Raw genomic sequence first — 72,089 nt, 5'->3', positions numbered from 1 at the left:
TTATTTATTCAGTTATGTGATCAATGTTGAGAGTGTCCACTAGTGAAAGTATGATCCCTGGGCCTTGTTTCTAAGCATTGAAACACCGTTTCCAACAAGTTCTGCTACATGTTCGCTTGCTGCCATTTTTATTTCAGATTGCAATTACTACTTACAATCATCCATATTACTTGTATTTCACTAGCTCTTCGCCAAACTAGTGCACCTATACATCTGACAAGTGTATATCTTTGACCTCTACCTCCCTGAGTTCGATAAACCTTGGGTGATTCACTTAAGGGAAACGTGCTGCTGTTCTACAAACCTCTGCTCTTGGAGGCCCAACACTATCTACAGGAATAGAAGCGTGCGTAGACATCAAGCTATTTTCTGGCGCCGTTGCCAGAGAGGTATGGTAAAAGGTATTCACATCCTCCGACTACTAAGCTATTTCCTAGCACTGTTGCCGGTGTGTGAGTGCTCGAAGTTATTTCCTTTAGATCCTGCAATTATATCTTTTTGTTTCTTGTTTTTATTTTCACTAGTTAGGCTTAATGGAAAACAACAACAAAATTAGAGATCTTTATGAACTTTATATTGAATTAGGACATGATGTGTTTGAAGAGAGAATTAAAAAACCCATGGAACTTTGTTTGCAAAATAGTTGTAGCAATGTTATCAGCATGAACTCTTTGAATACTATTATTGCTAATGCTATGGAAGAATTTAAGCTTGGGGAAGCTGGTTGTGATATTTTTAGTCCCCCAAGTTTTGAGGAGAAAATTTACTTTGATGATACTTTGCCTCCTATTTATGATGATTACGATGATAGTGGTATTTTGGTGCCACCTACTATGGAGGATAAAGGTTATTATGATTATACCATGCCTGCAATTTATGATGATTACAATGATGAATATGATATTTTCAGTCCACCTACTATTGAGGAGAAAATTAATTATGATTACAATATGCCTCCTATATATGATGATTATGGTGATGAGAATAATAATGAAGGCTATCTTATTGAATTTGCTCTCACTACAATTAATAGTAATGATTATGCTTATGTGGAGAGTAATAATTTTATGCATGTAGCTCATGATAAGAATGTTTCATGTGATAGTTATATTGTTGAGTTTGTTCATGATGCTACTGAAAGTTATTATGAGAGAGGGAAACATGGTTATATGCATCTTAATAATATTAAGTTTCCCCTCTTTATGTTGAGAATTTTGAAGTTACTCGTGTTTTATCTTCCTATGCTTGTCACTTTGTTCTTTATGAATTTATTTGTGTACAAGATTCGTATGCATAGGAAGTGGGTTAGGCTTAAATGTGTTTTGAATTTGCTTCTTGATGCTCTCTTTTACTTCAACTCTCATCCTTATGTGAGCATCATTAAAATCACTGAGCCCATCTTAATGGCTATAAAGAAAGCACTTCTTGGGAGATAACCCATGTTTTATTTTCCTACTGTTTTGTTGTGACTTGGAAGTTGTTACTACTGTAGAAACCTCTCCTTATCTTTATTTTATTGCATTGTTGTGCCAAGTAAAGTCTCTAATAGAAAGTTGATACTAGATTTGGATTTCTGCGCAGAAACAGATTTTTAGCTGTCACGAATTTGAGTAGATCTCTCTGTAGGAGAACCTAAAAATTCTGCAAAAATTCATGCGTGTTCCTCAGATATGTACGCAACTTTCATTAGTTTTGAGTTTTCTAATCTGAGCAAGTTAAGTGCCTCGAAAAAATTCGTCTTTACGGACTATTCTGTTTTGACAGATTCTGCCTTTTACTTCGCATTGCCTCTTTTACTGTGTTGAGTGGATTTCTTTGCTCCATTAACTTTCAGTAGCCTTGGGTAATGTCCAGAAGTTTTGGGAATGATTGTGTCCTTGCTGAACATGAGAATTTTTTATTATGCACTAACCCTCTAATGAAGTTTATGAGAAGTTTGGTGTGGCGGAAGTTTTCAAGGGTCAAGAGAGGAGGATGATATACTATGATCAAGAAGAGTGAAAAGTCTAAGCTTGGGGATGCCCCCGTGGTTTATCCCTGCATATTTCAAGAAGACTCAAGCATCTAAGCTTGGGGATGCCCAAGGCATCCCCTTCTTCATCGACAACTTATCAGGTCACCTCTAGTGAAACTATATTTTTATTCTGTCACATCTTATGTACTTTACTTGGAGCGTCTGTTTGCTTTTATTTTTGTTTATGTTTGAATAAATTCGGATCCTATCATGCTTGTGTGGGAGAGAGACACGCTCCGCTTTTTCATTTGAACACTTGTGTTCTTCGCTTTTACTTTTAATGTTCAATGGCGAAAGTTGATCGCTTCACTTATTGTTATTTGGTTGGAAACAGAAAATGCTTCATGTGGTAGTTGGTATATTGTCTTGAATAATTTTATACTTGGCAATTGTCTTGAGTTCTCATAGATCATGTTTAAGCTCTTGCATCATGTAGTTTAAACCTATTAGTGGAGAACTACTGTAGAGCTTGTTGAAATTTGGTTTGCATGATTGGTCTCTCTAAGGTCTAGATATTTTTTTGGTAAAAGTGTTTGAGCAACAAGGAGACAGTGTAGAGTCTTATAATGCTTGCAATATGTTCCTATGTAAGTTTTGCTGTACCGGTTTATACTTGTGTTTGCTTCAAACAACCTTGCTAGCCAAAGCCTTGTGCTGAGAGGGAATGCTTCTCGTGCATCCAAAAACCTTGCGCCAAAACCCATGCCATTTGTGTCCACCATAACTACCTACTATGTGGTATTTCTCTGCCATTCCAAAGTAAATTGCTTGTGTGCTACCTTTAAAATTTCATTCCTTGTCTTTGCAATACATAGCTCATGGGAAAATAGCTTAAAAACTATTGTGGTATTGAATATGTTGCTTATGTATCTTATTTCTTATAAGTTGCTTGTTGAGCGGTAACCATGTTTCTGGGGACGCCATCAACTTTTCACCTTTGTTGAATATCATGTGAGTTGCTATGCATGTTCGTCTTGTCTGAAGTAAGGGTGATTTATCATGATTAAATGGTTTGAGTATGCATATTGTTAGAGAAGAACATTGGGCCGCCAACCAAAGCCATGTATCATGGTGGAAGTTTCAGCTTGGACATTAATCCTCAATCTCTTATGAGAATATTATCTGTTGTTGAATGCTTAAGCATTAAAAAGAGGAGTCCATTATCTGTTTTCTATGTTGTCCCGGTATGGATGTCCTTAAGTTGAGATCTATCAAAACTGAGAAATCAAATGCGATCTATCTCCTTGGACCTTTGTACAGGTGGCATAGAGGTACCCCTTTGTGACACTTGGTTGAAACATATGTAATGCAATGATAATCCATGGAAATCCAAGCTAATTAGGACAAGGTGCGGGCACTATTGGTATTCGATGCATGAGGCTTGCAACTTATAAGAGGTTTTATGCATAACACATATGAATTATTACTACCGTTGACAAAATTGTTTCCATGTTTTCAAAATAAAAAGCTCTAGCACATGAGTAATCCATGCTTCCCTCTGCGAAGGGCCTTTCTTTTACTTTATGTTGAGTCAGTTTACCTACTTCTTTCTATCTTAGAAGCAAACACTTGTGTCAACTGTGTGCATTGATTCTTACATGTTTACTTATTGCACATGTTATATTGCTTTATGTTGACAACTATCCATGAGATAAACATGTTACAAGTTGAAAGCAATTGCTGAAACTTAAATCTTCCTTTGTGTTGCTTCAAACCTCTTATTAAGAATTTATTGCTTGATGAGTTAACTCTTATGCAAGACTTTTTGATGCTTGTCTTGAAAGTACTATTCATGAAAAGTTTTTGCTATATGTTATCTATTTGTTAGCAAGCTATAGATCATTGCCTTGAATCACTTCATTCATCTCATATGCTTTACAATAGTATTGATCAAGATTATGATAGTAGCATGTCACTTCAGAAATTTTCCTTGTTATCGTTTACCTACTCGAGGGCGAGTAGGAACTAAGCTTGGGGATGCTTGATACGTCTCCAACGTATCTATAATTTCTGATATTCCATGCTAGTTTTATGACAATACCTACATGTTTTGCTCACACTTTATAATGATTTTATGCATTTTCCGGAACTAACCTATTAACAAGATGCCGAGGTGCCGGTTCCTGTTTTCTGCTGTTTTTGGTTCCAGAAAGGCTGTTCGGGCAATATTCTCGGAATTCGACGAAACAAAAGCCAAACATCTTATTTCACCGAGACAGACCAGAACACCGAAGGGGAGCCGGAGAGGAGGCCCAGGGAACCCACACCACACAGGGGCGCAGCCTAGGAGGGGGGCGAGCAGCCCTATGGGGTGGGCCCCCCAGGCACCCCCTTGCGCCGCATGTTCGCCTATATAATCTCTCGTGACGTGAAAACCCTACAACAATTGACGAAACTCCAGAAAGACTCCAGGGACGCCGCCGCCATCGCGAAACTCCGTTTCGGGGGACATAAGTCTCTGTTTCGGCACGCCGCCGGGACGGGGAATTGCCCCCGGAGTCATCTCCATCGACATCCCCGCCATCTTCATCGCCGTTGTTGTCTCCCATGATGAGGAGGGAGTAGTTCTCCCCCGAGGCTGAGGGCTCTACCGGTAGCTATGTGGTTCATCTCTCTCTCCCATGGTGTGATCTTTATGTGATCATGAGCTTTGTATCACTATTAATCTATGTGCTACTCTAGTGATTTTATTAAAGTAGTCTATTCCTCCTCCATGATGTAAAGTTGACAGTGTGTGCATCATGTAGTACTTGGCGTAGGTTATGATTGTAATCTCTTGTAGATTATGAAGTTAACTATTACTATGATAGTATTGATGCGATCTATTCCCCCTTTCATAGCTATTGTTGACAGTGTGTATGCTATGTTAGTACTCGGTCTAAATTGCAACGGTCTATTATGCACTCTAGAGGTTACTCTAATATGAACTCCAGATATTGTGGAGCTTGTTTACTCCGGCTTGAGGTGTGATTTTGTAGCCCTACACAATGAATGGTGTTTGTTATCCAACAAGAGAGTGTAGAAAGTAGCATTTATTTATTAAGTTATGTGATCAATGTTGAGAGTGTCCACTAGTGAAAGTATGATCCCTGGGCCTTGTTTCTAAGCATTGAAACACCATTTCCAACAAGTTCTGCTACATGTTCGCTTGCTGCCATTTTTATTTCAGATTGCAATTACTACTTACAATCATCCATATTACTTGTATTTCACTATCTCTTCGTCGAACTAGTGCACCTATACATCTGACAAGTGTATTAGGTGTGTTGGGGACACAAGAGACTTCTTGTATCTTAATTGCAGGGTTGCTTAAGAGGAATATCTTTGACCTCTACCTCCCTAAGTTCGATAAACCTTGGGTGATTCACTTAAGGGAAACTTTTTGCTGTTCTACAAACCTCTGCTCTTGGAGGCCCAACACTGTCCACAGGAATAGAAGCGTGCGTAGACATCAGTTTGCCACGGAGCTGGTTCGGTGTTGTTTCAAGAGGAGAAGCCCCACTCTGGTCCTTAAGTTGGATTTCTCTAAGGCTTTTGACTCCATCAACTGGGAGAGCTTGAGGCGGATCATGTTAGCCCGGGGTTTCCCCTCCCTCTGGTGCGATTGGATGGATATGATTCTATCCTCTCGCAAGTCTAAAATCCTGCTAAATGTCATCCCTGGAGCATGGATTGACTGCAAGCGTGGCCAGCGGCAAGGTGACCCGTTGTCTCTTATCTGTTCCTACTGGTTGCAGATGTGCTCCAGTGGCTGATTCGCCAAGACCCTCTTCTGTGCCACCCTATCATTGATAGTGACGCCTGCCAGGTTCTGCAGTACACCGACGACACTTTGATCCTCATGAGAGATGACCTTGTTGCCGCCATGCACCTGAAGTTGTTACTTGAGCAATTTACGTATGCGACTATACTTATGATTAACTTCCATAAGAGCACCCTTGTGCCGATGCATGTGCTGGATGGGGAGCTTGCTGTGATTCAGGCGGCGCTTGGGTGTCGTGTCGAGGGCTTCCCCAGACTTATCTCGGGCTACCGCTATAAAATGAGAAGGTAGCCCTGAAGCACTTTGCGCCTTTGATTGCCAAAGTGGCCAGGTACCTGTCGAGTTGGTGCGCCCTGCTCCTCTCCTCCGGGGGGGGGGGGGGGGATTGTGCTGCTCAACGCGGTGCTTGACACCCTTCCCACTTGCTCCATGGGTGCCCTCAAGCTCCCGCCGGCCCTCCTCCACGCCATCGACGCGTTGCGCCGAGCACCACTGACTGTGCCTCAGGTGCTTGGTGCTTGGTCGCGTGGGACATGGTCTGCCGCCCCAAGAGGGAGGGTGGCTTGGGCTTCAAATTCCGCGCGATCGACGAAGAACAAGTGCATGCAGCTCAAGTTGGTGCACCGCCTCCCACTCGGCTGTCGACGCACCTTGGCCTCGCTGGGCTTGGAACACCGCTGCCATCCATAACGCGCCTGGTCACCATTGGAGGCATGTCACAGCCCTCATGCCACTCTACAGAGGTGTCTTCGTGGCCAACATCAGTGATGGCCGCTGCACCCTGTTCTGGCTTGACACCTCGGTCAGCGGCGCGGCGCTTGGTAGCAGGTGGCCTATCCTCCTATCGCATGCTCTACGACGTGACACCACTGTCCACTCGGTGCTCGGCGCCGGCATGCGCTAGTCTCTTGTCCCGCACCTCACTGACGCGAACGCGCGACAACTGAGTTGCGCACTTGGGGTTTTGCTGACCAAGGCCCGGCTGCAATCCAGGGTGGCGCTACTGCGGAAAAACATCATGTCTACCGCAGAGTCGGTCTTCCCCATCTGCCGAAATCCCCTCGAGACGGCCAACCACGTCTTCTTTGGTTGTTCCTTTGTGTGTCGCTTTCGTAGTTCCGTGACACGGTCGGGTTCAGTTTCCCCACCGAAGCTGACGTGCGACTTCTGCATGAATACGGTGTGCCCGCTGGGGTCCCCACATGCTCTGTGGTTACCTTCACCCTTCTTTGCCTCTGGAACCAATGGAAGCATCGGAATGCGGTGGCGCTCCGAGAGCAGCAGACCTGCATGCCCCTCCTGCTGCGGGCATGTCGTGAGGAAGCTTGCCTTTGGCGTGTGAGGCTTCCTGAAGACCAAGACCTGGCCGACGCATCCTAGTTGCGCTGCCTCGCCAAGGGCATGTCCTGATGCCCTTGCCTGCCCCCACCTCCTCCCCTTTCTGCCTCTCTCCCTGTGTAAAAAAATGCTCATGTTTTGGCCTGTTTGGGGGTCAGCCAAAAATATATACAAACAAGATTCAGGTGGGGACCATAAAAAAAATCTCCATCGTCATCATTCTCTTTTAGAAACTACCACCTTTTGAATCTCTTTACCACCTAATTTTCTTTCTGATTCTGTTTGTATGTAATTTACCTGCAAACATTGTTCCGGCAATTTCACGTGCAATTGGTAACATTTAATCATCCATTTTTCTTATATTGATGAATTTATATTAACAAGTAAATAACTTTAAATGTGATTTATTTTAAAAATTAACAAGTCATAAATTAATCGCATATGAACATGTACTAGAGAATGAAAATAAAGTTATGAAAGACTTAGAATTCGTTATGTTGCAATACCGTCGAATAATATGGAAATTGGAGGCATTTCCGCAGGGGACTGATGTGTGCAGTTAACACACGTCTGTTGGGAACCCCAAGAGGAAGGTGTGATGCGTACAGTAGCAAGTTTTCCCTCAGTATGAAACTAAGATTATCGAACCAGTAGGAGTCAAGGAACACGTGAAGGTTGTTGGTGACGGAGTGTAGTGCGGCGCAACACCAGGGATTCCGGCGCCAACGTGGAACCTGCACAACACAATCAAAGTACTTTGCCCCAACGTAACAGTGAGGTTGTCAATCTCACCGGCTTGCTGAAAACAAAGGATTAACCGTATAGTGTGGACGATGATGTTTGTTTGCGAAGAACAGTAAAGAACAAGTATTGCAGTAGATTATATTTCAGATGTAAAGAATGGACCGGGGTCCACAGTTCACTAGTGGTGTCTCTCCCATAAGACAAATAGCATGTTGGGTGAACAAATTCCAGTTGGGCAATTGACAAATAGAGAGGGCATAACAATGCACATACATATCACGATGACTACTATGGGATTTAATCAGGGCATTACGACAAAGTACATAGACCGCTATCCCACATGCATCAATGCCTAAAAAGTCCACTTTCAGGTTATCATCCGAACCCCTTCCAGTATTAAGTTGCAAACAACAGACAATTGCATTAAGTATGGTGCGTAATGTAATCAACACAAATATCCTTAGACAAAGCATCGATGTTTTATCCCTAGTGGCAACAGCACATCCACAACCTTAGAACCTTACATCCTTGTCCCAGATTCAATGGAGGCATGAACCCACTATCGAGCATAAATACTCCCTCTTGGAGTTACAAGTATCAACTTGGCCAGAGCCTCTACTAGCAACGGAGAGCATGCAAGAACATAAACAACACATATGATAGATTGATAATCAACTTGACATAGTATTCCATATTCATCGGATCCCAACAAACACAACATGTAGTATTACAAATAGATGATCTTGATCATGATAGGCAGCTCACAAGATCTAACATGATAGCACAATGAGGAGAAGACAACCATCTAGCTACTGCTATGGACCCATAGTCCAGGGGTGAACTACTCACACATCAATCCGGAGGCGATCATGGTGACGAAGAGCCCTCCGGGAGATGATTCCCCTCTCCGGCAGGGTGCCGGAGGCGATCTCCTGAATCCCCCGAGATGGGATTGGCGGCGGCTGCGTCTCTGGAAGGTTTTCCGTATCGTGGCTCTCGGTACAGGGGGTTTCGCAACGAAGACTTTAAGTAGGCGAAAGGGTAGGGTTGGAGGCGGCGCGAGGGACCCACACCATAGGGCGGCGCGGGCCCCTCCCTGGCTGCGCCGGCCTATGGGTACGGGCCCTCGTGGCCCCACTTCGTATCCCCTTCGGTCTTCTGGAAGCTTCGTGGAAATATAAGACCCTGGGCGTTGATTTCGTCCAATTCCGAGAATATTTCCTTTGTAGGATTTCTGAAACCAAAAACAGCAGAAAACAGCAACTGGCTCTTCGGCATCTCGTCAATAGGTTAGTGCCGGAAAATGCATAATAATGACATAAAGTGTGTATAAAACATGTGAGTATCATCATAAAATTAGCATGGAACATAAGAAATTATAGATACGTTTGAGACGTATCAAGCATCCCCAAGCTTAGTTCCTACTCGCCCTCGAGTAGGTAAACGATAACAAGGATAATTTCTGAAGTGACATGCTATCATAATCTTGATCAATACTATTGTAAAGCATATGAGATGAATGCAGCGATTCGAAGCAATGGTAAAGACAATGGTTAAACGACTGAATCATATAGCAAAGACTTTTCATGAATAGTACTTTCAAGACAAGCATCAATAAGACTTGCATAAGAGTTAACTCATAAAGCAATAAATTCTTAGTAGAAAGCTTTGAAGCAACACAAAGGAAGATATAAGTTTCAGCGGTTGCTTTCAACTTCAACATGTATATCTCATGGATGATTGTCAACATAAAGCAATATAACAAGTGCAATAGGTAAACATGTAAGAATCAATGCACACAGTTGACACAAGTGTTTGCTTCTAAGATAGAAAGAAGTAGGTAAACTGACTCAACATAAAGTAAAAGAATGGCCCTTCGCAGAGGGAAGCATGGATTACTATTTTTGTGCTAGAGCTTTTATTTTGAAAACATAGAAACAATTTTGTCAACGGTAGTAATAAATCATATGTGTAATGTATAAGACATCCTATAAGTTGCAAGCCTCATGCATAGAATACTAATAGTGCTCGCACCATGTCCTAATTAGCTTCGATTAACTCGGATTATCATTGCATAACATATGTTTCAATCAAGTGTCACAAAGGGGTACCTCTATGCCGCCTGTACAGAGGTCTAAGGAGAAAGTTCGCATTGGATTTCTCGCTTTTGATTATTCTCAACTTAGACATCAATACCGGGACGACATAGACAACAGATAATGGACTCCTCTTTTAATGCTTAAGCATTCAACAACAGGTAATATTCTCATAAGAGATTGAGGATTTGTGTCCAAACTGAAACTTCCACCATGATTCATGGCTTTAGTTAGCGGCCCAATGTTCTTCTCTAACAATATGCATACTCAAACCATTTGATCATGAAAATCACCCTTACTTCAGACAAGACGAACATGCATAGCAACTCACATGATATTCAACAAAGGTGTAAAAGTTGATGGCATCCCCAGAAACATGGTTATCGCTCAACAAGCAACTTATAAGAAATAAGACACATAGCAACATATTCAATACCACAATAGTTTTTAAGGCTATTTTCCCATGAGCTATATATTGCGAAGGCAAAGAATAGAATTTTAAAGGTAGCACTCAAGTAATGTACTTTGGAATGGCAGAGAAATACCATGTGGTAGGTAGGTATGGTGGACACAAATGGCATAGTTTTTGGCTCAAGGATTTGGATGCACGAGAAGTAATCCCTCTCAATACAAGGCTTAGGCTAGCAAGGTTGTTTGAAGCAAACTCAAGTATAAACGGGTACAGCAAAACTTACATAAGAACATATTGCAAGCATTATAAGACTCTACATTGTCTTCCTTATTGTTCAAACACCTTAACCAGAAAATATCTAGACTTAGAGAGACCAATCATGCAAACCAAATTTTAACAAGCTCTATGTAGTTCTTCATTAATAGGTGCAAAGTACATGATGCAAGAGCTTAAACATGATCTATATGAGCACAACAATTGCCAAGTATCAAATTATTCAAGACATTATACCAATTACCACATGAAGCATTTTCCGTTTCCAACCATATAACAATGAACAAAGCAGTTTTCAACCTTCGCCATGAACATTAAAAGTAGCACTAAGAACACATGTGTTCATATGCAACAGCGGAGCGTGTCTCTCTCCCACACAAAGAATGCTAGGATCCGATTTTATTCAAACAAAAACAAAAACAAAAGCAAACAGACGCTCCAAGTAAAGCACATAAGATGTGACTGAATAAAAATATAGTTTCACTAGAGGTGACCTGATAAGTTGTCGATGAAGAAGGGGATGCCTTGGGCATCCCCGAGCTTAGATGCTTGAGTCTTCTTGAAATATGCAGGGATGAACCACGGGGGCATCCCCAAGCTTAGACTTTTCACTCTTCTTGATCATATTGTATCATCCTCCTCTCTTGACCCTTGAAAACTTCCTCCACACCAAACTCGAAACAAACTCATTAGAGGGTTAGTGCATAATTGAAAATTCATATATTCAGAGGTGACATAATCATTCTTAACACTTCTGGACATTGCACAAAGCTACTGAAAGTCAATGGAACAAAGAAATCCATCAAACATAGCAAAACAGGCAATGCGAAATAAAAGACAGAATCTGTCAAAACAGAACAGTTCTTAAAGACGAATTTTTCTGGGGCACTTAACTTGCTCAGATGAAAAATCTCAAATTGAATGAAAGTTGCGTACATATCTGAGGATCACGCACGTAAGTTGGCAGAATTTTATGAGTTATATACAGACGGGGCTAATCAATTTTGTGACAGCAAGAAATCTGTTTATGCGCAGTAATCCAAATCTAGTATCAACATTACTATCAAAGACTTTACTTGGCACAACAATGCAATAAAATAAAGATAAGGAGAGGTTGCTACAGTAGTAACAACTTCCAAGACTCAAATATAAAACAAAAGTGCTGTAGTAAAATAATGGGTTGTCTCCCATAAGCGCTTTTCTTTAACGCCCTTCAGCTAGGCGCAGAAAGTGTGAATCAACTATTATCGAGAGATGAAGTATTAACATTATTACCAGGGGCTTTGCGCCTATCCTTCTTACTCTTATTCTTACTCTTTGGTCTAGGAAATACTTGACCGCATCTAGGTGTAGCGGTAAAATTTAGAGTGCCTTTTCCCACATCTATGGTTGCTCCCAAGAGTTTCAGCAGGGATCTTCCAAGTGTAATTTGTCCTGTCCCTACACATTCAATAACGAGGTAATCAGTGGATACCGTTCTTCCAAGAAAGGTTGTGAACACACCTTCAGCTATCCCCTCAGGAATTATAACAGAATTATCAGTAAGAGTTATTCCTTCTCCACCTTCAGTAAGTTCCCAAAGTGTCAAAGATTCATAGATACTTTTAGGCATAAGGCAAAACTCAGATATAATATCACAACGGGCATAAAAAGTTTCACCACAAATAGCAACTTTAATAGTAGGGATCCACATTGAAGGTTTAAAATTTACTGGAACATAATCATAATATTCACGAATCTGGTTGTACCCTTCTTTTAAACAAGATATATTTGTTTCAAGAGTGTTTAATCTATCATAAATACTAACAAGAGATGAATTGAAATTACTAGCTGATCTAGATGATGTAACCAATTTCTTTATGGCATTAAAAGCTTGATCCTCATTGCAGTGAAGGAAATCTCCTCCCACTAAAGCATCCAAAGCATATCTATAGCGAACAATAAGCCCAAAATAAAAATTACTAAGAAGCAAACTTAAAGTCATTCTAGGTTTAGTTTTACCATAAAAATCCAAAATTCTAGACTAAACTTCTTCAAAACTCTCCTCACTCCCTTGTTTAAAAGTAAAGATCAATTCCTCGGGTGACGGAGTAACAAGTGCAGGACTAGACATGATAACAAAATAAAGTAAATGCAAGTAACTAATTTTTTTTGTGTTTTTAATATAGAGAACGCAAACAAGACAGTAAATAAAGTAAAACTAGCAACTAATTTTTTTTGTATTTTTGATATAGAGAACAAACAAAGCAGTAAATAAAATAAAGTAAACCAAGACAAAAATAAAGTAAAGAGATTGGATGTGGGAAACTCCCCTTGCAGTGTGTCTTGATCTCCCCGGCAACGGTGCCAGAAAAAGAGCTTGATGTGTGCAGTTAACACACGTCCGTTGGGAACCCCAAGAGGAAGGTGTGATGCGTACAGTAGCAAGTTTTCCCTCAGTATGAAACCAAGGTTATCGAACCAGTAGGAGTCAAGGAACACGTGAAGGTTGTTGGTGACGGAGTGTAGTGCGGCGCAACACCAGGGATTCCGGCGCCAACGTGGAACCTGCACAACACAATCAAAGTACTTTGCCCCAACGTAACAGTGAGGTTGTCAATCTCACCGGCTTGCTGAAAACAAAGGATTAACCATATAGTGTGGAAGAGGATGTTTGTTTGCGAAGAACAGTAAAGAACAAGTATTGCAGTAGATTGTATTTCAGATTTCACTAGTGGTGTCTCTCCCATAAGATAAATAGCATGTTGGGTGAACAAATTACAGTTGGGCAATTGACAAATAGAGAGGGCATAACAATGCACATACATATCACGATGACTACTATGAGATTTAATCAGGGCATTACGACAAAGTACATAGACCGATATCCAGCATGCATCTATGCCTAAAAAGTCCACTTTCGGGTTATCATACGAACCCCTTCCAGTATTAAGTTGCAAACAACAGACAATTGCATTAAGTATGGTGCGTAATGTAATCAACACAAATATCCTTAGACAAAGCATCGATGTTTTATCCCTAGTGGCAACAGCACATCCACAACCTTAGAACTTTACATCCTTGTCCCAGATTCAATGGAGGCATGAACCCACTATCGAGCATAAATACTCCCTCTTGGAGTTACAAGTATCAACTTGGCCAGAGCCTCTACTAGCAACGGAGAGCATGCAAGAACATAAACAACACATATGATAGATTGATAATCAACTTGACATAGTATTCCATATTCATTGAATCCCAACAAACACAACATGTAGTATTACAAATAGATGATCTTGATCATGATAGGCAGCTCACAAGATCTAACATGATAGCACAATGAGGAGAAGACAACCATCTAGCTACTGCTATGGACCCATAGTCCAGGGGTGAACTACTCACCCATCAATCCGGAGGCGATCATGGCGACGAAGAGCCCTCCGGGAGATGATTCCCCTCTCCAGCAGGGTGCCGGAGGCGATCTCCTGAATCCCCTGAGATGGGATTGGCGGCGGCTGCGTCTCTGGAAGGTTTTCCGTATCTTGGCTCTCGGTACAGGGGGTTTCGCGACGAAGATTTTAAGTAGGCGGAAGGGTAGGGTTGGAGGCGGCGCGAGGGACCCACACCATAGGGCGGCGCGGGCCCCTCCCTGGCCGCTCCGGCCTATGGGTACGGGCCCTCGTGGCCCACTTCGTATCCCCTTCGGTCTTCTGGAAGCTTCGTGAAAATATAAGACCCTGGGCGTTGATTTCGTCCAATTCCGAGAATATTTCCTTTGTAGGATTTCTGAAACCAAAAACAGCAGAAAACAGCAATTGGCTCTTCGGCATCTCGTCAATAGGTTAGTGCCGGAAAATGCATAATAATAACATAAAGTGTGTATAAAACATGTGAGTATCATCATAAAAGTAGCATGGAACATTAGAAATTATAGATACGTTTGAGACGTATCAGGGACTAATATGAAGATGGGTACAACAGAATACACTGTCATATCTTTAGATCCAATACCGAGAAGAAAGACCAAACTCATTTTATGAGCATAAAATGAGAGGCATGCTTATGTTTCTCTTCATGAAAAATAGGATATTACTATGGAACCGTTAGATCTAAAAGTAACACCATCTGACCATTCGTTCCATGTCGGAACACCATATAAAATGCGTCCTACCCATCTGCCAACCCTAATCATCCACCCAACCCTTCGTCGCCGCCCCGCCCCCATGGCTACCCACTCCTATAGACAGTTTGTGTCGCCATATACCCATGTCCATTCTCTGGGGCATCAATTGTGGTGAGGATGTCCTCCTTTGTCTCCCTTGTTACATCCATCATCTTTTACTTCCAAGTTTTTATCAAATTGTTCATCATGCATTTTTATTGTACCCTGTTCCCACCTCTAGTTGTCTAGCTAGAGGAAAGGTGAACCTAGATGGTGAGGATCATGCATATTAGTCTTTGAGTTAACCCGTTTGCAACATATGGTATGTGATTTTAAGAAAAATAGAAATAATTGATTTTGCACCCTGTCTTCAATAGACCTTTTGCCAAAATGGAAGTACATTCATATCGTAACTGCTAATGTCTTCGTATGTATTGTAAACTTTTCCATTTCCTCTAAAGTTAGGGGAAGAAATCTATAATGGATTGGTCCGGTAGGTTTTGCGAGCCACAAGCAATCTCCAAAAACAGAGTAGCTAGGATCACTTCTGTGGATAATATTGATGGCGAAATGATCTGCAAATTGAAACAAGCATCAAACACAAATAAACATTTCATCTTCCCAGCATTGCTTAGTATTTCCATATTAGTTGTGCATTGTTGCCAATTACAGCTAGAACTGCACTCTTCTCGTTTTAGTGGCAGTACCCCCTATCACATTTTTATTCTCATGTTTTGAAGACATACATGGGTTCTACAAAGAAACATTACTTGTCTTCAACACAAGAATACTTCAATCTAACAAAATCAAATACCTTTAATTAAGAACCCTATAATGGATTGAGTTGATTGATTGGTAGGTTCTGTAAAGGTGAAGTATTAGCCTTAGCTAGAAAATTCGGCTTTCATTTGAGTTGGCTGGTATTTTTCAGCATAAACTTCAGTGCCCGTGTACTCCATGAATTTATTTTCGAATGAAGAGAAACATCAAAATAAAAATAAATGTTTCAATGTATACTACCATATTGGTTGGATATTACTCCCTCCGTTTTAAAATAAGTGTTGTAGATTTGTCTAGGTTGGCATGTACTATATATTAAAATATTTCTAGATACATATAAATCTGGACAAATCTGTGACACTTATTTAAGAACGGAGGGAGTATGTCTCCAGAACTAGAAGAACTGCACTTGTAGCGTCTTTTTAATCTCTTGTCCAGGATGTGAAGGTAGGATTCAGAAACAAGTCTCAACTTTAACTGGAGGGAGGTATTTTCCAAAAAGAAGTTTCTTTGTTTTTTATGCATACTATCATCTTATCTTGAAGATTATAGACCACCGAAGTGCAATTAGATCAAATTGCTTGTATGTAGTAGCATTTAAAACAAGTTTTTTAATATACATACATTCATCAAGAGAGTTGAAGATCAAGATATGCTTACACATGTTTAAAGCATGCTAGTAGTCTTTTTTTCCTCATTTCGTAAGGATCTTTCTGATTTGCTTACCTTGAATTTATTATGTTTGCAGAGAGTTAGCTATCATGCAAAGTCACAGCAAACTCTTGGTCTCCACATCCCATGTTCTGTCTGGACTACAAGGTTTGTTTGACAAACCTCCCAGACGATCTTCTGCACTCTATTTTATCTCGTTTAGGTTCCTTCTGTGATATCCTCGACTTCGCTGCAACCTGCCGCACTTGGCGTGCTGCGTTCTCTTCGTACCCATCCAAATCTACCTTTTGCACCTCATTCACGCCTCTCCTCATCCAACCCGATATCTGTGTCCATGTTCCTCGCGCTCTGCCTAACGATGGTCATCACAACTTACGCACATGTAAGGTTATGGATCCAGCCAACCAAAATAACAGTCTTCACTGCGAGATTGATGAAGAAACTCTGGAGACGATGTGTTGTGCTGGCCCTTCCTATGGTCAACTCATCTTCTGCAACCGTGGACATTGTCTTGTCATTGATCCTTTCACGGGTGCCAAGGTGTCACCTCCACGTCTCCCGTACAGTGATGAGTACAAGAAGCTGGGTTGTCAAGGGCTACCACTTCGACTTGCGCTTGCGGAGTACTCCTTGAGTGCCATTCTAACAGCTCCCCTTGCATCACCCAACTCGCATCTCCTTGTCGGGGCTTATAACTCCCTATTCGATTGGCCGGTTGGAAGTGACTCTTGGTCTCAAGTCCCCTTTCCTGGTGTACGAATAGAACAGATTGTGGAGTTCAATGGCCAGGTCATAGCCATGGATCATCTTCAGAAGATCTACACTTTGGATCTGGCCCCCCAGCTAGCGCTGCAAGTGACAAGGTATCAACTTGTCAATGCCTATGGATTATAGGCTAGGGTTTAGTTAGAAGTAGAGGGCAAGTAGATCTCGAAGGTTTCAGCCGAAAAGTACTCGACGATTATGAAAACTAGGGTTTGCAACAATGATTCGATGATCTCTTCGTCCCTCGACTCCCCCTTTATATAGGAGGCGGAGCCGAGGGTTTCGTTTTGTACAAGTTACAGAGTCCGGGACGGTTTCTAACCCATCCCGCCAGATTACAAATAACACTTCCTATTACAACTCTAATTTCCTTAATATATCTTGGGCTCCCGAATCTTCTTATTCTTCGGGTAGTGGGCCTTCAATAAACCCCGGGTACTATCTTTGGCAGGCCCATTTGGGATGCCTATGTCAGTAGCCCCCGAGATTTTGCTTGAATCGTAGAGTCAGGGAAAATCTCCACTGTTTATTTTTATTCAACAGATTCAACTTTTTTATACTTCTTCATAAAATTCTATATTGTACAGGGATAATGGTAGTTGGGGCTAGTTCATCTGACGGATCAGGTACTAGTTAACTGCTCTAGTGGCAATCCGCAAAAACCTACTTCAAGATCACGTCCCTGGACATGATCTCGGGATACTGGTGTAAACTTCGACAGGTGCCGCTTAAGGTCTTACCATTCTGTCGAGTCCCAGTCAAATTTATCGAGTACCTAACGCGTCCGTTAGGATTTTTCTTCGTATCTGTTGATACGGATAAAAGTAGCAGAGCGCAGTCTTCGGCGATGCCACGCCCAGCTGAACGGATCTGGGGTCTTACCTTCACAAATTTGCGGCATTCAGAAATTGATCGCAACTTTGGCGTTCTGAGAATATATTGTCGAGTGCTTTTCCGGCTGTTGGAATGGCACATTTTATCGAGTCAAAGATGACTTATATTGCTCTCCCGATGGGAGTATATGTAGAGTTAATTATAACTCGAAATATACCCTTTTGCTTTTCTATCTTTCTTTTTTAATTTCATCGGGCACGCGAACAGCGTTCCCGATGGGAGTAGCCCCCGAGGCTACAACCAAGGACTTGTGCTTGGTTGTAGGCTCAACATTTTAGTCCACCTTGTCGCTATATTGTCATTATTTCTCGATATGATCTTCTTTTCATCTCTCGGGTGCGCGAACAGCGCTCCCGATGGGAGTAGCTCCCGAGGCTACAGCCAAGGACTTGTGCTTGGTTGTAGGCTCCCATAATTTCTATATTGCCATACTCGAAATTTTACTTTTGTCGAAGTAGCCCCCGAGCATTTGGGCAAAAGCTTGTATTTGATCAAAGGCTCCCGAAGTATTCAATGACTTCTCCTGTCGCCAATCTTCTTTTTATTTTTCTTGTCGGCATGCTTCCCTTAGTCAAATCTACTTCATCTCTATTAATAGTCGTGATTTTTCTGCCTTGTGGGTCCATTGTTTCCACCACGTTGACACGTCGTGCAAGTGGGGGACACACGTCCTCCGCTTTTCCTGGCGCACGTACTGTAACGCCTGTTCTATTCCATCTCAGTAAAAATACCTTTTTACCCTTTATCTAGAAGATCTGTTTTCACCATACGATTTCTTCATCCAACGGTGCATTGCTTCATCCGATTCCTATATAAACCTTTCTTCAACCTCCGTTCACTCCTTCGCTTGCGCCGCACATCTGTTCCCCTTTGCAAAAACTTCCACTGCGCCCAACTCTCGTTGATCTCACCCACGCACGAGCTTTGCTTTTCCAGTGCCGTTGATGCCACCGCGCACGCGACTCACTCGCCACAGCACTCCAGAGTCCAAGATGGCCGCTGAAGATCTTGAGTGGGAGAGATCTAAAATCTCCAACCAAGACGTCAACATGCTGAAGAGGCTAGGCCTGATGAAGAAAGAAGACGCCATCCGCTTTCCCAGCGAAGAAAGCTACCCAAACCCTCCAATGGAGTACCGGGTTAGTTTCGTTGATCACCTCATCCGCGGCCTTTCTGCCCCAATTCACGATTTCCTCCGCGGCCTTCTTTTTGTTTATGGGATTCAGCTGCACCAGTTGACCCCCAATTCCATCCTCCACATTTCTATTTTTATCACGCTGTGCGAATGCTTCCTTGGAATCCCTCCTAACTGGGCTCTGTGGAAACGCATTTTCTGCCTCCGCCGCAATGGCTCCCACAACGCCACCTATAACATAGGCGGCATTGTTATCTATGTCCGAACTGACGTTGATTACTTCGACGTCAAATTTCCTGATTCTGTCCAAGGATGGCGCAAAAGGTGGCTCTACATTCACGAAGAAAGTGCCAATTCTGTGGAACACAACATAGTCCCTTTCGACGGAAGTGCCAAAATTCAGCGCCGCCGCTCCTGGGATGCTGAAGCTTCCGAAGAAGAGAAAAAGGCGACAGAAGCACTTATGTCTCGTATTCATCAGCTTCAAAATACTCGAGGCAAAGAAGCATGCGGTGTTCAAATCACTGCCTACTTCCTTAGGATTAGAGTGCAGCCTCTTCAGGCTCGCAAAAATCCCCTTTGGACGTATTCTGGTGAAAACGACGCCAATAGACTCTCCAGTGATCTTTCTGCAAAGGACTTGGAGAAGCTGATCCGAAGAATTTCCCGTTTGAACAAGAAGGATCCTATTCCCTCCTCTTGTCGCGTGGATCCATACAGCTCCGCCAATCCTCTCCCCGAGGTATTTTGTCTTCTCGAGTTTCTGTCTTGTTCCGAACTTTCCCTGCATCTCATTGTATTGATATCTCTCTAATTTTTCTTTTGTCGCTATTTTCTTGCAGAACCATCCTACTATGGCTTCCCTTCCTCCTCTTCCTGAGGATGGAGAAGTCGAAGAACAGGCTATCGTTGTCGAAGACAACCAAGGTTCTTCTATTCCTGAAAGTGAAGTCGCAGGTTCTCACAAATCTGCGGCTTCCCATGAAAAAGAAGTTGAATCTGAAGCCAGCGAGTCGACGCAATCCCTTCCTCCTGAGTTTCCCCAAGGAACAAAAGGAAAAGGAATGATGCCGAGGATTCTGGCACTTCTAAGGCTGAAAAAGTTGTTCCTTCTCATCCGAAGGCAGCTTATGATCCTTATATTGAATCCCTCGTCAGCTCGTAAGTCATCTTTATTTCTCCCTATTTCTGTACTCGAGATGTTTATCTTGTCTTGCTTTTTATGCTGCCGATTTTTGATCAACAGTGATGACGAAGAAGAAGTACCAACTGTTGACGTGGCTCCTCGGACAAGCACGTCACATACTGTACTTGCCTCAGACACGCTAGTTGAAGGAGAAGAAACTTCGCCTCCTCAACGAAACGTCATCACCACAACTCCGCCAGCAAGCCCCCTTGCTCCTTCACCAAAAAGGACAAGGATTGAAACAATTCTTGAACCTGCCCCTCAATTGGGCAGCTCTTCGACCTTGCTCTTGGATGATGTAAGTTTGTCGATATCTATATTTCCTCTATTTTGCTTTTTCACGCCTTCACTCTTTTTTCATGCCGATGTTTCTCTTGCTGTGTTCTTCTTTGACAGCCCATGATCAAGGATCTTATCCGCATCGGATCCCAATTCATTGGGTACCGCGAGTATGCTAGCAGAACTAAAGGTAACAACTTTCATATTTGCTGTTTTTTCTGACTTTTTGCTCCTGTTGTTTGTCGCGATTTTTGATCTTTCTTCCCCCCTTTTTTTTATATATATCTCGACAGAAAAACTTGCAGAGGCCAACAAACGTGCCGACGCACTTGCTCAAAAACTGGAGCAAAGTGAGGCGGCTCGCAAGAAAGCCGAACTTGTTGCTAGCGAAGCTAAAGCCGAGGCTGATGAAGCCAAAGCAAAAGCTGCTAGTGTCGAGGAACTGCAGAAAAAACTTGAGGATGCTGAATCTGCTTTAACCGAGCATATAGCTGCACAAGCTGCTCGTGAACAAGGGATCCTCAAGCGCCTGAAATCACAAAGTCGACGCACTCACAGTAATACCATTAATCCCTTCTATTTTTATGAGAACCGCTGTTTCTTGTTGTTTGACCAAGGTTTTGTTTCCTGTGGCAGACCAAACAAACCAAGATTTTGATCTGGAGAATCCCGTCAATGACCCTCTCCTTGATGCACTTTCTTATCTGGAGCTTCATGGGTCCGAAATTCGTGAAGGCGTGGCAAATGCTAATGCAGGATTGTCGGCGCTGTTCCCCTACTTCTTCCCGAAGAAAGAGGAGCCCCCGACTTTCCTTACCCTTGCCAAGAGCTTTAATTCATCAGAAGACCTTGGACTGAAGATGCGTCAAGAAAACATGAAGATTGCTGTCGAAAGCACTGTTGCCCTGGTTGCTGACAGCCAACAGACTGTTGATTGGACGAAAGTTGGCGACACCGATCAAATAGAGCAATCGAAATGGAGGTCGCTGATTAAGGCAGCGAGAAAATCTTGGCATATCTCGGGATCAAACCAGCTTCGACTCCTAGCTCATCAAGGCCGGAGGTCTAGTTGCATGCCTCTTTGTTTTTCTTTCTCTGTTTCTTTTGCTCTTGTCGCCAAAGTAGTTATTTGGCGACACGTACTTCATTAGCTCCACTGTAAGGCCTTTGTAATTATTCCGAAAGATTAATGAAAACTCTATCTTTGCTTGTTATTTGATGTTGTCTTGTTTTGTTAAATTTCAGTTGGTATTTGATAACTATACTCCATCTTCCGCTCCTTCCAATGTTTTGCCTTCTTCTTCTCACTCAAGGAGACCTCTTGCTGATGCTGCACCTGTCGAAGATTCCTTGCCGCGAGAATTGGATGAACTTCGGCAGCAACTTCAGTATGCGAAGAAGCAAACACTTGTGATGATGGAAAAATCTCGTAAGTCGTCTGAAGCCGAAAAAATTGCACTTCAGCAAGCTCGCGAGGCCGTGGCTGCTAAGGAAATCGCTGCTTCCGAGGCTGAAAAGGCGACTACTCGAGAAAATTTCATGCTCGAGTTAATGAATGAAGCCAGTGCGGATATGTCGGGTATGCTTGTTTCATCCTCAATATCTTCCGTCTTCATGCTACGTCTCTTAAAGTTTTCTGCTCCGTTGTTTTAATAGGTTCCTTTACTGATGCTGTTGCCGAAGAAGAGAGGGTAAATACTAGGACGAACCTCCTTGTTAACCTTTCCCTTGATCATGGTTCTCTGTTTTGGACTACGCCGGAGAGGACCCGCCAGATTGTCAGATTTCAGGATCGCGCCTCTCAAACTCGCGACTTCCTTGACTTCTGTACCAAGACCCTGTCTATGGTTTATAACTCCATGTTTCCTCGGAACATTCAACCAAAAACTCTTCCTGAGTTAATGGAGAAATTTAAGGATGCCCACAGGATCCATGATTTTGTCAGAGCTCAACTGGTAGCTGGCGCCAGATTTGCTCTTATCATGCTTCAGATCTGCCACTCAAATCTTGACCTGACCCAAGTTGTTGCGAAAGTTCATGAGAAGGTAAAACGCCGAAGAGTTGGTGTCGACCGAATTAACACGAAGGTTTCGCCTATAGCCGAAGAAATGATTGAAGACCTTCTTCGGATGGATGCCGACTTTTTTGCAGATGGTCATTATGCTGATTTTCTTGGCGCTGCTCCTGAAGAAAACAGAATTACCCTTGATGACATATTGAACCATGACTAATTAATTTCCTTTGGTAGATAACTCTTCTTTGTAACCCATGATTGTAATTATATTGTGAAACAATCATCATATTTCTATATTTGTCTAGCCCCCGAGTGTTTCGGTAGCTATTTACTGTATTTGTATATTGCGAGGTTTTGAACCAAGGCATTTATTTTAATATGTATTTATGGCGAATATCAGCCCCCGAGCTTCTTTATTGAGTACTATTTTGTGTTTTTATTGACTCACGAGGTATTTTAATACCAAGGCAAGGCTTTTCTTTTTCGAGGAACTATATTGAAATTCGTCGGGTCAGAGACTTTGAGCATGTCGATAAAGAAAAGTTATATTGACACTATCTTTATTATATTGCAGCACCGCGAGCCCGCCTCATTAAAAACCTTTCCCGGCCCCACTCGGTGCCCCGAAAAAGGAAAAGAGTGCGTCTGAAAACTCGCGGGCGTTTCAGTACATTGAAGTTTTACAAGGACTATCTTTCAACTCTAGGCATAAAACCGCCTGAGTTGCGCCACGTTCCAGGGGTTTTGCTCCTCCACCCCTATCTTCTTGTCCTTTATCCTGTATGCTCCTCCTCCGATTACTTCCGTGACAATGTAGGGGCCTAGCCATGGTGACTCGAGTTTTTCATGACTTTTTTGCGTGAGCCGAAGAACTAGGTCTCCCACCTGAAAGGATCTTGGCCGCGAACGTCGACTGTGGTAATTCTTCAAGTCCTGTTGGTATTTGGTTACCCGAGACAGTACTTCATCTCTAGCTTCATCAAGTGCATCGACGTCATCTTCTAGCGCTTTTCTCGACACCTCTTCATCATATTCTACGACTCGTGGAGAGTCATGCTCTATCTCGATTGGTAATACTGCTTCTGCGCCATGAACCAAGAAGAACGGAGTTTCCTGTGTTGCTGTGTTTGGTGTTGTTCGTATGCTCCATAACACACTGGGCAACTCCTCTGGCCAGGTGTGTCGAGCTTTCTCCAGTGGCGCTAATAAACGTTTCTTAATGCCATTGCAGATGATTCCATTAGCTTTCTCGACTTGGCCGTTGGTCTGCGGGTGCGCAACTGACGCAAAGTGTAGCTTGATACCCACTCCTTCGCAATAATCTTTAAATTCGTGGGATGTGAAGTTACTGCCATTGTTTGTGACGATGCTGTGAGGCACTCCAAATCTAAAGACGAGGCCTTTGATGAATTTTACTGCAGATGCTCCGTCTGGTGAATTTATCGGCTTCGCTTCTATCCACTTTGTAAATTTGTCGACAGCTACTAGCATGTACTCCTTTCCTCCTGGCCAGGATTTGTGTAACTTACCCACCATATCAAGTCCCCATTGGGCAAAGGGCCACGACAATGGTATTGGTGTTAGTTCTGCTGCTGGAGAGTGAGGTTTTGCGGCAAACCTTTGACATGCGTCACAAGTTCTTACTATTTCCTTGGCGTCCTCGATTGCTGTCAACCAATAGAATCCTGCCCGAAAAGCCTTGGCTGCAATAGCTCGACTACTTGCGTGGTGGCCACATATTCCTTCGTGTACATCCTTCAGAATTATTCTTCCTTCTTCGGGTGTGACACACCTTTGCAGGACGCCTGAAATACTTCGCTTGTACAATTCTCCTTTGATCACTGTGAAAGCTTTGGAGCGTCGAATTACTCGCCTTGCCTCAACTGGATCATCGGGTATTTCTTTCCTGAGGATGTACGATATGTACGTCTGCATCCATGGTATCTGTATCACCATGACCAGGTCCTGATCTTCTTCCTCTTGCTCTTCCTTGGTAGCCCCCGAGGGTTTCTTCTCCTTCTTTTTTGATTTTGTCGATTTTGTAGATCTCTCTGTTATCTCTTCCCAAAATACACCTGGCGGAACTGCAAGGCATTGCGACCCGATGTTTGCAAGAACGTCGGCTTCATCGTTGCTCAATCTGCTAATATGATTTACTTCGCATCCATCAAAAAACTTTTCGAGCTCATTGTACACCTCCTTGTATGCCATCATGCTATCATTGACTGCGTCACATTGGTTCATGACTTGCTGAGCCACCAATTGTGAGTCGCCAAAGATTTTTAATCGAGTTGCACCGCAAGCTTTCGCCATCTTCATCCCGTGTATGAGAGCCTCATATTCTGCTTCATTGTTAGATGCGTTAGGGAACGTCATCCGAAGGATGTACTTCAACTTGTCGCCTTCAGGTGATATGAGTACTACTCCTGCGCCAGCTCCTTCTAGTCTTTTGGACCCATCAAAGTTCATGGTCCAGGTTCTCGACAAGTCTGGAGGTCCTGTGTTTTGCAACTCCATCCACTCTGCGATGAAGTCCGGCAGAACTTGCGACTTGATTGCTTTTCTTTTTTCATACGTGATGTCCCGAGGGGAAAGTTCTATTCCCCAAAGGGAGACACGACCCGTAGCTTCTGGATTGTTTAGTATATTTGACAAGGGAGCTTCATTGACCACTATGATCGGGTGTGCTGAAAAATAGTGGCGCAATTTTCGTGCTGTTGTGAGCACTCCATATGCTAGCTTTTGGTACTGAGGGTACCTTTGTTTTGATGGCGATAAAACTTCGCTGACGAAGTATACTGGCCTCTGTACTCCGTGGAGTTTTCCTTCTTCTTCTCTTTCGACAACTAGCACCGTGCTCACCACTTGGGGCGTGGCTGCAATATACAGCAGGAGAGGTTCTTTTTCCTTCGGTGCCACCAGAATTGGTGGTGTCGAGATTGTGCGTTTCAAATCCTCGAAGGCTCTATCAGCCTCTTCGTTCCACTGGAATTTATCTCCTTGCTTTATTAGAGCGTAAAATGGTAACGCTTTTTCTCCCAACCTGGCGACGAATCTGCTCAAAGCTGCGACTCGCCCAGTTAGCTGCTGTATTTCTTTCAACTTTGTTGGCTTCCTCATTGTTATGATAGCTTGTATTTTGTTGGGATTTGCTTCAATCCCTCTTGCTGAGACTAGAAATCCCAGAAGTTCTCCTGCTGGGACGCCAAAGGAACACTTCGTCGGGTTCAGCTTGAGGCAGAATTTGTTGAGGTTGTCGAAGGTTTCCTTGAGATCCTCGATCAGTGTTGCCCCCTCTTTTGACGTTATGACGACATCGTCGATGTATACTTGCACGTTTTTCCCGATCTGTGTCGCCAAACACTACGCATCATCCTCGATATGTTGCTCCCGCGTTTTTTAAACCGAAAGGCATTGTTCTGTAACAAAACACGCCGTAAGGTGTTATGAACGCTGTTTTGGTCTCGTCTTCTTCTTTCAATCTGATCTGGTTATAACCAGAATAAGCGTCCAGGAAGGAAAGACGTTCACATCCAGCCGTGGAGTCGATAATTTGATCGATTCTCGGGAGGGGAAAGTGATCCTTTGGACAATGTTTATTGAGACACGTAAAGTCGACGCACATGCGAAGGACTGTCGTGTGTTTCTTCGGCACCATCACTGGGTTAGCTACCCATGTGGCTTCTGTAGATATCTCTTTGATAAAACCAGCTTCCTTAAGTCGATTTACTTCTGATAGCATAGCTTTGCGGTTTGGTTCCGAAAAACGCCGCAGAGGTTGTTTGATTGGTCTCGCTAATGGATCCAAGTTTAGGTGGTGCTCGGCAAGTTCCCTGGGTACTCCTGGCATGTCAGCTGGACACCATGCGAAGATTTTCCAGTTCTCACGGAGGAACTCGACGAGCGCCCTTTCCTATGCGATATCCATGTCGTTTGCGATAGATGTCGTCTTTTTTGGGTCTGTCGGATGAATCTGCACCTCCTTAGAATTTTTCTCGGTATTGAAAGTTGATTCCTTATTTGGCCTTCCAACATCTGGCAGTACGTCGTAGTCAGTCATGCTTTTTGACGCCAAATACTCAGCTTGCATCCCGAAAGTTTCTGATAACCGATGAAAATCCTTGTCGCATTTATCGGCTAAGGCAAAGCTTCCTTTAACTGTGATTGGTCCCTTTGGTCCAGGCAATCTCCACAACAGGTATGTATAGTGTGGCACCGCCATAAATCTAGCATATGCTGGTCGTCCCAACAAAGCGTGGTACTGCGACGGAAAATCCACGACTTCAAATTCCAGCCTCTCGATTCTATAATTTTCTCGGGTCCCAAACTGAACGTCGAGATTGATCTTCCCCAATGGATAACTTGGTTTCTCCGGTGTGATGCCGTGGAACCTTGTGTCTGTTGGCTTCAAGTTTGCTAAGGATATGTTCATCTTCCTCAATGTATCTGCATACATAAGGTTTAGGCTGCTGCCGCCGTCTATGAACACTCGGGAGACATCAAATCCCGCGATAACTGCTGGCAGAATAAGTGCTGACTGCCCTGGTCGAGGAACTTGCTGCGGATGATCTGCTATGGTGAAGCCAATATCTTGTCCTGACCAATTAAGATACTCAACTGTTGGTGGAGGCATTTTTTCTGCCATAAACACCTGTCGTGAGATTACTTTCTGAGCTCTATTGGACGGCCTTCCCTTCTGAATCATCGACACCGCTCCGTTGGAGTTAGGATCAACATAAGGTGGTGGTGGAGGTGCTGCCGCTATTCTGAGCTGATGCCGATTGTCGTCTGTAATCGCGGGAGGAGGCGGTAAGTGAATCTCGCTTCTGGGTTCTCGAGGATTTCTCTGTGTTGCCCGCGCGTTAGCGTTCTCTGCATATCTTAGCATTGCCTGAAAATTTCGACAGTCTTTCTGCAGGTGCCCTGACTGTCTTTTACCGTTGCTGTCGAGGAAAAAGTGCATTTGACACGGCCCATTCATCATCTCTTCAGGGGACACGAAAGGCCTTGGGAACCTAGGCCCGCTATTTTGCCTGTTGTTGCGAGAATCATCCCTGTTATCGCCTCGCTGTTCACTGCTTCTCTGATAATCATCTCTGTTGCTTCCTCCTGTGTTTGCCCGAAATCCTGCCGAAATTGCCCCTGGAGCATCATAGTTCGGGTACTGCCGAGGAAATCGTCGCCTCGGTTGATAGTTTCGACCACGGTCCTCCTCTGGCGACCTGTGCCGTTTGTTGTGGACAGCGTCTTCTCCATCTGCCCATCTGTTTGCTATCTCCATTAACGCGGATACTGTCTTTGGATTGGTCCTTCCTAAGTCCTCAACAAAATCTCCACGCCTGATTCCTGCGACAAACGCATCTATTGCTCTCTCGTCAGATATATTTTCTGCCGAGTTTTTGATGATATTCCACCTTTGGATGTACTTTCTCATTGGCTCATCTGGCTTTTGTCGACATGCTCTTAACTCCTCTAACGACGCAGGTTTTTTGCACGTGGATCTGAAGTTCTTGACGAACACATCCTCGAAACTTTCCCAGCTGTCGATAGATCCTGGAGTGAGTTTCTTTATCCAAGATCCTGCGGCTCCACTCAAATGCACCTGGATGCTTTGCATAGCTGTTGCCCTGGTTCCTCCTGTGAGCTTCACTGTCTCAAGATAATCAACTAGCCAATCCTCTGGATCTTGAAGGCCGTCAAATTTTTTGAAGTTGTCGGGTAACTTGAATCCTGAGGGGACTCGGGTTTTTCGGACTCTCCTCGTGAAGCATGGCAGGCCGCACATATCTTCGTCGTTAAGCTCCGGAGATTGCCGATGATCCCTTCTGCTTTGCCGCGCTCTGTCGACCCTTGCTTGTGCTGCTGTGTCTCTTGCTCCACTTGGTCCTTCAGGTGCTGCCGCTGTTGCTGCTGCAGGTCGTGGACTATTTTGCCTTGCCACTCCTTTGGGAGGCGTTGATACAAACGCTGTCCCCATAGCTCCAACTCCTGCTACCGCCATATTGTATAGTGTTTCTCTTGGATCACCTGGAGGTGGTTTAGATGCGAGGATAAAAGCATGTGTCGCCATATACCCAGCCTCTGGTGTCTTAGGGATGATATTTCCTCTTGTATCTATCGACATGAAGGACATGTCGAGGTTTTGGACCAAGTGCTCTCTTTCTGCCTCGGGTATGTGTTGCAACCTTGATCTTGCTCTGTTCCGAGCCTCCCTGTGGCTGTCACCCGAAGTTCTAGATTGTCGACTTAGATCTGCCCTTCTCCTGCTGGATGCAGAAGCTGCCTCCTTTCTCCTGTTTAACTCGGCTGTCTGTTTTTCCAATTCTCTGGCAGCTCGTGCGAGCCTATATTGATATGCTTGTAATTCCTCTGGTGTGGCCGTGGTAGCCATTGGTTCTGTACCGTTCATAGCTCTCGCGGCTCTGTCCCACGCTGCTTGTGAAAGTTGAACTCTGTCTCGCGGCTCTGGCCCGACGTATTTGTTGCCCAGGCCTTGTCGCAGATTAGAGGGATCGACGTATGGATTTCCCAGATCGTCGAAAGCCTCAGATGTTTCCTCTTGATCTTCAATGGCATAAATCTGATGATACTTTGTACTCAGATCTATGTTGGGTTTGGTGACATCATCGCTGAGATTGATGAAGACCTTGCCCACTGTGATAGATTTGTCGATGAAGTCGTAACTGTCGACACCGCTTGAGCCATCGCTTATATATGAGTCCGCAGATGACTCAAACGACATATCGTTGAAGATCTTGGCGAGTTTCTCTCTTGCTCTGGTGCTGACGTAGCGTGTCGATGAAGTTTCTTCTTCTCCTGACTCGGTTGACGATGTATAGCTTGAAAAATTGGAATCGACCGCCGACGATCCCGACGAAATCGGAATTTCGACACGATACGATCCTTCCTTCTCGACGCGAAAGTGAAACCTTCCGAACGTCATCTCCATGGGCTCCGCCAGATACGCATATGCATCCAAACGGGAGGGTGGGTGAGGAACAAAATCGACAAGACCAGTAGCGATCTGTTTACCTCGATCCATAGTGTTGCTTGCGGTTGACGATGTCGGAGACCTTGAACGTGCCATCGAGATCAGATCCTTACACCTCTAGTTCCCACAGACGGCGCCAATTGACAAGGTATCAACTTGTCAATGCCTATGGATTATAGGCTAGGGTTTAGTTAGAAGTAGAGGGCAAGTAGATCTCGAAGGTTTCAGCCGAAAAGTACTCGACGATTATGAAAACTAGGGTTTGCAACAATGATTCGATGATCTCTTCGTCCCTCGACTCCCCCTTTATATAGGAGGCGGAGCCGAGGGTTTCGTTTTGTACAAGTTACAGAGTCCGGGACGGTTTCTAACCCATCCCGCCAGATTACAAATAACACTTCCTATTACAACTCTAATTTCCTTAATATATCTTGGGCTCCCGAATCTTCTTATTCTTCGGGTAGTGGGCCTTCAATAAACCCCGGGTACTATCTTTGGCAGGCCCATTTGGGATGCCTATGTCAGCAAGAGACAGCGATTAACTGCCCCCCTAATTTGACCGAGGACATCGATGAATGGACTAAAACATCATGGCTAGTTGTTTGTGGCAACATGCTTCTGTTATCACCAGATTTTAACCGGGCCAAGAGGTGGGCTGTAATTGAGATGGGCTTGAAGAATATACACGTGGAGAATCTCTGAAGCGGCCTTGCACGAGAGTTTGGGCTAAATTGCCCGTGTATCTGTAGATTATTAGTAGATCGTATTTAGAATTAAAAGATAGAGTTTAGCTCGTACACGGTTAGGTGTACTTCCGAATTAGAAAGTCCCTTGGACTATAAATAAGTACCTAGGGTTATTGAGAAAGGAGGACGAACACGTTCACAACAAATCAATCTAGGCGCATCGCCACCCCTTGTTTCGAGGGTTTCTCCCGGGTAGGCAACATGCTGCCTAGATCGCATCTTGCGATCTAGGCAGTATCAGTTTATTCGTTATTGGTGTTGCTCGTGCTGAAGCCTTTTTGATGGCGAGCAACACCCTTATCTTAGGTGTTTTGGGGTTGATCACAATGCTTTCACGATGCACTTGTTTAGTTACGCTACCCCTCGATATCTAGCTGCCCTTACACCTATTTTAGGTGTAGGGGCAGCATCTTGCTTAATCTTTATTTAGTAGATCTGATCCGTTATAGTTGCTCCTTGTTCCTCAAGGATTGGTTTGATATATGTATGGTTAGGCCTTATAAACGGGTTGAACGATCCGGTAGTGCGTGAGGTGTGGTTTATTGAGCTCTAGAGGGATTGTTCTGGGGATCAACTTCACGTTGGTTTTTAGGCCTCTTTAGGGCTGGTTTTCCGTTATCTTACGTATCTGCTAGGCTCAACTACGCATAGGATGTTCCGATTATACGGTGAAAACCCTAGACTATCGTAGATTAGTTTAGCTTGATATTGATAAAGCATGATCCCCATGTCCTTATAAATCTAACATGAACCATGGGGCAATCGGCTCTTTGAGCCGATCCACAGAACAATTTAAGAGCCGATTGGGGCTCGTATTTAATGTTTATGTGTTTGCCATGCAGGAAATTAGTCGAAGCAATCCATCACCTTCCTGACCAGGTATAGGTCAGGTGGCACGCCCTCGTAAGCACCAGGACGCGTGCGCCAGAAGGCTTTGCGGGCCGTCGCCTGAGGGACCAGGGTCAGCCGCAATCCTGGGAGCCTCCCGGCTCTACGGTGTTGCCCGTCGCTGCTCGCCGGTGGGTTTCTGACCGCAACACATTCTGGCACGCCCGGTGGGACACTCTACAGCAACCACTACGTCGACATCTGCAGCAACCATGTCAAAAGCCGCGGATGAGGTGGTGGGCGAACCAGTCACGTACGCAGATCTGCCGGAAGAACACAAGAAGAAGTACGATGAGATGAAAACCATCTTAGAAGCCGATCTCATCGGCTCTTTCACGAAGACCCGTTCACATGGCATCAGATGGAAAGGGTTCTCCCCTGAAGGTGCCCTCGATGAAGTAGACCTCTCTACCTCTTCAGAGGAACGCACCAGAGCTCTACGCCAGGAGATTAATTACATGGTAGCTCATTCCCTACACCGCCATTCTGAGAGCTTGGTGAACGCTTTTGAGCGCGTTGCGGTCCGAGTGGTGCAAGAGATCATGAAGCATCAGTACTCTCCGTCAGGACCTACCCTGGGAACTCACCAGGGAGAGATACCACTCCAGATTAGACCACCGCTGCCATTCGCACTCGCAGCACCGGAACCGCCGGGTTCACCGGCGTACGTTGTCTACAAGGTTGGAGGCGATCCTAGCGATTGCCAATTCCTATATGAGCCTCCCAAGGAGATCCCACATGGATACGTGTGCACATACGTGCCGGACGGCAATGCCTTGGCGCGCACAAGCCAGATCGCACCAACAGGGATCTCTGGAGTAGATGCTGACAAACAAGCATGGCTGGCTAAATATGCTACTGGAACGAGTCATGAAGGTTCGGTCCCTACAACTAATACCATGGAGCAGATCAGCACTATCTTGAGAGACTAGTTCGGCATCTTGCCGAAGAGGAAAGCAATCGGCTATTCAAAGCCGTACCCCGACGAGTACGATCTGATCCCGCTACCACCCAAATATCGGCTCCCTGAATTCTCAAAATTCAATGGAGCAGAAGGAGCTAGCTCAATAGAGCACGTAAGCCGATATTTGGCACAGCTGGGCCTGATTTCAGTATCAGACCCTTTACGTGTGAGGTTTTTCGCACAATCTCTTACGGGATCAGCCTTTGGATGGTACACCTCGTTGCCACCAAACTCAGTACGCACATGGAAGTAGCTAGAAGAGCAGTTTCACGTGCAATATCACTCAGAAGCTACCGAGGCTGGCATTGCCGATCTAACACAGGTGCGGTAGAAGCGAGGAGAAACAGTATCTGAATACATCCAACGTTTCAGGACTGTCAGGAACCGATGTTATTCGGTTCGATTATCTGAGAAGGAAGCGATCGATGCGGCGATCGGGTCTCGCAACGCCGATCAAGGACCTGACTTCCCAAGCAGAGTACAGTTCATTGTCGCACATGGTGCAGAAACTCACATCATATGAGCAGCGACACCCTGAATTGTACCAAGACAAGTTCAAGCGTCCGATAGGCCTGGTTGAGATGGAAAAAACTGAAGATCCTGCACCAGACCTAGAAGTAGCTGTAGTTGAATGGGCTCGGGGGGCAAACCCCGTGTCCTGCAAATGGGTGAAACAACCAGGGCCTCCAAAAGGGTTTGACTTTGATTTAAGCAAAACTGAGCAGATTTTTGATTTGCTGCTGAAGGAGAAACAGCTGAAGTTACCCGAAGGCCACAAAATCCCTACGTCACAAGAGATGAACGGCAGGCCATACTGCAAATGGCATCACACGTTCACCCACGCCACCAACGACTGCAAAGTATTGCACGCACAGATTCAAATGGCAATAGAATCAGGCCGATTAATCTTCGGACAATTTGCCATGAAAGTAGACACACATCCGTTTCCTGGCGTCAACATGGTGGATCTCAGTCACTCCATAAGTTGCGAGCCAGGTTTCTCTTTTGATGTCAACATGGCCGGGCTGGTGAACCGCCATGGCAAGGATAAAGCAGAAAGCAGTCACTCCCGTGGCAAGGTTAAAGAGGAGGCCGATCCACGCGACCGGCCCCGATATGATGATAGACGATACTTGACCGAGGAAGAAGTGAGAAGCGTGCGGTACCAACGACCACTCTCCGCGCATCTCCTTAACAAATATGAGCAGCAGTATGACCGACGTCGGCGCTACGACGTAGATGGTGAGAGATATCGTCGGTCTGATGCAGATGATAGGAAGTATCGTCGATATGATAGAGACAACGACGGGTATGAGCGTCACGCTAGAGGGAGGTCAAGAGAGCAAGAAGACATGGATAGGCATTGGAACTGTCCTTTCTTTAAGCACTGCTGGGACTCAGGAATGAGCCGATTACCTACAATCGAGAACTGCCCAGAGTGTAGACAGCAAAGGAAGGGAACAAATGAAGTTTCAGTGTTCAAGCGTCTAGGGCCTCTCCCACCTCAGAACAAACGAGCTGAGTCATCTCAAGATGAAGACTTTGAGGAGTCAGATGAAGAAGAAGATAGGTACCACCGGCCAAGGTGGTGCCCTGATGCACTCAGCCATTCTCAGAAGCGTAGGGTGCAGCGGCTATGAAACCTGGAGGAAGCCGAGGCGCAGTACCTGTACACGTTGAGGAAGGCACGGCCCGATCTGGCCGTGAAAATTCAGCAAACGTTGGAGAGGGAGACGCGCCCGCCAAAGAAAGTGTGGCGCCCCAAACAGACAAAAGCCGATGCAGAGGCATCGGCTGATACAAACATGGTGTTCATACTCCCGTCAGAGTTTTGTGCTCCAAACGACGAGGAAGTATCGGTGGCTCAATTCGACTGCGGACCACGGCCAGTGATCTTTGAGAAGCCACGAGAGAAGAGCTACAGGCATTTGAAAGCTTTATACCTAAAAGGTTATATCAATGGGCAGCCTGTCAGCAAGATGTTGGTTGACACGGGAGCGGCAGTCAACATAATGCCGTATTCCATGCTACGACGTTTGGGACGCTCCAACGACGATCTGATCAAGACCAACGTCACATTAAGCGATTTCAACGGCCAAGCATCAGAAGCAAAAGGTGTTCTGAATGTAGATCTGACCATAGGCCGAAAAACCATCCCTACCTCGTTCTTCATCGTCGACAGCAAAAGCACCTACGCTGTCCTGCTAGGAAGGGATTGGATTCACGCTAACTGTTGCATTCCATCCACAATGCACCAATGTATCATACAGTGGGATGGAGATGAAGTGGAGGTCGTTCAGGCAGATGACTCAATCAAGATCTCACTAGCTGCCATGAATATTTGGGATGCAGACGACCAAGAGCCGCTCTCTGGAATCAGTTTGGACGGCTGTGAACGCATCGAAGCTTCAAAAAACGGAGTGAGGCTGGTCTTATCCACCGGCCTGACAGAGTAGCAAGATCCAAGGCACTAGACGTACGTGGCAAGGCCGATCCCCGCGATCGGCCCCAAAAAATGAAAAGCAAAAATCTTACCTCAAGCACGTCACGTAGCCATAGTAAAGCACCAAGAAGTTGTAAACCCTCATTGAGCATTGCAATGAAAAAGGAGGCCGATTCTGGCAATCGGCCAAAATTATCCTCAACACGCATTTTCCCTGTGTTCAGCATTGATCTAGCGGGCGATGGAAAGCTGGGGTATGGGTTTACATCAGCTGATGAGCTGGAAGAGATTGACATTGGTCCTGGGGATAAGCCACGACCAACATTTATCAGCAAAAAGTTGGATCCGCATCTGAGGGGCTTGATGATAGCCTTGTTGAAGGAGTACCCAGATTGTTTTGCATGGGATTATACAGAGATGCCTGGGTTAGACAGGAGCATCATTGAGCATCGGCTCCCTCTGAAGAAAGGATTTCGGCCGTTCCAGCAGCGAGCACGACAGATGAAGGCCGAAATCTTGGTGGAAGTCAAGAAAGAGATCCAGAAGATGTTGGACGCCGGGTTCATCAGGCCATGCAGGTACGCTGAATGGATTTCCAATGTCGTACCTGTGGAGAAAAATGACGGCCGATGGCGCGTCGCCATAGATTTTCGGAACCTCAACAGTGCCACTCCAAAGGATGAATATCCAATGCCAGTAGCAGAGACATTGATCAATGCAGCAGCTGGTCATAAAATTCTAAGTTTCATGGATGGCAATGCCGGCTACAACCAAATTTTTATGGCTCTAGAAGATATACACAAGACTGCATTCAGAGTGCCAGGCTCGGTGGGCTTGTTTGAATATGTAGTCATGACGTTTGGACTGAAGAATGCCGGCGCAACATACCAAAGAGCCATGAATTACATCTTTCATGATTTAATCGGCAAATTGGTGGAAATTTACATCGATGACGTGGTGGTCAAGTCTGTTTCGATGGACGGACACTTGGAGGATTTGCGACACGTCCTGGACCGAACTAGGAAGTTCGGACTAAGAATGAATCCAAAGAAGTGTGCCTTTGGTGTGACGGCCGGTCAGTTCCTGGGTTTCTTGGTTCATGAACGCGGAATTGAGATCGGCCTGAAAAGTCAAGAGGCAGTGCGAACGATGAAGCCACCCACCACGAAGAAGGAGCTCCAATGTCTCATCGGCAAAATTAATTTCGTCGGAAGGTTTATCTCCAACTTGTCAGGACGAATCGAGCCGTTCATGGGATTGGTCAAAATCAAGTCTGATGAGGAGTTTCGCTGGGGGGCAGAGCAACAACGAGCATTTGACGATATTAAGGAGTACCTAACGAAGCCACCTGTGTTGGTTCCGCCACAGCAAGACAGGCCATTCTACATTTACTTGTCAGTAGCTGACACCTCCATCGCATCAGTGGTGGTGCAAGTTTATGATGGTCTGGAAAAAGTGGTTTTCTACCTCAGCAGAAGGATGTTGGATGCAGAAACGAGGTACCCCGAAATTGAGAAGTTGTGCCTCTGTCTATTTTTCACCTGCACCAAGATTCAGCACATCTTGCTGTCAGCAGAAATCATCGTCATATGCAAATCGGATGTCATCAAGCACATGCTGTCGGCCCCTGTGTTGAAAGGCCGACTCGGCAAATGGATGTTTGCGTTATCTGAGTTTGATATCCGGTATCAACCTGCGAAAGCATTTAAGGGACAAGCGTTGGCCGATCTTATTGCTGAACGAATAAGCACGGACGTGGCAGCACTATCTGTGCGTGCATGGGCCATGTTCTTCGATGGATCGGTCTGTGAGGATGGTTGCGGCATCGGCGTGCTACTCGTGTCGCCTCGGGGGGCAACATTTTCCTTCACCATCAGGATATCTACCCCTTGCACCAACAATGTTGCTGAGTATGAAGCAATATGCAAGGGAATGGAGTTTCTATTGGACGCTGGGGCAGAAGCAGTTGAGATCTTTGGAGACTCCAAATTGGTGATTTCTCAACTCACGGAAGAGTACAAGTGTGAGAGCGAGTCGCTATTCCCATTATGGATGCAATGCCGTGAGCTGATGGCACAGTTCAGGTATATAAACTTCAATTGGATCCCAAGGTCGCAAAATACCGAGGCGAACGATCTCGCACAGACAGCGTCAGGATACAAGGACGTAGCAGACGGAGCCGATTTTCAGGTGCAGTTCATGGAACCAGATGATTGGAGAGCCGATATCTTCAATTACTTGAAAGATCCGGCTCGGGGGGCACCTAAACGGATAAGATACAGGGCCATGAAGTACGTCTTGATTGGCGATGACATGTTCTACAGGACTTTGGAAGGGTTACTTCTCAAATGTCTGGGACCAGCCGAGTCCAATCGGCTCTTGCATGAGGTGCATGAGGGTGCCTGTGGAACTCACCAATCGGCTCATAAGATGAAGTGGCTGATCAGGCGATCGGGATTTTATTGGCCCACCATGCTTGAAGATTGCTTCAAGTATTATAAAGGGTGTCAAGCATGTCAGAGGTTTGGGAGCATTCAGATGGTACCCGCATCAGCAATGAATCCTATCATCAAACCTTGGCCATTCCGAGGTTGGGGCATGGATATGATCGGCAAAATTCATCCTCCATCGAGTAAAAGCCATGAATGGGTTCTGGCCATTACAGATTACTTCACTAAATGGGTGGAGGCCATCCCTATGAAGTCAGTAGCATCGAAGGATGTCATCAGTTTCGTGTTGGAACATGTCATTCATAGATTCGGGATTCCCCAGACTATCACGACCGATGGAGGTTCGGTCTTCGTTTCTAAGGAGTTTAGAAAATTCTGCGAGGATATGGGAATCAAGCTGATCCGATCGTCTCCATACTATGCTCAAGCAAATGGGCAGGCTGAAGCGTCCAACAAGAGCCTGATCAAGCTGATTAAGAGGAAAATCGACGAGCACCCTAGACGATGGCATGAGGTATTGTCAGAAGCTTTGTGGGCTTATCGCATGTCGTGTCATGGAGCAATAAAAACCTCGCCATACCAGCTGGTCTATGGACAGGAAGCTGTGTTACCCTGGGAAATCAAGGCTGGGTCGAGATGGATTATATTTCAGAATGATTTAACTGCTGAAGAATATGCAGCCCTGATGAGCGACAGCATTGAGGACGCAACGGAACTCAGACTATGGTCACTTGAGAAAATCATGGAGAATAAAGCCAAGGTGGCTCGCGCATATAATAAGAAGGTGAAGCCAAAGGAGTTCCAGGTTGGTGATCTGGTATGGGAAGCTGTATTGCCGTTGGGGACTAAGGACAAAGTGTATGGTAAATGGTCTCCAAATTGGCACGGCCCATACAAAGTCGATCAAGTTTTAAAGGGGAATGCATACATGCTTGAGCAATTGGATGGTGTGAAGTTCCCAGTGGCTGTCAATGGCCAGCATCTCAAGAAGTATTTCCCTAGTATGTGGGATGATGGGCAGTGAGATACGGGGGCCGATTTTTAAATCGGCCAGTAAAAAAAAATTTAGCCGATGCACGGTCATCGACTTAAGAATAAAACAGCCGATGCACGGACATCGACTTGAGGACAAAACAGCCGATGTATAGCCATCGACTTTAGAGTTGCAAAATGTTGTGGTCAGATATCAAGTTACAGTCTGGGAGGGTTGTTTGCTTGGATATCTGTCTGATTTAGGATTTGAGCTCTGCCTTATGGGCGTTTGAGGGTGAAAGACCGATTCGTTGCTATCGGTTCTTGGTCCGGCAATCGGAAGACTTGAAATTGGATAAATGGAGAATCAAATTAGAAGAACGATTTTCATTGATTCGAAGAGGAATTTTTAAAAGAAAGAGCCGATGGCTCTCAAAAGATCATCCGATGCCTAATGCACTACTATTACTAAGCCCTATACTACTCCCTAATCTAAGGGCTGTCGCTGCCCTCGTCGTCGCCGTCGTAGCTGCCGTCGGCGCTGCTACCGGCGGGCTCTTCGTCGCTGCTGATAAAGCCGCTGGCAGGGGCTTCATCCTCCTCGTCGTCGTCGTCGTCGTCGTCATCCGACCAGGCCCAGCCACGGAAGCGCTTGGCCGGCGGGTATCCCGCGGAGGAGGAGTCGACTCCTCCGCCTCTTCTTCCTCCTCGTCGGAGGAGAGGACCCCCTCCCATGGGAAGAGGTCGTCGTCGCTCGCCGGTACCAGATCCCCGTCGACAAGGAACTGGAGATCCTCCTCCCCGTCGGTGAGGGGTTCGTCGTCTTCCGATTCAATGGAGAAATCCCAGTCCCGTGCGTCCCAATACTCTGGGGCGCGGGCCTCGTAGATGGCCATCAAATTGACCTCCTGCTCGAGCTCGCTGGAGGAGGAGGACTGGAAGGACAGGCTGGAGGAGGAAGAGGAGTCCATGGCGGCTCAGAAGGGTTTTTTGTTTGCCGATAGTTACTGTGGAACAGGAGGATGAAGAAGCAAACCGCTCGACGCGGTTAAAATAAAGGGGATGGGGGAGAGTTAATGTTACAGCAGTTTCCAAGGAAGTGGTGCCAAAGAACTGTCAAATCGGGCAGAGAAGTTGAGAAGGCAGGGCATCATGATGAAGGATACTGCGACGGTTCTGCTCTGCTACGACATGACCCTTCGAAGGAAAAACAGAGTGGTTTTGAAATTATCATTACCAAAACCAGGGGGGCATGTGTTATCACCAGATTTTAACCGGGCCAAGAGGTGGGCTGTAATTGAGATGGGCTTGAAGAATATACACGTGGAGAATCTCTGAAACGGCCTTGCACGAGAGTTTGGGCTAAATTGCCCGTGTATCTATAGATTATTAGTAGATCGTATTTAGAATTAAAAGATAGAGTTTAGCTCGTACACGGTTAGGTGTACTTCCGAATTAGAAAGTCCCTTGGACTATAAATATGTACCTAGGGTTATTGAGAAAGGAGGACGAACACGTTCACAACAAATCAATCTAGGCGCATCGCCACCCCTTGTTTCGAGGGTTTCTCCCGGATAGGCAACATGCTGCCTAGATTATCAGTTTATTCGTTATTGGTGTTGCTCGTGCTGAAGCCTTTTTGATGGCGAGCAACACCCTTATCTTAGGTGTTTTGGGGTTGATCACAATGCTTTCACGATGCACTTGTTTAGTTACGCTACCCCTCGATATCTAGCTGCCCTTACACCTATTTTAGGTGTAGGGGCAGCATCTTGCTTAATCTTTATTTAGTAGATCTGATCCGTTATAGTTGCTCCTTGTTCCTCAAGGATTGGTTTGATATCTGTATGGTTAGGCCTTATAAACGGGTTGAACGATCCGGTAGTGCGTGAGGTGTGGTTTATTGAGCTCTAGAGGGATTGTTCCGGGGATCAACTTCACGTTGGTTTTAGGCCTCTTTAGGGCTGGTTTTCCGTTATCTTACGTATCTGCTAGGCTCAACTACGCATAGGATGTTCCGATTATACGGTGAAAACCCTAGACTATCGTAGATTAGTTTAGCTTGATATTGATAAAGCATGATCCCCATGTCCTTATAAATCTAACATGAACCATGGGGTAATCGGCTCTTTGAGCCGATCCACAGAACAATTTAAGAGCCGATTGGGGCTCGTATTTAATGTTTATGTGTTTGCCATGCAGGAAATTAGTCGAAACAATCCATCACCTTCCTGACCAGGTATAGGTCAGGTGGCACGCCCTCGTAAGCACCAGGACGCGTGCGCCAGAAGGCTTTGCGGGCCGTCGCCTGAGGGACCAGGGTCAGCCGCAATCCTGGGAGCCTCCCGGCTCTACGGTGTTGCCCGTCGCTGCTCGCCGGTGGGTTTCTGACCGCAACAGCTTCTCATGATTGTCCAAGTTAGCTCTGAGTCTTCAGACTATTTGACAAAGGTTTGCACCCTCCACCGTCTCGACATGTCAACTAAGCCTGCAAAATGGGTGGGGATGGAAAAGCTGAAAAACTGGACAGTCTTCGTAGGGAGAGATTTGAGGAGCCCCCCATTTTCTTGCATGAGCCCAGAACGTTGGGGAGGGAGAAGCAAGTGTGTGTACTATGCTAATGATACTGCCCTTTCCTCTCCACCTTGGACCATACATGGGCTGGGCAACGAGCCAAATCCATCCGATGATCCTGAACTTTGGCACTATAGGACCTGGTGCTACAATATGCGACCTCTATGGGTGTATCCGAGCATGTTCTATTCGGATGCCCAGTGATCATCATGCGCAGCTACAACCTGCCGATGTTCAGGCTCAAGCTTCTTCAAAAAATTCTCCTTGCGACAAAAGCTCAGACTTCTGAAAAATATGAATTTGAAGATGTTCATGGTCACATTAGCAATTTGAATCCAATGTTTTACAGTTTCTCTAGTCCCCCAGTTTTTGATATTTTGGAAGAGATGTTTATGGTCTGCAGCCCCAAACTGTAGAAGCCTTCTACAGTTCGTTTTTATTTGCAATGTTTGGTCCTGCACTGGATAGATTTGTAATACTTTTAAATTATTTATCGCTTCATTTTCTTAGATGCAACTGTGGAGTTTTACGTGTCTTTGTTGATTCGATGACAAGGGAATGTTTTTAATGACATGCCTCGTGCCGTCGGTATTATTTGTCAAAATGTCAATGCTGTGGTGCCGGTTATTACAAGAGTTCTGTACCTTAATGTACCAATCCATTTATTTAACTTCATGTTGCATCGAAGTATATGTATTCGTTGATGCGATTATTGGTTTGTGATTATCTGTAAGATTTTCTATTGTTGACTTCTTGACTTGTCATGCACAAGTTGGAATTTTGCTTAATTTTGTACTGCTTGTTTAGCTTAATCTTAGATAAGATATCAGTAATATCACAAGCATTTGATTTGTGGTATTGTACTCTGCGTGACAACACTATAATTTATATACGAAGCAGAGGGAATGTTGAAGACCTTACATATATTTTTAGCTGTTGAGGAACCATGTTGATCCCACAAAAGAAAATGGGAAATCATCGGATCACCAGTTGATTTTCTCGATAAAGGGATCACCAGTTGCATAGGAGGTGGCTTTTTCAACAGACTGTCAGAAGGGTGTTTGGGCTTCCAGGGTGATTTTCTCGATAAAGGGATCACCAGTTGCATAGGAGGTGGCTTTTTCAATAGACTGTCAGAATGGTGTTTGGGCTTCCAGGGTGATCATTGGACACGCATATGCAGTTAGAAAAAAAAAACACCCAAACAGGTATATATGCATGGTTCAGTTGTCGTAGCATCAAACATGTTCTCCCTGGCTCGATGTGAACTCCTTGCCCAGGTTCTGCCCCCGCTGGTCAGCACCTCCATCAGCACGCCAGTGAAGGTAATTATCTCTAAGTAGAGAAAGAAAATGGTACGTGCCTGCGGCTAGTCCCCAACGTTGACGAAGAGGGATTCCGGGTCATGGGGCTACGGCCGTCGCCAGTCACGCGCGCGCGGAGCCCGATCACGGTAATAGAGGATTGATCCAGCTTCGCCTTGCGGTTTTACGCAAGAATGGCATTGTTTTGCAGGCCGGTAATGGCAGGTTTTTGGAGTTTTTTTGGGGCCACCCTGACATCCCCAAAAATCCGCCTCTAACTATTTTGCAGCCCGGGTTTGGACCGATTCACCCCTAATTATCCCGTAGAGGACGCTTCGATACAGCTGATAATCGAAACGCGACCCTATCCTCGCGTTTTGGAACACTCGCTTGCGTCGCAGCTCCCAACAAAGACGAGGTTTTGAGAGGGATCGGGTGAGCACCCAAACCCCATGGGATTACTCCAACTAAAACTAATCCGCCAGTAAACACCCGAACAAAACAAGGCCTCACGGTAAGTGTGCTGGTAAATGATGTAACGATACTATAAGCGGCAAGTTTCTTTCACACTCTTTTCCTTACCAGGGTACCGAAGGGAACTAGAAGGTTTTTAATGAGGCGGCTTGCTTGCTATTTTAATGAAGTGGTTTGAATTCAAAAAAAAAAAGGGATTACCTAGCCGGTGGTGTACTCTTTGCACCTCTGGGGGTCTCATGGGGAAGCATCCTTGTAATATATAGTTGTGGATGTGTGTCAACAAGAAACGCAGAGGGGTCGTTTGTTGGAACGGAGTGCCACAGTCGTGCAAGGCTGCAAGCAACCGTTGATCTTTCTTACAAGCCAGGTACAAGATGGACACACAAATACCATGACAGTGTCTATTCACTACTCCCTACGATTCATATTATTTAACACCCATATAGATGTATCTAGATATATTTTAATTATAGATACATCTATTTTAGTGGTAAGTAATATGGATCGGAGGAAGTAGTAAATCTCAAGTAAATACGTATCTTCAATTATTTGGCACAATTAAATATCACTGCAAGGTAGAGATGGATATAACAAAGTTTGGCATAACGGCGTCGTATCTTATGAATCCACCCAACAAATACCCACAGTTTTTTTCTTTTTTCTCATTTTTTGGAATAAGGAGAGGGCCCAGACCTAACCTCAGCTTTTGAGATTCTTTGGTTTTAAAACTACAATATTTGTTATAGCCAAACACCTGGAAATATTTTAAACTACATGGATGGATTGTATCTTTTTTTTACAACTAAATGGATCGCTATCGTATTTTAGGGGTGATCATTTATTTGGTATATTTCATATTTTGGTGTCTCTGGCCAACAGCATGGCCCTGAATATTCTCATGCGCTCCATCTGCTTGACTGCTTCTGTTAAGCCCTGAATATTGTTGAATAACGAAACACTTTTATGGTATGCTGGATGATCAAGTTGTCCAAATACGATTGCTACAACCCTATCAAGGCAAGAAAGAAGAAACTAGATGACACGCAGTGGACAAATTTGCAATCTGTGTAGAGATTCAGGCTAAAAGTACGGAATGACCAGCCTTTCAGGGAAATTCAGACAAAGAGGAGGCAGCCTACACGCATACAACAATCATGCCATGCAACACCGAGCAAAGAAACAAATTTGAATCGGACTAGAAGAATTCGCCGCCATGGAATCTGCCAGAGAGGGCCATGCCGAGGTATAGCATGAGGAGGGAGAGCATGGTATGTAACCACAAGTACATTTTACAAAAAACAAAAAAAAAACACTCGGCAACACACATTTCACCGTGATTTATAAGAATTACAATCAGAATAAAGTTTAAATTCTGGCGTGTATTTACAATAAAAACACTGAAAATATAAGATTTACAATCAGAATAAAGTTTAAATTTTGGCGTGTATTTACAAAAAAAACACTGAAAATATTTTTACATTTTTCCATGATTTTTAAAATACACTCGGCAAAATAGTTTCAAATTTTGTCGTGTATACACTAAATACACTCAGCAAACTGGTTTGCCATGTGGACCCTGTTTGTGCTGTGTGCCCATCAAGTTGTTTTTTTTTTGCTGAATGAAGGGGAAAACACTCGGTAAACCAAACAAAATACACTCGGTAAACCCTATTTGCAGACAGTTTTTTGCCAATTGTAGCACTCGGTAGAGTTCTATTTCCCTGTAGTGGAGTGCCAAGGCAGGAGTAATCGATTAGTAGAACAGCAGATAGAAAATTAAGACTTTCCTTTGTGTAGGCCCTAGTTATGTTAGGTGTGTATGAGAATAGTAGGTTGGAAAATGTGCAAGTATGAGTGTAGTTGTATCGTTTCAGGTTTCAGGTTTCAGTTCCGTTCATCCATCAGTCCTAGCTCTTTCTTTACTTTTTTGCCAAAAGGAAAAACAACTATTTCTTCCACACCCTCACATTGTTGTATCTGCAAACAACAAAAACAAAACATATGCCAACTGCACGGGTATGTATGTTTGCAGTATTTAGCACTTTATGATCTTAGATTTTGAATTTGTACTCATACATGTGGCAAAACTGTAACAACTAGCCCAATATCAGTTAGTCAGCATGCAAAGTTATTCTAGGGGCACTTAGGATTTTTATCAGACAACCCATACAACAATAAGTTGGAAAGGTGAAAGCTGAAAAGAACTGGAAGTCTGGAATGCAGTTTCTCACTAGCTTATTTCCAGTCTTGTTTCTCTAGGAAGTTCGAGTTAGAGCGGTTTCTGCACAATCCATAGCCGGAAAGAACTGGGCTGAAGTGTCTATCCCTCATTCTATCAAAATTGTCTTAAGCTTAAAACCTTGCAGAGGAAGGAACATCAACAACCTTCCCTACAGCAACTGTCTTTCCTGCAATAACACATGTAAAGGGAATTTTTTAAGATTTAACACCACACACTTGTTTCCAGAGGTTGTTGTTTTTTAATGATTTAACACAAGACACTTGTATTAGCATGCAAAGATAAAGAAGTGATGGATAAAAGGACATAGATAACTAGAAAATGAGTCAAAGAAAAAAATCAAAGTCGGAAGATTCTAAATAAATACAAAAACTGATGGTGGTTGTCTATTAGAGCATAGGTCACTGGTTAGGGGCAGGCGGTAGGCTTAATTGATTCTGATTCTCTATACTTTTTCATATATCTTATCTTGCATAGAAACATGTATATTGGGACCTTATTCTCAACATTGGGGAAAGGGGGGGGATGAACTACTAAAATGTTCATAATAGTAAGCTACGTGGTATAGTAGTGCCATCGATTATGAAGAAATGTTTCTTTTTAAAAATGATTATGAAGAGATGTTAAAAGGTGAATCAATAGAAGTTTAAAAATACAAAGACTCTGTTGTGTTCACCCTAGAAGGTAAAAGAAAATATGTTCTGAAGCTTGTATACTTGCCTTCTGTCCGTAGAGTAAATCTTCCAAGCTGAGGGTAATCAGAGAACTTCTCTATGCATATCAAATTATTCACCTAATTGCATGACACAATACAGTTAGTTCTACAAGCAATGAAAAGGTCTGTTGTACTAATGAGTTTCATGCTGTACTAATGAGTTTCCAGATTATTACCCGAATGCGACAAACTACAACTGCATCATTCTTCACAAAAATAAGCTTCCCTTTTGGCTTCTTTTTCTTTGGATAAGGTTCTTTCATTTTTTTCATGTTAATTTCCTCTATGAGATCAACAATTTCACACTCCTCAACAACAGAGTGGATATGTAAAACTGACTTGTAGCCAGCAGAGAGCACAGCCTAGCATATTGCAAACATAGAATGCTAATTAGTTAAAACAATCAACATACGGAAGAGAAACACCAATATTCGTAATTGTGTAGCAGTAATAGTCATATACTTGGAGTGATGGAAATTTGTGATCACCCATATAAAGAAATCAAATATACAAAAAAGAATTAAAACTATGCTCGATGTAGCATTCTAGCTATTGGATATTGCAAGAAAATCCGCAAATATATACAGAAGTTGCTACTAGAATGAGCTTACGAAATATGGCAGAAGCTAAGTACTGAACAGTGAATGTCAATCCAATTATCACTTAAACTAAACGCTTTCACATTCAAGCAATAATGCATATATTTGTATCCCCATAAGCATAACCGGTGTACTCTTTTTTTCGATAAAGGGACCACCAGTGTACTCTTATCAGCAAATTGAAATCCAACAAGAGTAAGATGTACATCCATGTAATACAGATTATGAAATATAAGCATGCATGACAGAAGAAAATATGCTCATATGAAAAGTAATCTCCTACAACTTATTTATGTAAGTGAAAGTATCAAGCAACACAAAGGTCTGAAGGTCTAGTCAACTCTGTTAGGTTTTGGTGCTCTGGCGACATGGGCGATTTCGCCCCTCCGCCGCCGCCACAACCTTACGAGAGTCCATCGGATCGCCGTCGGGCGTTAAGAGTGTCTACGCGCACCACGAGGCGAGAGGGGAAGTCGCGAGGGATAGGAGTCCAGCCACGATACGAGATCGGAGAGGCGGTGGGGCGGCCTTTTAAGCCCTGCGCGCTAGAAGACCTAGATCGTCAGAACTGCAATCAACCAGATCAACCGAAGTCCAGTCTAGTACGTGCAGCAAATCGAGATCCTGGGGAGATGGCTGCGCCAAAGGAGGGGAAGACGGCATCATCAGGAGCGGGATCTAGCCAGATCGGGCAGAACGAGCATCTGACGCCTGATCTTGCACGCTGGAACCAGGGGGCGACGTTTGTCGGTCGTCAGGATGTGCAGATGCGTGCGTCATTGAGGCCAATGGGGCTGCTGATGGCGCCGCCGTCTGGTGGGGGTGATCAAGGGGGCCTCGGTGAGAGGCCTGCCCACCCGAAGCCTTTCGGTGGTGTTTCAGTGGACCTGGGACTCCGACGTAGTGCTACCCGGGACGCCGACGGCCTGCTGGAGGAGGATGGCAACTGGGACGACGGAAGAGCTAGGGATGCGATGGGGCTACCACAAGGACCAGAGACGCATATTGGAGGTATAGTTGACATGGAAGATGATGTGTTTCTAGAATTTGATGAAGAAGAGGAGGTGGAGAAGGTGCCGAGTGAGCCCACGTCCTGGAAGCTGCTGGCAAGGTATATGGCAAATTTTAAGCCAAACACAAAGGCCATGTTTACCCGCTTTACCGAAGAGGTTTGGCGTCTCCGCAGCGGCATCCGGTACTCGGAGAAGGGGAAGAACTACTACATGATTACCTTGTTCTCCAAAGGTGATTATGATTTTGTGAAGCGAGGAGGGCCATGGATCTTTGATCAACATGCTCTGATTGTGAAGGATCTGGATGAAGATGCCCAGCCATCAGAAACAGCTCTTACAGCAGTGCCTGTTTGGGTGCGTATTTACGATGTACCGTGGGGAAAGCAGGATGAGGTCTGGGGGATGAGATATGGGAATGGGCTGGGGGAGGCTTTAGAGGTTGATGTCCCGGCTAGTGAACAGGAGAAAAAAGAGTTTCTCCGTGTGAGAGTTAATCTCCCATATGATCGCCGCTTGCAGACACAAATTGTTACTGGTGTGAAGGGTAAACGGGAGGTCAAGGTCTTCAAGCTGAAGTATGAGCGAGTGCCCTACTTTTGTTCGCATTGTGGGTTCATGGGACACAAGAAGGACGAATGCGAGAAGAGGAGGCTGGGGACGCCGTCTCTAGATTATGATGCCCATGAACTTAGATGCAGTCCTTATAAGAAGTTTGAGCATAGGACCTACTTTATGCCTCCGGCAGGACAAGCATCAGTTAAACGTGGCCTTAGCTTCACTAGTTTTGGAAGTGCAGAATCATTTAAGCGCTTTGACCAGCGTACGACAAGGGTGCAGCGACGCGATAGTGTTACCCCGGACAATGTTACCTCACGTTCTGGTTATGGGCAGGAGGAGATGCCTCCATTGATGGATGAAAATGTATGCCCTGTACAAGAAGGTGCTTTGGCCCAGGGTACCATGCGGGGGGCTACCGAAGTAGCAACTTTGCCACTTCAGCCGGAGGTGGAATCAAACCTGGCAGCAAAAGTCGACGCCATGCTGGTAGAATCTGGTTGGGATGAACGCAAGGAGGCTAACCAGACTAGAATGGATGCATCAAAACCGATTATTCAGTTCCCTGATGAGGAAGGCCAGGACATGAACTTGAACCAGCCAGGACATGTGCACCTGGGCATGTCTGCAGATGTGTTAGAACAGGTGCAGCGATTACAGGCCCAGCAGAGTGCAGCCTCAAGCGGGAGTAGCTGGGGGTTTGGGCCACGACCAAGTGACATGATTCCTGCACTCCAGGGTCTCTCTAACTTACAGGTCTCATTCGGTTCCATGAGTGATGTCTCTATGGCGCCAGCTGACACGATCCTGGGGAAGCGTGGAGCAGAGGAGCAGGAGGTGCAAGGCGAGCGCCTTGAGCTGGCCCTGGGGCTGGGATACGATGGCAAGAAGGACCAGGGGACGCCAAAGAAGGGGAAGACACAAGGCCTAGTGCGGGGACAGGCAGACAAGCGTACTGTCGCGGTGGTCTATAAGAGGAACAAGAAGACAGAGGCAACTGGTAACAAACCGGCGGGTAACCTGACGAGACCTAATGTTTGGTCTCGTCAGGGGCAATGAATTGCTTATCCTTCAACTGTCGGGGAGCCGGGAATGCCCCGACAGTGCGAGAGTTGGCTACTATTTCCCAAGTTTGGAGTCCTCGTTTGTTTTTTCTATGTGAAACTAGGCAAAATAAAAATAAAATGCGTCGTTTGCGTCATAGGTTAGGTCTTAAGGGTTTTGCTGGTCTTAGTAGTAATGGTTTGAGTGGGGGATTAGCCCTCTTTTGGCATGAGAACATATCTGTAGAAGTGCAGGAAATTAATGAAAGGTTTATTGATGCGTATGTCCGTGATTCTCCCACTTCACCGCAATGGCGCTTAACTTGTGTCTATGGCGAGCCAAGGGTGGAAGATCGACACCATATGTGGGATTTGCTTCGTAATCTGAAAATTAAATCTAACCTCCCTTGGCTGGTCTTAGGGGATTTTAATGAGGCTCTCTGGCAAGAGGAACATCTATCTTGCACACCTAGACCAGTGCCACAGATGGAGGCTTTTCGCGATGTCCTTTTTGATTGCAACCTAACAGATCTTGGCTTTTCAGGAGTCCCATACACTTATGACAATAAAAGGGCTGGACGGTCTAATGTGCGGGTTAGATTGGATAGAGCAGTGGCATGCCCAGCGTGGAGGGACCGGTATGCGGACACGCAAGTACAACACTTGACCTCGCCGGTGTCAGATCATTGTCCAGTTCTTGTCCGGCTGGAACAGGAGGTGCGTATTCCGACCCGTCAGCCGCGGCGGCAATATGAGATTTTGTGGGAACGAGAACATGAGCTAGCGGAGCGGGTGGCCACTGCTTGGAATGAAGCAGGAGAAAAACAGGACCTAGGCGACGTTATGCAAGGCTTAAACAGGGTTATGGATTCCCTACAAGGATGGAGCAAAAAGAAATTTGGAAATATTATCCGCGAGCTACAAAAGGCAAGACAGAACCTGGAACATCTACGGCTAATCAACGCTGATCAGCGAGAGATAAGGAAGGCGACTGACCACATGCAGGAGCTGTTATACAGGGAAGAAATGCTATGGCTGCAGCGTTCGAGAATTTCGTGGTTAAAGGAGGGTGATAGAAATACTAGGATGTTCCATCAGAAAGCAATATGGAGAGCCCGGAAAAATAAAATAAAGAAGCTGAAGGATGCTAATGGTGTATGGAAGGAAGCACCCACGGACATGGAGCTTATGGCTACTTCCTACTTCCAAGAACTCTTTACCCGGGATCATTTACTGAATTCGGAGACCTTGCTGGCAATGACACAGGGAAAGGTCTCTCAGGCCATGAATGACACACTATGTGCAGATTTTAAAGATGAGGAAATTGGAGATGCTCTCTTTCAAATTGGTCCTCTTAAAGCGCCGGGGGTTGATGGTTTTCCTGCTCGGTTTTATCAACGCAATTGGGATACTCTAAGAGCTGAGGTAACTAATGCGGTTAAGCTTTTCTTTGCCACAGGACATATGCCAGAAGGTGTGAATGATACTGCCATTGTTCTCATCCCGAAGATAGATCAGCCCGAAACTTTGAAGGATTTTAGACCCATCAGCTTATGCACTGTTATCTATAAAGTCATCTCCAAGTGCATGGTTAACAGGCTGAGACCAATGTTGGGGGAAATTGTCTCTATTAACCAGAGTGCCTTTGTGCCCGGGAGACTTATCACTGATAATGCTTTGGTTGCCTTTGAATGCCTTCACTTCATTGAACAGAATACGAACACATCGAAGAATTTTTGCGCGTATAAACTGGACTTGTCTAAAGCATACGACAGGGTGGACTGGGATTTTTTAAAGAAAGTGATGCAAAGGTTGGGGTTTTCTCATCGATGGATTGACTGGATCATGTCATGCGTCACCTCGGTGAGATATCAGGTAAAATTTAATGGGACCCTCCTGGATTCGTTTTCTCCTTCTCGGGGCCTCCGACAAGGTGATCCCCTTTCACCCTTTCTGTTCCTGTTTGTGGCGGACGGTCTTTCTACTCTGCTCCATAATGAAGTTGCCACTGATGGTATTGAGCCAGTGAGAGTGTGTAGGAATGCGCCAGGAATCTCTCACCTCTTGTTCGCTGATGATAGCCTGCTCTTTTTTAAAGCACAAACTGAGCAAGCTCACAGAATTAAGGAGGTGCTTGACATCTATGCCTCAAGTACGGGACAACTTATCAACCCCAGCAAATGTTCTATTATTTTTGGGAATTCCTGCTCTGTAGAGCAACGCGAGGAGGTGAAGTCTATTCTGCAAGTTACAACTGAAGCCTTTGAGACCAAGTATCTGGGGTTACCCACCCCTGAGGGTAGAATGAACCAAGGCAAATTCCAAAGTCTGCAGGCTAAGTTGGCAAAGTGCTTGGTTGAGTGGGACGACAATCACAAGTCGCAGGCAGCTAAGGAAATTCTGATAAAGGCCATTGCACAAGCAATCCCTGTGTATGTGATGAGTGTTTTCAAGTTACCCTTTGGGTTGTGTGATGAGCTTACAAAAATGATACGCAGATACTTTTGGGGCGCTGAAAATGGAAGGAGAAAAACACATTGGGTTGCCTGGGATATCATGCTTCGTCCTAAGAGCTATGGGGGTGTAGGTTTCCGGGATATGCGGCTCTTTAATCAGTCACTACTAGCCAGACAGGCCTGGCGCCTAATACAATTCCCGGATACCCTATGTGCACAACTCCTCAAAGCAAAATATTACCCCAATGGCTCTCTGATTGATACTGTCTTTACAGGAAATGGCTCTTCGACTTGGCATGCGATAGAACATGGGCTACAACTCTTGAAGACAGGAGTAATCTGGCGAGTGGGAAATGGGGCCAGCATACGCGTCTGGAGAGACCCGTGGATTCCTCGGGAGGGGGGCAACTATCAACCACGCTCCAACCAAGGAAGATGCAGGTACAGATGGGTCTCGGATTTCCTACACCAGGACGGGACCTGGAATATTCAGCATCTTGAGCAATATTTTGATCAGGATGATATCACTGAAATCCTAAAAATCCAAACGTCACGACGGAATGAGCCTGATTTCCTAGCATGGCAACCTGATAAGAGAGGTATGTTTAGTGTTAAAAGTGCCTACAAAATGGCCCTACACTCATCCATGATGGAACAGGATAGAGGGGCTACAAGTTTGCGACCAGACGGTGCCAGACCAGAATGGAAGATTATTTGGAACTGTCCGGTGCCACCCAAGGTGAGGGTCCTGGCTTGGAAAATCTGTCGAAATGCCATATCAACACAGCTCAATCTCAAACGCAGGGGCATGGCAACATCTGGGTTGTGCCCGATCTGTAGATGTGACGATGAGGACTCCTTCCATGTGTTCGTCAAATGCCAACATGCCCGCGATCTTTGGAACGCAATGGCCGAGGTCTGGGACCTGCCACCAGATGGCATGCTGAAGAACACAGGGCCGGAGTGGCTGCTTCACCTCCTAGTGTCCAGTCCAGAGAATCAGAGGGCACCCACACTCATGACACTCTGGAGAATCTGGCACGCACACAACGAAATTACCCATGATAAACCCTGTCCACCGATCGAAGGCTCAAGGCGCTTTCTAGTAAGCTATCTAAATTCACTTCTGCTTATTAAACAGTTCCCTGCTGCTGATATCACCAAAGGCAAGATGGTTATCAACTTAGATCAAGGGTTCAAGAAGGCCGGGCCAAAGATTGATGGAAGGAAGAAGGTGCGCAAAAGATGGGAGAAGCCAAATAGGGGAGAGGCCAAGCTGAATGTCGATGGGGCGTTCACAAGAGATGGGGCAGGCACTGGTATGGTGCTTCGCGATCAGGCAGGCGAGATCATCTTTGCAGCCTGCCGTTCACTGAGACAGTGTAGTAGTGCTACTGAAGCGGAAATTTTAGCAATAGAGGAAGGGCTGCAGCTGTCCCTATTCTGGACGCCCCTGAAGATCACAGTTGAGTCTGACTGTGTGGAAGCTGTTGAGTTAATCAAGGAAGGAACCCCTAATACTTCAGCTTATGCTTTTAGAATAAACACCATCCGTGAGTTGATTAGGGAAAGAGATGTTAGTGTGTTGCAGGTTAGCCGGGAAGCTAACATGGTTAGCCATGAGTTAGCTAAGTTAGGTAGAGTTCAGGCTAGGACAGAGTTCTGGCTGAGGGATGCACCTCAGGAGATCGCTATGGCGATGAACCTTGATTGTAACCTTTCTCCGGTTTAATATAATTCTCTTTTCCCCGCAAAAAAAAGTATCAAGCAACACTTACATTATCGAGCAACTCTAGAATATGCAGTTTAGCATTAAATTCAGCGAAAGCACCAACAGGATTAGCTGCACGTGTAAGCATTATCAAAAATGAGTTGTAGGCAAACCACAAGTACGCAAGTAACACTACAGGAATCGCGGTAGATGCCGACGGCATTCGACCCTCGGCGTAGCACGCGCTTGCCCTCGGCGTACGATACGCCGACGGGCCCCCTCGGCGTAGCTCCTCGGGGAAGATAGGCCTCGGCAGAGCACACGCGGCCCTCGGCGTAGAGGCCGCCGTCGGCGTAGCCGCAGAGGGCCGACGGCTGGAACCGCTCGTCGGCGTCGCAACCCTCGGCGTAGCACGGTGACCGGCGCCGTCCGGCTAACGTCCGTTTGGGCTACGCCGAGCGTCGCCCCGTCGGCGTATGGAGGCACGTGGCGCCTCCTGGCCGCTTCTACGCAGACGCTACGCCGAGCGTCGCCCCGTCGACGTACGGAGGCACGTGGCGCCTCCTGGCCGCGTCTACGCAGACGCTACGCCGAGCGTGGCCCCGTCGGCGTATAGAGGCACGTGGCGCCTCCTGGCCGCTTCTACGCAGACGGTACGCCGAGGGGGAGGCCCTCGGCACATCAGGCGACGTGGCAACCGCTGGGAGCTCCCCGTTCATACGCCGAGGGGGAGGCCCTCGGCATAGCCCTGACCATTTGGTCCATGTCGAGGCTATGCCGAGGGTTAGGCCGTCGGCGTAGCGTCGACCCAGATTTCACAAAATTGCCAAATTGACAGATTTCACAGTTTTTCACAGATTTCACAGATTTCACAGTTTTCACAGCACATATATTGCATAATTCACAGGACTTTGCACATAGACATCACATGATGTTCAAATAGCTACAAATCATGGTCTCATAACATAGCTCCGGATACATAGTATCGTGTCGATAAGATACATGCATGGGACAACTAGAGGAGCTCGTCGCCGCTAGACACCGGCCCGGGCCGATTCCTTCCGGTAGAAGCTGCGGAAGAACCACCGGGAGAAGGACCGGGAGAAGTACCGGGAGAAGTACCGGGTGTAGCACCGGGAGAAGGACCACCATGATGAACCGGTGTCATGTCCCTCCCACCACCCTGGTTTCCGGAACATCCCGTTCCCTACACACATGTTCCCGAGATGTTAGCAATTTGCGAGGCAAAGGAAAGCCGTAGTATTCGGTTTGGCGAAGAACTTACCGTTGTTCTCCCATAGTACTCCGCAGCGAAATTTTCCTTCGATGGCATGTTTGGCGCCAGCCCCGGAAAGGGAGGCATCGGCCCTAAATCCGCTGTCTGTCCAGTTTGATTGGCCACAAACGACGCCTGCAAGATAGTTTACATGTCAGTCTTTGCAGAAATGAAGCATCAAACTAGGGGAAAGTGGGACTTGTCATCATTTGCGAAAACAAAGGTTGGAACTTACATGTATATATGCCATGTACTCCATGAACTGCTGCTGGTGCTGGTTGAAGGCCACCTGATATTCTTGATGAGCGGCCACGTAGGCCGCCTCGAAGTTAGGCTACAATTTCACAAATTCATGTCTCGTTAGCACTTAGCAATGTATGAACGAAAGTCGGAAAGAGGATGGAAATGAGGGAAACTTACGTCGTATGCGGGTTGCCGAGCCCGGCGACGAGGCGGGAGAGGGGGGCTGTCCTTGGTGAGTCCCGCCTTGAGACGCGTGAAGGTCGTTGTGAGGGTATGCTTGACGGCCTTGTTCAGCATGGCGAGACGGCCATGCGGCAACCCTCCGGACGACAGGACCAACGACTCCTCGTCGACCTCCGCGCTCATGGGGTCATCCACCTCCGGGTGACGATGCCTCACCATCTCGCAGTAGTTCTCGACGTCCTCGGCGTAGGTGCCGAAGTACTCAGGGAGCGAGGGCTGAGGCTGCGAGAGATCGGGCTTCTTAAGCCGCATCTTGTTGTATATCTCGAGGTCAGACATCTCCTCCTCGGGTCCTAACGCGGCCCTCTGCATCGCGAAAGGAAATGTTGTGAGTACCAACTTTGAACCTGAAGGAAAATAAAATGTATACATACCGTCTTCCCCTTGTAGCGCTCGTAGCTGAGGTTTCCCCCACAGTGTGTGCCACCGTCGCCTCGGTTCTCCGCGTTCCGCCTCGCCACGGCTGCAAAGTCCTCGTCCATCTTGAGCCACCTCGTCCTAACCATCTCCTCCCATGCCTCGGCATGCGGCTCGGCCCAATCGGGGATAACCTGAAAATGCAATACTCAACTCAATCTAATGCAATCGCAACTTAGTAGCAATGTAGAATCTCATTGACATTTTACTCACCGACATGTAGTCCTCCACCGTCATCTCGTACTCGGCCTTAGCATTCTTACCGACAATGTCCGGCTTATGGACCCTCTCGCCTCTCTCTGCCCAGAAGTGACTGGCGGACGTGATCCTTTGGTTGTACCACACCTGCGGTGTCAACCTCTCACAAGTCGCCCGCAAAGTCCTGTTCGCGGCCGTCTCCTCAACCTCGGGCGCCACACGATAAAAACACTTCAATCATGCAAAAAACAATTGTGAGATTCATGAGTTAGAACATTGGGGTCATCAAATATGAATGAAGCTCGAGAAAATATGTCTTACCCAAAACTTTCTCATCACGGCCTCAGCAGCCGTCGGGAAGCCTACGCCAGGGGCACTCTCGTAGTTCGTCCAAGTAGTGGCTAGCTTCTTCTCGCCAGCTGGGACAGTGCCGAGGGGATAGTACTTGCCCGGCCAGAACTTCCTAAGCAAAGCTCCAATCATGCTACTAGGCAGGCGCCCCTTGACCCCCGGAGGAAATATCCAATTGCTGCACATGAAAATCAAACATTAGCACATGAAAATCAAACATTAGTACATGAAAATCGAAATTGCCAAATTAGTACACTTACTCAGGGCCAGCAGGAATTATAAGGGTCTTCGCCTCATGGGTCTTAGGCTCCTTCCTCTCGTCGGGGACTCTCGCTTCCCCACGAATCTTCAGTGCCTTCGGCCGCCCATCCTCCTCCGGAGTCTCAAACCCGCGGCTAGAGTCCTCCTCGGCTCTAGACTCCGTCTCCGCCTCCTCTCTAGACGTCCCCTCCAAAAAGAACCCGGAAGCAACGTCGCCTGAAGCCGAGGGTGGTGGCTCAAAGTCCGGTCCTCCCCAGCCACCTCCACCTCCACCTCCACCTCCACCTCCTCCCAAGCCACCTCCAGCTCCACCACCTCGTCCCCGTCCTCGTCCTCGTCCTCGTCCTCCTCCTCCTACCGCAAAGTCCTCGTAACGCGGATTGCGACGCGGTTCCCTCTCACTCCTTCTAACATTGTTCTTGCGTTGTTGCATCTTCTTAAGCAAGCTCGACGAGTCCTCCTTGCCGCCGCTCATATTGTTCAATCACCTGCATTGAGAAAGAGAAAACAATTAAGAAGCATGTTGAAAAATATATAAATAGTAAGCATAAAGACACTAAACAATTAAGAAGCATGTTCAAAAATATATAAATACTAAGCATAAAGATACTAAACAATAAAGAAGCATGTTGAAAAAAATATAAATACTAAGCATAAAGATACTAAACAAATAAGAAGCATGTTGAAATATAAACACATAAAAGACCCTCACCAGCCGTCATCAATCTCATCGTCAATCTCATTTTGTTTCTCCTTGCCACTATCACTATCACTATCTTTTGAGTAGTAAATTGGATTTTGATAGACGGGTGGAGGCTCATCATCGCTATCATCTTCCACTTGTAACTTCTCGAGCATATCTATGTCCTTTAGATCCACCACTGACTCACCACGAGTTTCTGCATCGTTCCTGAGGTCCTCTTCAAGAACACATTCTAACTCAAAGTGCCCGAAGTCCTCTTCCTCTTGATAGAAAATTCCCTCATATGTTACAGGGTCAATGTTGTTGTAATCGTCCTCGGAGGGAATCGGTAGGTTACCATGTGGCGATACCTGGAACACGACTTCCCCCGTTGAGGGCCGCTTTACGGCATGGGTACGGCAAATAATAAACTTGCTTGGCTTGGTGAGCAACAATATAGACATCGGCTCCGGTATAGGTGGTGGAAGGCTTAACTTCAACTAACCCAATGGACTTGGTAATTCTCTGTCCACCTCTTGGGTCGAACCAATGACACTTGAACACAACGAGATTGAGTTGTTTGTTTGTACGATTGAAGGTCAGCTCGTATACATTCTCTAACCTCCCGTAGTAATCAAAGGTATCGGATCCTTTAGTGAAGACACCGGTATTTATCGTTTTTGGATTCGCCGGCCCTTCCGGTGTGTCTCTCGTATGGAATCGAAACCCATTCACGTCATACTTCTCATACTTCATGACGTCACGGTTACAACCTTGGGAAACACATCTCAACTCATCTGTCATCTCAACGTTTGCATCAGCTCCCTACAATCACGGTTCAAATTTGTTGTGTGCATTAGTTACGTGGAATAACAGGGACAAGTCACATATTGGTAGGTAAGAGGGACAGCTTAGACATTACTTTTTTCATGAACCAAGACACAAAGTTTATTTTTACTTCGGGAGCACCCTCTTTCAGTAGAGTCTCCAACTCCGCGCCCGTGGGATCGCGCGGAAGCCACCACTGTTCATCCGTGAATTCGCTGAAAGGATACAATAAGCATTAGACCGAGTTGAGTGTAGGTGATCGAAACTAGATACAATAAGCATTACACCATGTTACCTAATGAAATCGTGACCGCCATCGTCGTCGTCCCCCCCCCACCACTTCCTTCATGTTCATAAGCACATAGAGCATTATGCAATCCTTCTCTTCCCTCTCCAATCTATATTTTTGTCCTTTACCAGCCTTGCCACCGGGACATTGGAATAGTTGAAGCTTGGGGTCATTCATGGGCACGTCGACATTGTAACGAGAGACCGGGTTATGCAGAGTGAGAACTTCATCAGGATAGTACGTTGTTGCGGCATCTGCCATCTCCCGAAGGCACGTTGCCTCAGCTATGCATGCTTCAATCTTGGCTTTGTTTCCAGTTATCTTCCGAATATACTTGAACTCTCTCTCAATACAAAACTGCCACCGAAACTGCACTGGGCCACCCAATAGTGCCTCGTTTGCGAGGTGCACAATGAGATGTGCCATCGGAGTAAAGAAGCCTGGCGGAAAGATCATCTCCAAATTGCATAACAACTCCGGCACTTGAACTTGCAGCTTCTCAATAACCTTAGGACATATCTGCTTAGCACAGAGCGTGCGGAAGAAATGGCTCAACTCCGCGAGCACTCGCCATATTTTCTCGGGGAGATACCCTCGAAGCATCACCGGCATCAGCCGCTCAATCCATATATGATAGTCATGACTCTTGAGCCCGGTGACTTTTCCCGTCGAAAGATTGACTCCCTTGCTCATATTCGAACAATAACCATCAGGGAACATCACAACGTATTTTAGCCACTTGAATGCCTCCTTCTTTTGGATGGAATCAAGGCAGAAGTCGGCGTGCGGCTTGAACCAATTCTTTCGACGGCTAGTAGGACGTTGCATGTGTAATTTCTTCCTATCACAGAGCTTCTCAACATCGACTCTAGCCTTGACATTATCCTGACTCGGACCGGAGCAGAGCATGGAGAACGTACCCAACTACGGATCCGCCGACTGTCCCGTAAATGCCGCAAGCGTTACGGTTGAAAATATGCCTACCACTAATGCATATTTATCCGCGTAACGCTTGAGGACGGGAAGTGACACCTAGGTTACGCAACTTGACTTGGAAAATGAATCTAGTGACATAAATAAAATGCGGAGAAGAAGTTCGAAATTTTGCTCACCCTCGGCTGTAGAGGAAGTAGTGGAACAACCGAGTGTCGATGTCGGCGACCGTCGAGAAGCGCGTCAAGATCCGGGATCGTCACACCGGGAGGCTCACGACGAGGCGGTCACGGCATAGCCTATTACAAATACATATTATTAGAAGAAATTCACATTTGCATTTCTATTTCGATTATTAAACATATCATTTCAATTTCAACTACACATTTCTATTTCCAACTAACTAACAACTAACTAACTAATTAACAAGTGCTACTAAATAACTAAATAACTAACAATTTATCCTAACTAACTAACAATTTACTCTAACTAAATTCATACCATCAATTTGGAGCTCTCATGGAGCCGGCCGGTGAGGGGAGGAGAGGGCCGGGGCGGCGCGGGAGGAGATGGCCGGGTCGGCGTGGCGGGCTGCGGGAGGAGATGGCCGGGGCGACGCGGTGGGCTGCGGGAGGAGAGGCCGGGGCGGCGCGGTGGCGAAGGGTGGAGAGGCGCGGGGCGACGGGTGGTGGCTGGGGGACGGGGCGGCTGCTCGGGGGCGTGGGGAAGGCGGGCGGCGGCTCGAGAGGCGCGGGGAAGGCAGGCGGCGGCGGATGGCGGCGGCGACGGCGGGTGGCGCGGGCGTGGGCGACGACGGGTGGCGGCGGCGCGGGTGGGCTGCGGCTCGGGTCGGGTTGGGGACTGGGGACTGGGGCTCGGGTTGGGGACTGGGGACAGGGGCGCGTGCGTGGCCGTTTTTAGGGTTAGGTGTCTATGCCGAGGGCCGGCCATACGCCGACGGCTACCCTCGGCATAGACCACTTTTTCTTTTTTTTCTTTTTTCCTTTTTTTGTTTTTTTCTTTCATTGTTTTTATGAATATAATATACAAATATATATACTAACAATAGGTATATATTATAATAATAATATCTATAATAATAATACATCTAGCTAAGGCGCGTGGGTCTATGCCGAGGGGCAGATCTACCCCTTTGACCGGTCTCCGATGACAGCTAACCTCTGGTATTTTGCAGTGGTTACTAGGACACATAAAATGACGCCACGCGGCTCCGCTCGATTTTTTGGCTCCGTTTACTTTGCCAGCTGTGCAAAACGGGGCCGCCGGGACATGCGGTATGGCCGTACCGGGCGCGCGCGTGCACCCGTCCGCCAACGCGCGAAACGGAAAACATTTAGCACATAAAATGACGCGTCCTAGACCTAAAAACATTTTTCCCTCCATTTATTGAGCGAAGGAAAGTGTGGCCCCAGTTCAAATCCGGACAGTTTCCAGCGGATTCGGCGGGGCACCGCAGGAAGCGGGTGGGATTCCCAGATGGCTTCCGCGCGCATATGGCATGTGATAGGTGGTGCGTAGGAGGTATCCTACCGCCGCGCGGAGGTCCCGCGCGATACTGAAATGCGCGCCATGTAGCTGCTTCACAAAAAAAAGCCCTTCCGGCACCCCGAAAATGGAAAAACCGTCGCCCGTGGTTCAGATTGGAAATCCGCGACCGGGGCCTTGCTTCCCATCCTAAGGCCCACGCACGTGCCAAATATGGCCTCGTTCCGACAAACTATGTGGTGAAACGGGCCGTTTCCTACTCATTTCCCCTAAAAGTCATAGAACTCCGGACGAGATAGCCCTGTTCGTGAAGGGTTCTCCAAGATAATTGCCGTATCCCAGTTCCGTCTTTTGCAGTGGTTACTAGGACACATAAAATGACGCCACGCGGCTCCGCTCGATTTTTTGGCTCCGTTTGCTTTGCCAACTGCGCAAAACGGGGCCGGGACATGCGGTATGGCCGTACCGAGGCGCGCGCGTGCACCCGTCCGCCAACGCGCGAAACGGAAAACATTTAGCACATAAAATGACGCGTCCTAGACCTAAAAACATTTTTCCCTCCATTTATTGAGCGAAGGAAAGTGTGGCCCCAGTTCAAATCCGGTCAGTTTCCAGCGGATTCGGCGGGGCACCGCAGGAAGCGGGTGGGATTCCCAGATGGCTTCCACGCGCATATGGCATGTGATAGGTGGTGCGTATGAGGTATCCTACCACCGCGCGGAGGTCCCGCGCGATACTGAAATGCGCGCCATGTAGCTGCTTCACAAAAAAAAGCCCTTCCGGCACCCCGAAAATGGAAAAACCGTCGCCCGTGGTTCGGATTGGAAATCTGCGACCGGGGCCTTGCTTCCCATCCTAAGGCCCACGCACGTGCCAAATATGGCCTCGTTCCGACAAACTATGTGGTGAAACGGGCCGTTTCCTACTCATTTCCCCTAAAAGCCATAGAACTCCGGACGAGATAGCCCTGTTCGTGAAGGGTTCTCCAAGATAATTGCCGTATCCCAGTTCCGTCTTTTGCAGTGGTTACTAGGACACATAAAATGACGCCACGCGGCTCCGCTCGATTTGTTGGCTCCGTTTGCTTTGCCAACTGCGCAAAACGGGGCCGCCGGGACATGCGGTATGGCCGTACCGGGCGCGCGCGTGCACCCGTCCGCCAACGCGCGAAACGGAAAACATTTAGCACATAAAATGACGCGTCCTAGACCTAAAAACATTTTTCCCTCCATTTATTGAGCGAAGGAAAGTGTGGCCCCAGTTCAAATCCGGTCAGTTTCCAGCGGATTCGGCGGGCACCGCAGGAAGCGGGTGGGATTCCCAGATGGCTTCCGCGCGCATATGGCATGTGATAGGTGGTGCGTAGGAGGTATCCTACCGCCGCGTGGAGGTCCCGCGCTATACTGAAATGCGCGCCATGTAGCTGCTTCACAAAAAAAAGCCCTTCCGGCACCCCGAAAATGGAAAAACCGTCGCCCGTGGTTCGGATTGGAAATCCGCGACCGGGGCCTTGCTTCCCATCCTAAGGCCCACGCACGTGCCAAATATGGCCTCGTTCCGACAAACTATGTGGTGAAACGGGCCGTTTCCTACTCATTTCCCCTAAAAGCCATAGAACTCCGGACGAGATAGCCCTGTTCGTGAATGGTTCTCCAAGATAATTGCCGTATCCCAGTTCCGTCTTTTGCAGTGGTTACTAGGACACATAAAATGACGCCACGCGGCTCCGCTCGATTTTTTGGCTCCGTTTGCTTTGCCAACTGCGCAAAACGGGGCCACGGGACATGCGGTATGGCCGTGCAGGGCGCGCGCGTGCACCCGTCCGCCAACGCGCGAAACGGAAAACATTTAGCACATAAAATGACGCGTCCTAGACCTAAAAACATTTTTCCCTCCATTTATTGAGCGAAGGAAAGTGTGGCCCCAGTTCAAATCCGGTCAGTTTCCAGCGGATTCGGCGGGGCACCGCAGGAAGCGGGTGGGATTCCCAGATGGCTTCCGCGCGCATATGGCATGTGATAGGTGGTGCGTAGGAGGTATCCTACCGCCGCGCGGAGGTCCCGCGCGATGCGAAATGCGCGCCATGTAGCTGCTTCACAAAAAAAGCCCTTCCGGCACCCCGAAAATGGAAAAACCGTCGCCGTGGTTCGGATTGGAAATCCGCGACCGGGGCCTTGCTTCCCATCCTAAGGCCCACGCACGTGCCAAATATGGCCTCGTTCCGACAAACTATGTGGTGAAACGGGCCGTTTCCTACTCATTTCCCCTAAAAGCCATAGAACTCGGACGAGATAGCCCTGTTCGTGAAGGGTTCTCCAAGATAATTGCCGTATCCCAGTTCCGTCTTTTGCGGTGGTTACTAGGACACATAAAATGACGCCACGCGGCTCCGCTCGATTTTTTGGCTCCGTTTGCTTTGCCAACTGCGCAAAACGGGGCCGCCGGGACATGCGGTATGGCCGTACCGGGCGCGCGCGTGCACCCGTCCGCCAACGCGCGAAACGGAAAACATTTAGCACATAAAATGACGTGTCCTAGACCTAAAAACATTTTTCCCTCCATTTATTGAGCGAAGGAAAGTGTGGCCCCAGTTCAAATCCGGTCAGTTTCCAGCGGATTCGGCGGGGCACCGCAGGAAGCGGGTGGGATTCCCAGATGGCTTCCGCGCGCATATGGCATGTGATAGGTGGTGCGTAGGAGGTATCCTACCGCCGCGCGGAGGTCCCGCGAGATCGAAATGCGCGCCATGTAGCTGCTTCACAAAAAAAGCCCTTAGGCACCCGAAAATGGAAAAACCGTCGCCCGTGGTTCGGATTGGAAATCCGCGACCGGGGCCTTGCTTCCCATCCTAAGGCCCACGCACGTGCCAAATATGGCCTCGTTCCGACAAACTATGTGGTGAAACGGGCCGTTTCCTACTCATTTCCCCTAAAAGCCATAGATCGGACGAGATAGCCCTGTTAGTGAAGGGTTATCCAAGATAATTGACGTATCCCAGTTCCGTCTTTGGCAGTGGTTACTAGGACACATAAAATGACGCCACGCGGCTCCGCTCGATTTTGGCTCCGTTTGCTTTGCCAAGCTGCGCAAAACGGGGCCGCCGGGACATGCGGTATGGCCGTGCACCGGGCGCGCGTGCACCCGTCCGCCAACGCGCGAAACGGAAAACATTTAGCACATAAAATGACGCGTCCTAGACCTAAAAACATTTTTCCCTCCATTTATTGAGCGAAGGAAAGTGTGGCCCCGATTCAAATCCGGTCAGTTTCCGGATTCGGCGGGCACCGCAGAAGCGGGTGGGATTCCCAGATGGCTTCCGCGCGCATATGGCATGTGATAGGTGGTGCGTAGGAGGTATCCTACCGCCGCGCGGAGGTCCCGCGCGATACTGAAATGCGCGCCATGTAGCTGCTTCACAAAAAAAAGCCCTTCCGGCACCCCGAAAATGGAAAAACCATCGCCCGTGGTTCGGATTGGAAATCCGCGACCGGGGCCTTGCTTCCCATCCTAAGGCCCACGCACGTGCCAAATATGGCCTCGTTCCGACAAACTATGTGGTGAAACGGGCCGTTTCCTACTCATTTCCCCTAAAAGCCATAGAACTCCGGACGAGATAGCCCTGTTCGTGAAGGGTTCTCCAAGATAATTGCCGTATCCCAGTTCCGTCTTTTGCAGTGGTTACTAGGACACATAAAATGACGCCACGCGGCTCCGCTCGATTTTTTGGCTCCGTTTGCTTTGCCAATCGCGCAAAACGGGGCCGCCGGACATGCGGTATGGCTGCACGGGCGTGCGCGTGCACCCGTCCGCCAACGCGCGAAACGGAAAACATTTAGCACATAAAATGACGCGTCCTAGACCTAAAAACATTTTTCCCTCCATTTATTGAGCGAAGGAAAGTGTGGCCCCAGTTCAAATCCGGTCAGTTTCCAGCGGATTCGGCGGGGCACCGCAGGAAGCGGGTGGGATTCCCAGATGGCTTCCGCGCGCATATGGCATGTGATAGGTGGTGCGTAGGAGGTATCCTACCGCCGCGCGGAGGTCCCGCGCGATACTGAAATGCGCGCCATGTAGCTGCTTCACAAAAAAAAGCCCTTCCGGCACCCCGAAAATGGAAAAACCGTCGCCCGTGGTTCGGATTGGAAATCCGCGACCGGGGCCTTGCTTCCCATCCTAAGGCCCACGCACGTGCCAAATATGGCCTCGTTCCGACAAACTATGTGGTGAAACGGGCCGTTTCCTACTCATTTCCCTAAAAGCCATAGAACTCCGGAACGAGATAGCCCTGTTCGTGAAGGGTTCTCCAAGATAATTGCCGTATCCCAGTTCCGTCTTTTGCAGTGGTTACTAGGACACATAAAATGACGCCACGCGGCTCCGCTCGATTTTTTGGCTCCGTTTGCTTTGCCAACTGCGCAAAACGGGGCCGCCGGGACATGCGGTATGGCCGTACCGGGCGCGCGCGTGCACCCGTGAGCCAACGCGCGAAACGGAAAATATTTATCACATAAAATGACGTGTCACACTTGTACATATATGTTAGGGGCAGATGCAAGTTTTCCAACAATTCTGACGCTCCGGTGATCTATATCTTGGGAAACCCTAGGGCGGGGACCCCGTAGATCTACCCTCCGTGCGAGAGTTTACCAATGTAATTTTTTACTTGTTTTGGTTTATTTAGGACATATGTACATGGAAACCATAGGTTGGGCATACTTCACCATAAAATAGGCTCCATTTGAGCCGTGGCGAGAGTTTCCACATACAGATCCTGGATTTTACCAAGTGTTAGCCCATGTATGCGGAAATCGTCAACAACGGGTACATCCAAGGTTAGCCAAACCTTACATCACACTTGTACACATATGTTATGGGCATATGCAAGTTTTCCAGCGATTCCGACGATCCGATGGTCTGTATCTTGAAAAAACCCTAGGGCGGGGACCCCGCAGATCTACCCCTATAGCTTTCTCCGTGCGAGGGTTTACCAATGGATTTTTTTATTTGCTTTGCTTTGTTTAGGACATATGCACATGGAAACCATAGGTTTGGAATGAAATAGGCCCCGGATGAGCCGTAGCAGTAGTTTCCACATACAAATCCTGGATTTTACCAAGTGTCGGCCCATGTATGCGGAAATCGTCAACGCCGGGTACATGCAAGGTTAGACAAACCTTACATCACACTTGTACACATATGTTAGGGACAAATGCAAGTTTTCAAGCGATTCCGACGCTCCGGTGATCTGTATCTTGGGAAACCCTAGGGCGGGGACCCTGCAGATCTACCCCTATAGCTTTCTCCGTGCGAGGGTTTACCAATGGATTTTTTTATTTGCTTTGCTTTGTTTAGGACATATGCACATGGAAACCATAGGTTTGGAATGAAATAGGCCCCGGATGAGCCGTAGCAGGAGTTCCACATACAAATCCTGGATTTTACCAAGTGTCGGCCCATGTATGCGGAAATCATCAACGCGGGGTACATGCAAGGTTAGACAAACCTTACATCACACTTGTACACATATGTTAGGGACAAATGCAAGTTTTCAAGCGATTCCGACGCTCCGGTGATCTGTATCTTGGGAAACCCTAGGGCGGGGACCCTGCAGATCTACCCCTATAGCTTTCTCCGTGCGAGGGTTCACCAATGGATTTTTTTATTTGCTTTGCTTTGTTTAGGACATATGCACATGGAAACCATAGGTTTGGAATGAAATAGGCCCCGGATGAGCCGTAGCAGGAGTTTCCACATACAAATCCTGGATTTTACCAAGTGTCGGCCCATGTATGCGGAAATCGTCAACGCGGGGTACATGCAAGGTTAGACAAACCTTACATCACACTTGTACACATATGTTAGGGACAAATGCAAGTTTTCAAGCGATTCCGACGCTCCGGTGATCTGTATCTTGGGAAACCCTAGGCCGGGGACATTGCAGATCTACCCCTATAGCTTTTTTCGTGCGAGGGTTCACCAATGGATTTTTTTAATTTCTTTGCTTTGTTTAGGACATATGCACATGGAAACCATAGGTTTGGAATGAAATAGGCCCCGGATGAGCCGTAGCAGGAGTTTCCAGCGATTCGGACGCTCCGGTGGTTTGTATCTAGGGAAACCCTAGGGGGCGGGGACCCTGCAAATCTACCCCTAGGGTTAGGGTTAGGGTTAGAGTTAGGGTTAGCAATGGACTTTTTTCCTTTGTTTTAGGACATATGTACATCGATAGCAGATGTTGGGCCTACTGGATCCCGTCGACCCGTCTACGAAGAGCGTCACTCGTGGGATCTACATAAGCCATCTACCATTTTTTTCTTTAAAAAAGTAACTATTTTTACATAATTCATACTAGTACATAAATAAAACAAACATAATATAAAGTTAATGACCAAAAAGAAAAAAAGAAAAAAAAATGTATGCCGAGGGTGGCCGTCGGCATAGGTGGGTGATGCCCTATGCCGAGGGTGGCCCTCGGCGCCTCGCTGACGCCGTGACCGGGCCGTCACGGCCGGAGCGGGACCGGAGCAGATGCCTTTAGTACGCCGACGGCCTTTAGTACGCCGAGGGTGGCCGTCGGCGTATCCGTCTCTACGTCGAGGGTATGTCTACGCCGAGGGGCTCTTTGGGCCGCTGCCCTGGACCGGACGTACGCCGACGGCCCCGACATTTGGCCGTCGGCGTACGCCACGGCCGTCGGCGCATCGCGCCATTCCTGTAGTGTAAAGAAACCACAAGTACAAGTAAAGAAACCTCCACAAATCTTTTAACTTTTTTTTAATACAGGCACCTGGATCATGATCATGACAACCTAATACTATATTAACATTTTTGGAAGAATGCACTTACTGATGCTGGAAAGTACAAAACCACCCATAATATCCTCCTCTTCAATTCCATTTAGTTTGACACAAACATTCTCACCAGGTCCAGCACGCCGTACTTTCCTCTCATCCAAGGTTATACCAATGACTTTTACGTTGGACTACTCGAACAAGAGACATTACACCCAAACTGAATTGCATAGTCCCAAGTAGAACAGGCAGACATAGATTGTTACATTGAGATAAAATAAAATACCTTGTTCGGCATAACCAACAAATTGTCACCCTCTGTGATAGTCCCAGACTCTAATTTTCCTATTAAAACAGTGCCAACAGTGCCATGATCTTTATATTTACCAATTATCAGCATCCTACATTGTTAAAATTGTCACCATCAATATATTGATAATAATCAAAACTTAAATATTGGAGATGAAGTCATGCCCAAAGCATCATATATATTTTTCAGCACATGGCTCATACAATAATAAGAGTGTACGAAGCAGGAGCATAGCCTTCAAACCTTACTGAACTTTTGTGGTCACACAAAGGAACTTCGATATGGTCCAAAACATCAAAAAGGCACGGAGCATCCCACCAGCTACAAATGCTTTTATCCATCTTGGTCTTCATATTGGTTCCACAAAGACCAGATATTGGTAAGAACTGGACGTCTGATAACAAAACCAATGAAATAGTAAGAAATCGCATCTGGTTGGCTATACATCACCACAGTACGTTACCTAACCAAGATATACACAAGAACAATATAACCTCTTATAACTCAACAAAATCCTATTGCCACACTGTGTGAAGCACAAGGCAGGTGTCAACTTAGGATCGATGGCCAAGAAAGTGACTTGAAAAAACCATCAACACATGAACACATGGATGTTGAAGGCACAGTTTACTAACACAAAGCAGCACAGGAAGCAATTGCACATATCCAGCTTGTAACTGTGTCAAAAGCAGAATAATACCTTTATTAACATTGTATCCTGAAGATTTGAAAAAAGGAACCATTTTCCCTTCAATTTCATCATACCTAAAACAAATAATAAAACTAATTATTTTGCTCCACTTTATGTACCTGCTGTAATATTTGGATCTTTCAATTCAGAAAATGTAATACCAAGGTATGTCCCACCGGCCATACCTTTCTTTAGACCATTGTACTGTAGGTTCATCCATCTTGTTGATGACAACAATCAACTTAGAAACACCTAGAGTTTTTGCAAGCAGTACATGTTCACGTGTTTGCCCTCCACTTTCATAACCAGCTTCAAATTCACCTTTTCGAGCAGATATGACCTGAAAAGAAAAGAAAAGGAAAAAGGAAAATATTCACTATGGGTGAAACGGCCAAAGAAAATGAAAATAGCGATGCCCATGCCCCTGTTGTTACCAGAACACCAATGTCAGCTTGAGATGCACCAGCTATCATATTTGGTATATAACATTTATGGCCCTGCAAATTCAGATCACCATGGTAAACAAAAAGTGTACAAGAAACAAGAATACAGCTATTGTAAGTAAACAAATACTGTACATTAAACAAGAATTCGGTTCATCAGCTATTGCAAGCTAGAAGAGACCAGTTACACAAAATAGTGTGGTGCATGGAAGAAGAAAAAAAGCTAACAAGTATCAATGTTACATGTGAAAGAGAAGTAGTACCGGTGCATCCAAAATAGTGAATCTTGTATTTTCAGTCTCAAAGTGGGCTCTACCAACTTCGACGGTCTTCCCCTGCAAGAACAAGTGTCAAAACTACATACAGAGTTTTCTGGCCAAGCATGCAGCCGTATGAAAGAGATAGGTACCTTAAGTCGCTCTTCCTCATTTGTATCCATAATATAAGCCATATACCTGCAATTAAGTATTCAGAAGATTATTACAGAATAAAAGACTAGTTCCACCATATTGTATTTTGGGGCGAAGGAAGTAGCTTAGCCTGGCAAAGATATAGTGTACTAACCAGCTTTCTCGTCTTTTTTTCTTTGCTTCTTCTTCATAATTCTTAATGGTCTGTTTATCAACTTGACCACTCAACAACAATATTTGGCCTCCAGCAGTTGATTTTCCAGCATCTGGATCGAACAAAATTAAAACCTCAGTACATTCATTAAGAAATCAGCAACACTGATACTAGAGAAGACCACTCACCGGTACTGTTCCTATTTATACTATAAGAGAAAAGTGAGTAAAAAGGGAGTATCCCATAAGCAGTAGTAAGAAGGCTAACTTACCAACATGGCCGATGAGAACCAGATTCAAGTGGCGTTTTGTTTCGTCTTCCATTTGACCATCCTCATTGGCAGCAGCTGGATTGATGATACACATTACACAACACACAAGTCAGAGTTGCTGGAACTCGCGCGCGGAAATACATTAGAGCGGCCAGGGCCAATACTAACGATCTGAACAAAGTGATGATACCGTACCGTTTGTGTGGTTCAACTCCAAGGACTCAAGTGATGATTGAATGCCATTGCCACCTGACAGTTCCAGTTGCAGGTTAGAACTTTGCTAAATCCTTTCCATGGCAGCGGCTACCAACATGAGCGTTGCTAAATCCGAGTAAAACGGAGTCGAGCCAGGACTAGGACCTTGCGCGGCGTGGAGAGCAGCAGCACGCGAGGACTCAGCGCCGTAGCAATGGGAGGGCTCCGCGCCGTCGTCCACCATCCCGTGAGCCAGCAGGAGAGCACTGCGTCTAGCTAGGGTTTCTGTGTTCGTGGACATGCAAGATTGTCTTCGCTTTTATACTTGTTCTGTAGGATGGCAAACGGGGCGGCCACGTCTTCTCTCTTCAGCCCAGTTTTTTTTTCTTTTCGAGGCGAGTTTTATTTTATTTTTAACGAGTGTGAAATTAACCTGCAGTACACGGGGGTTCTCTGTTGGTAATTACTATTACTAGTATTATTACTTGATTTCATAATTTTAGTTTGCTAATACTCCCTTCGATTCAAATAATAAGACGCCTTTTTTACGTGTTTTTTGTTTAACTAAAAATTACTTTAAATATATAAAAATTGTTTGTATGAAACTAGCATCATTAGAAGATGTTTTTTAATACGAATCCAACGATACTAATTGCATATAATATAATTAAGATTTTTTTGCTTAATTTTTATGGTCAAAGTTCATCTTAAAATACGAGTGCGCCTTATTTCTTGAGACGGATATAGTAATTGCTAAAAAAAAGACTTATTATGGAACGGATAGTACATGTAGGGATGCAGGTGGATGCCTGCCAGCCTAAAAAATCTGTCCGCCTCATCAGTTCGTTAATGATTATTTCTCATGTAATTAAAAAATGTATTCCTTGCACCAAACCAGGCGGACTGTTCGTCGAGTCCATTGGACCGTCCACCTGCATCGCTAAGTACATGCGTAGCAAACTTAGCTTCGGACAAGGGCTGAACCACTGATAGCTTCAGGCGAGAATGGAGAAAGAGTGTGAGCCGCGCAATGGAGCTCCTCTAGCGAGAAGAGTGTTGGAACACGCCGGAGATCCTCTGTTTTGCAGCGGCAGCGAAGACGGAGACATGAAGCAAGGGTGTGTTTGGTAGTCTGGGTGTCCCTCGGCTCGCATCGGCCTAGGAATTTTCGGTCACCATCAGCACAAACTTTCTTATGCCGATGGTTTTGCTGTGCCGACGGCCTTCTTCGCGGCATGCCTTGTTCGAGGCATGTGCCGATGGTCTCGATAAAAAGCCATCGGCATAGCATTTAGCCGTCGGCGCTTAACTTGTTCCCGAGGTGCCTTGGTCTACCGGGAGATTCGCGGGATCATATCAAAATGTCCTCGTTGATTGGACGGGAGGCATGTCGTCATGTGTAGTATGGAGAAGAAATATTGTATCAAGAGAATAGAGGGCCACATGTGAAAGAAAAAGTTTCTAGTGAAAATGAATGCATGGTTGATACTCTTTTCGAAAAAACAATGAGGGTAGTACATTACTAGAGACAAGAATTGCGTGTCACGCAAAGAAGTCGGCATCGAGCATGTGCGTGCATTTTTGTGACGCAGCAGCAAAGCTAGGCCTGGATCACCCTGGAGCACGTACGTGTAGTGTTAGCACTAAAAAAAACAAATACGTAGGTGTTGTGTTGGTTCTGTTTGACTTGTGCTATAGCTACAAAATGAAGGTCTGTGATGGCGGACCAGATCGAGCACTCTACTGTTGTCTAACGGCTGGGTTTTACCCCATACCCGTTGGTGTCGGCAATGTCGGGCATTCTCATCAATGGTGGTGAACGTCTCTAGGTGCTACTCGAAAGCTCATTTTGTGCGGATATGATTTTGATAGCATGGCGATGTCCAAATTGAGGCCATCCAGAAGCAACCGATTCAGGATCAAGACCACTCCTTGGAGGCAAAACTTATTGCTCAATATGAGGAAAACATGACAAAGCTCACAGAATTTTATAGGCAACGAGCAAAGAAAAATTGGGCTGTGCACGGAGACAGAAACACCTCTTATTTTCACACTGCCGCCCTCAAGCGTCGACGCAGAAACCGCATCGTTTCAATTAAGGATGCGCATGGCAACAACCTATTTGACCCAGATGACATTGCTCAGGAATTTGTTCGTTACTTTAAAACAATTTTTCACTCGTCGTGTCCTAACAATGGCAGGCCATTTTTGAGCACTTCTTGTCCATGTGATACAGAGGATTTCACCAATTCTATTCCAGACAAGCAGGAGACAAGCAGGAGATTTGGGAGATCCTCAAAGCAATGAAGAAACATGCATCTCCAGGCCCTGATGGGTTCAATGTCGCCTTCTACACCTCAACTTGGAGCTGGATTGGAGATGACGTGACCAACATGGTAAGAAACTTCTACATCACAGGTATCCTCCCTCCTCGCCTCAACGACACAAACATTGCTCTTATTCCAAAAAAGTTGGTATGTCATCTGCCTTCTGATTTTAGACCAATTAGTCTCTGTAATGTCATCTATAAAATAATTGCTAAGTCCTTGGCTAATAGATTGAAGAAACAGTTGCCTGATTATATTCATCATTCTCAGCAAGCCTTCATAGAAGGAAGACGCATTAATAACAATATCATTGTAGCCCAAGAAATTGCTCACTCGTTCTCTCTTTCTTCTTGGGATGGGCTTGATTTCATGCTCAAAATTGATTTAGCTAAAGCTTTTGACAGAATTGAGTGGCATTTCATAGCATCGGCTCTTGAACGTAAAGGGCTTCATGCCCATTTCATAAATCTTTTCCATGCTTGCATATCTTCGTCGACTTTCTCAGTTATTATTAATGGACAATCTTTTGCTCGCTTTAAAAGTAGCGGAGGCATTAGACAAGGATGTCCCTTGTCTCCGTCGCTTTTTGTCTTTGCAGTGAACGAGCTTTCTTTGGCACTACAA

The 72,089-nt window shown here is 46.1% G+C and overlaps 1 protein-coding gene and 1 pseudogene across 1 annotated transcript; one reads left to right on the top strand and one right to left on the bottom strand.

Annotated features, from left to right (window-relative positions):
• Nucleotides 1-16,686: 16,686 nt before the first annotated feature.
• LOC127303245 (uncharacterized) lies at nt 16,687-40,738 on the top strand (annotated as a pseudogene).
• A 3,598-nt stretch (nt 40,739-44,336) lies between these two features.
• Nucleotides 44,337-69,382, bottom strand: LOC127298973 (uncharacterized). Its single transcript, XM_071820671.1, has 16 exons — nt 69,304-69,382; nt 69,139-69,192; nt 68,944-69,018; nt 68,673-68,784; nt 68,518-68,563; nt 68,372-68,443; nt 68,100-68,162; nt 67,851-68,005; nt 67,675-67,739; nt 67,218-67,368; nt 66,951-67,065; nt 66,720-66,855; nt 52,714-52,778; nt 45,446-45,631; nt 45,275-45,347; nt 44,337-44,723 (listed from the first exon to the last, which is right to left on the bottom strand). Exons 1-16 carry the CDS (start codon nt 69,380-69,382, stop codon nt 44,668-44,670), a joined length of 1,503 nt encoding a protein of 500 aa, XP_071676772.1. The 3' UTR covers nt 44,337-44,667.
• Nucleotides 69,383-72,089: the final 2,707 nt, after the last annotated feature.

The sequence above is a fragment of the Lolium perenne genome, chromosome 5 (genome assembly GCF_019359855.2).
Source record: "Lolium perenne isolate Kyuss_39 chromosome 5, Kyuss_2.0, whole genome shotgun sequence".
In the NCBI taxonomy this organism is placed as follows: domain Eukaryota; kingdom Viridiplantae; phylum Streptophyta; class Magnoliopsida; order Poales; family Poaceae; genus Lolium; species Lolium perenne.
Note: the sequence above shows the minus strand (reverse complement) of the source record. Positions and strands in the feature narration are given on the sequence as shown.

Bases quoted from the DNA above. Each gene is read 5' to 3' on its own strand.
- LOC127298973 (XM_071820671.1), bottom strand. From the start codon at position 69,382: ATGGTGGACGACGGCGCGGAGCCCTCCCATTGCTACGGCGCTGAGTCC. The intron at 67,740-67,850 runs GTATGGCCGGTG...TATTTGTTTTAG, and splicing joins GTACAATGGTCTAAAGAAAG to GTATGATGAAATTGAAGGGA. The intron at 66,856-66,950 runs GTATTTTATTTT...TTGTTCGAGTAG, and splicing joins TGTTGGTTATGCCGAACAAG to TCCAACGTAAAAGTCATTGG.